A 72089-nucleotide genomic window follows, 5' to 3' on the forward strand; every position below is an offset into this window, starting at 1 on the left:
TTATAATATTCCGGAGTCTAAATAAGTTTACATCTTCAATACACTCACCCATTTACCTCTATTATCAAGGTCATTCCATAAACGCATCCTAATAATTTTCTTTCAACTTCTAAATTCGTCTTCATTATTATTACATAAAATTCCATTATTCATAAAATTCCATTATCGATCATGTTATTGACTTATTCCACCACAATTCCATTCTATTCCCGCGATAACAAAGTCCAAGTTCTTTCTGTCGTATCCTTTTGTTATCCCAAAACCGAAATAGTTACTCCAAGAGTTTAGATCAACTAAGTACCCCTTAAGTGGTAACACATTTTTTTTCCTTCACTTATTCTCTTTCGACAAAGTATATATCGATATCCTTAAAATATCCTCAGGCATTTCACCAAGTTAATATTCATAAAGTAAAGCTCATTACATTCTCTAACCCCCTTTAATTATTCTATTTCCGATTTCGAGTAAAACTATTAACTCAAAAGTTTAAATCGACAACTATTCCTCAAATAATATATTTCCTTTCATAGTCCAAGTCAAATTTTAGAATCCCCGGATCAAGTATACTTTTCTCTATTCATTAACGTCACTTAATACACTGCGCTGTCTAAGGCTAGATTTTATATGGGTAAGAGAATTTTTAATATTTGAAAGAGTTCTAAAATATTCACAAAATCATAGTTCGGAAAATCATATTACACTAATAATGTAGATAAGGATGATGTTTAAGAAAATAGGAGGGTATATAAAATGTTCCATTTCGAACAACTTTACATGTAAAAGATGTTAGTGAAATCAAATTATGGAACTAAAACCATCTAGTTTGTTTTGAAAGTAGATGATAATTGATAGATTTTGAACTACTTCGTGCAAAAGTTATATTTCTAAAATCGCTATAACTTAAAAGAATTCAAAGAACATAAATTTTATCGTAGCCAACTTAAGAGCTTAGACAACACTGCAATAAATATCGAAAATAACAAATTAGACGCGATTTTGAAAACAGGAAAAGCAGCAATAATAGTTAAATCTAATTAGCGAATTCTCACGTCAACGGGGTCAAATCTAGCGAACGCAATTGCCGGGGCTTCACTTGTTCCAGAGTGTCGGTAAAAATGGAGTTTAAGGAGACAAGAGGGCACGGATATATAAATCTTTATATAAAATGTTATAATGTCGGACCAAGTTTGTAGGTAAAAAGGTATTTGTGAAATTAAGAGTTTAAATGGAACCAACTAGTTAGACAAAGATATAAATAATTATAGTAGACTACTTTTTGCCAAAATATAATTTTTACAAAGTGAGCAATATTAAAAGAATTTTGAAATCGGTATGAGCTGAGAGAAATCAAGAGAACGTAAATTTGTTGTGACCAAATTAGAATTATAAAGACATCATGATAAAAAGAAACAATTCGATACCAATTTGAGAGGATAGCGCAAAGAAAAGCCAAAAGAGAATATACAAGTAAAATCTAATATAACGACTCCATATAAAGGGTAAAATATGATTTGACAAATTAACCCTGAGTTTTAAATGAGAAAATATTTCACAAATTTTGAGTTTGGAAATCATGTTAAAATGACTTTCGGGAGTATGAAATGAACTTAGGAAATTAAAAGAATATAAACGCCTTGTAAAAGTATTTGAATAAAATCGAGATACGAATTTTAAATAAACAACTGGCTAGATAAAAGAGTAAACAAATTTCAACACTAATTTATGTAAAATTTTATTTTATTTTTCAAGGGAGCAATAGTACAAGAATTTTTATAACTTAAGTGAAAGGAAATCAAGAGAACAAAATTTTTCTTGTTAACACTTAACAAATAAAGAGTTTATACGATATTATTATAATGTTAAAACTCAAAAGGAATTATGTGATGCGAATTTGAAAACAGGGTGGCGTAAAGAAAAACCGAGGGAGATATATGTAAAAATAATATTATAACGAATCTTTAGTATAACGAGGTGGTATCCATCAAATGCAGCTACGCGATCTTCATTCATCCCAGCAGTCTTAATAATAACACGGTCTCCATAGTGACAAAGTTAGTTGAAGTTACATATCAATTATTTGGTTAGTAGTTATAAAGGTAAGACCACCAATAGCTACCAATTATACATTACGAAATAAAACACACAAGTCAACCATAAATAGCGAAAAACAAAAACTACGGGTCCCTAAAGCTAGGCCGGTCTTTAGTATTTCTACCCTTTTTACCCAATACTTTTCATTTTCGGTGATCTAGTCATTTTCCCTATGATCCTAGAAAATAGATGACTCGTTTCCATGAACCGGGGAGCACAAAATTTTAAAGCCAATGTTAAAATATGGCGATTTTAACACCAACCAGAAAATCCATGCTCTGATACCAACTGTAACAAACCGGATTTTCAGGACTTTATTTAATAAGTCGAAAATAGGAAACAACGGAAGATACATTACATATCCGAGTCATTACTATTCTCTACTAACCCAAACATAAAGAATATTAAATATTACAATTGTTTCTAACAATTTACAACACTTTCTAATAAAAATATATCTAAAACCCATCTTTAGCTTCATCTGTCTCGGGAATGTTCGGTCTCCACAAATCTGATAAACCTGACGTTTTTTTAAAATTTTGTAAAAATTTTATAAAGAAAACAACAAACGTCAGGTGGGTAGATTAACTTCTTTAAACAACTAAAACATAACGTAAACAATCATAACAGAATCATACATCCATACTTTAAACACATAAATTTTGAGAAAGTAAATAAATTTTCCAATGCCGTATTGTTTTTAGTAACATTTTATCACGATATACCGGCCAATTACCGTACACGTCCCCACTATATGACCAATAGTTGAAACATGTATGATAATCATATATCGCCAATCCCATCGATACAAGGGGGCTTACATTTATTACCCCGGTTTACCGTGGTGACATAAGCACGTTTAAAACAAAATTTGTCCACTCATCTCCAGGGTCGAATGCCGGTGCGTGGGGTTGACAGACCCGCACCACGGACTACCCACCACCCGGCTAGTTATCCCCGAGGTCTACCAACTATCACCAAGACCTTCGGAAACCCGGATGCGATCCACCTAACACGTACGAGACTGATCAGGTCCCCACCTAAAGCATGGCCACACTCCCGCCTACTCTCGAGTCTAAGGATAGGTCCACCAAAGACGGGGTGTTACAACTGGTCTTCGAATAGGATGGAAGAGACTGGATATGGATGATGATTGGGCAATTATCCTAGCCAATGATGATGAGACAGATGGCATGCTCCTAGACAATCTCGAGCAAGGCTTCGATAATAACGTTGTGGAGATATATTCCGAGGATAATTATCTTCTTTCTAGAATTGGTCCTGAGGCAAAAGATGAGAAGCTTGTGAAAGGTTTGTACAGTGCGGAAGAGAGGACGAAAGAGTAAAAAGTTCCTAAAGCGAGAAAGAGAGTAAGAGAGTACAAAGTAAGAAAGATGATAAGACTTAGCTTGCTATTGTTCCCGTGTCAGAAGAAAACAGTTGGATGCCACGGGAACAAAGCGATCTTCAAGCTGAAATTCGTCCAAATAGGCTCAATGCCGACGATGATAATGTCCCTTTGAAGTTTTATAAGAGAAGAGTCTGAGTAAGTAGAGCCACGAGAACAAAAAATATATCCGAATTGGAAGATTTTGGTGGCGGGTCTCGATATGGTGCAAAGCCTTCCAAATACCCGGTGAAAAGGTATCATCATCCTATGTCTAGAGCTTCTAGAAGACACAAGGCCTTGGACAAGACCAAAGGTAGTTCAAAGAAAACCTTGGATATTGATGTATACTGTTTGGGCTAAAATCCGCACTTTAGCCTAATAAGGGATGAGCCCACTTAATTCTGTTTAAAGAATTGGGCCGCGGAGGTAGGAAAAATCACGGGAAGCCCAAAGGCAGGTGGCATCCGTCTAAGGAGTTGAGCCAAGGAGAATGCAGCGAAGGGAAGGCCTGATGATAAAGCAAGTCCGCGTTTTGTAAAGCCTTCAGGGAGATCTTAGGGAGAATTCAGGGAGATTAGGGAGAATGGAGGAGGAAGACTCGTTATGGAAAGAGTTGTGATAGGAGTAATATTTCTTACCATAAACGAGGTAGGACATATCTAGGGTTCTTACCCTATAAATAGCCAAGGGAGCAAACGAGAAAGGACATTCAACATCTCACGCATACAGACGACATATTGTGCTAGCTAAATTTACATATTGTCTCCATTGTACTCGTTCTCTCATTAACAAGCTAGTGCAATACTTGGAAGGGTGCCGTCCCTTCCCGCGGTTGTTCCCACATTGGGTTTTCCGTGTCACCAAATCTCACGTGTCAACTTCTATTTACATACTTTATTTCTTTATTTAGCATTAACATAGCTATTCCACAAACATACAACGAGTACGACCGCATTGACCTCGCATAACCTAAATTTGGCAAAAATTACCAAAATAGTTTGGCGCCCACCGTGGGTCATTGTGGTCGTCAATCATTGATTAACTCAGTCATATAATGGATAAACAAGCATCAGCAGCTGTGTCAGGAAGCGGTCAGTCGTCGATACCACCAAACCCAATTCAGAATCCAGCATCGGCAGCACAAACTCAGGCCCCCGGACACACCCCAAGAACCACACCTGTGGCAAAACCACTATACCTCCCAGAACTCCTGCTGTGGCGGCCCAACCCAGATCAGACAGGAGTACAACAAGTTCAGGCCTTACTCCACCTGCCAACCCAACACAAACCTTGCTTAGTGGCATGGAGAACCTTCAAAAACTAATGGAAGATATGCGAGAAGACCAGAGAAAGGCAGAAGCTGAAGCAAAGAAGAGGGACAGGGAACTTTGGACGCAGATAGACTTTCTGAAGCAGCAGACCAGCATTCCAGCCAGCACGGGGAATGAAGGTCGGGCCCCGGTAGTAGATCTTACCCAGGGGGCATCAGGTAGCAGGAATCAACCTCAGCAGATACCAGCCGAGCTGGTAACAAGACTAGATCTAACGGCAGTGTCAGCAGGAGAAAGGATAACCCCACAAGGGTTAGGATACCTCACACTGAGTGGGCGGCCCGGTACCCGGCCGCGTGGAGGCACAACCAGGTAATCTCCCAGTTGATAATCTCGTGGTAACTAACCAGACACCTGGTGCAGGATCCGCAGGTAGCCCGCAGGTAAGCTGGCATCAAGGAACGCTCGTGACATCAACCCCATTAGCTACCACGCCACACCAGAACCTTCAAGAGTTCAGACATGGAAGAAGTGCTCCAAGTCAACAGATAGCAGACAGACGAATCCAGGTCTCTGAAAACCTGACCAACCAGCAGTACCTGGAGTTAAGAGAGATGCTGAGTAGGGTCCCAGGATTGCCACCTCCACTCGAAAAGGCGGCACGCGACAGTTAAGCTGACTCGCCGTTCGTGGATGCCATATCCATCGTTGCCATGCTAAAGGGATTCACCAATCCAAACATGCCTCTCTTTGATGGCACGACAGATCCCTTTGACCACATGAGCCAGTACAAGCAGAAAATGATGACGGTAACGGTTGTAGGACAAGTAAAAGAAGCATGTATGTGGAAGGGGTTTGCATCCACACTGTCGGGACCAGCACTCCGATGGTTCGTAAGCTTGCCTAACAAGTCAATATCCACGTTTGCCGACCTGGTAAACGCATTCACTCAGCTATTTGCAAGCAGCCGGAAGCCGCAGAAGCATGCAGGAGACTTGTACAGAATTGTTCAGGGAGCTGAAGAGACTATTGGAGAATACAACACTAGATTCAACAATGAGAAGGTGACAGTACGGGAGTGTGACGTGTCGACAGCAGTGGAAGCCTTCAGGAGAGGCCTACACCATGAATCTGACCTATTCAAGCAGCTAACTATGCACCCTTGTCATAGTTTTGAGGTGGTGCAAGAGAAAGCAGCAGCTGCAATCAGATTGGAAGAAGATATCCTGGCCAGAGCCAGCATACCAAATACACCAAGCGTATCCAGTACATCAGCCATGGAAAAGTCAGGTAGAAAGCAACCCACTAGCAAGAAGGATGAGAGATACATGCCATATGGTAGGGGAGTCAACAGAGTTGACAACATGGAAGAGAATCAGCAACTCCCCACACTGGCAGAATCCGGATTCACAACTGGCGTCGGAGGAATCCTGAAAGCACTCAGAGAGATGGGAGATGGGGTAAGATGGCCCAGGCCACCAGTAGAGGGACAGGCATGACGAAAGGACAGTAAGAAAAAATGTGAGTTCTATCGTGACATTGGGCATAACACAGAGGAATGTTACACATTACGCAGGGAGATCAGATGCCTATATGAGCAGGGAGAACTGAGCCACCTATTACCACGTGACGGCAAGCAGCAGGATAAGGTAGGCTCCACAAAACCTGCAACTCCACCTAAATGCACCAAGATAATAAACGTGATAACAAGCGGCTCAGACATAAGTGGGCTAACATATTCAGCAGTCAAAAGGCGTGCTACCGAGACTAAGGGAGACAGACCAGAAACTTCTTGTAGAATTTCTCATAGTGATCTACTTGCGGTTGCTTTCGACGAAGGAGATATACGTGACGAGCAAGAACATCACGACACACTCATCATAACTCTGTCAATGGCCAACTGCACAGTCAAAAAGGTCCTGGTGGATACTGGTAGCTCGGTCAACTTGATCATCCAAAAAACCATAGAAAACATGGGGTTCAGCGAGAAGGATATGCAGAAGAAAACCATCCCGCTGGTAGGGTTCAGTGGAGAGACAGCCAACTCGTTGGGTGAGATAGTAATCCCAACCTACGTGGGAGGAGTCAACAAACATGTAAGGTACTTGGTCATAGATGGACCCTTTACCTACAACGTCATTCTTGGAAGGCCATGGTTGCACCTAATGAAGGCAGTTCCCTCAACATATCACCAATGCATAAAATTTCCCACACCATAGGGAGTAGAAACAGTGCGAGGAGACCAGGAGGAAGCTAGAGGCTGCTACAAGAAAGCGTTGAAATGCACAGCCAGTCCCCCAGCATAGCAATTACAGAAGCAGCATGTCCAGGATGAATACGTTGAGCCTCTAGCCGAGGAATTGGATCAGATCACTAGACAAGCTGCACCCATCTAGAACCGTGTTAATAGGGGCAGGATGCACGGGAGACCTCAGACAACACCTAATTGAATTCTTACAAGCCAACATGGATTGTTTTGCATTGTCCCATGACGACATGATAGGAATATATCCGTCTATCATAACACACAAACTCAGTGTGGACCCAAAATGCAAGCCCGTCCAGCAGAGGAGAAGAAAGTTCGCAGCTGAAAGAAATAAGGTGATCAACCAGGAGGTAGATAGCCTGCTAGCGGCAAACAAGATAAGAGAGGTAAAGTACCCAGAGTGGCTGTCAAACGTGGTGGTAGTGCCAAAGAACAATGGAAAGTGGAAGGTGTGCGTGGACTTCACGGACCTCAACAAGGCATGTCCTAAGGATCCCTTCCCACTACCACACATTGACGCAATGGTGGTTGCAACAGCTGGACACGAGATGTTGACATTCCTGGATGCTTGGAGTAGCTACAATCAAATCACGATGGATCCTGCAGACCAAGAGAAGACAGCGTTCATGTCTGAAAGAGGAATATACTGTTACAATGTCATGCCCTTCGGCCTGAAAAATGCAGCGTCCACATATCAAAGGCTGGTCAACCGTATGTTCAACGAACAAATAGGAAGAACCATGGAGGTATATATTGACGATATGGTGGTGAAATCAGAGAAGGCTACGGACCACATGCAGCATCTGGCAGAAACATTCAGCATCCTTAGAAAATACAAAATGAAGCTAAACCCGTCTAAGTGCACCTTTGGAGTTTCCTCCGGCAGATTCTTAGGCTACATTGTTATCCAAAGAGGAATTGAAGCCAAGATCGAGCGATTAAGGTCAGACATGTACCTGAGTCACCGAAAAACCAAAGGATGTACAAAGACTAGCTGAAAAGTGGCGACTTTGAGCGAGTTCATCTCAAGATCTTCGGACAAATGCGACTATTCTACGATATATTAAGAAAGAGACGAGAAGTTTGAGTGGACTGCGAGAACACGAGAAGGCATTCGGGAGCTGAAGCACTACCTCAGCACCCCGCCACTACTATCAAAACCGGAGCAAGGAGAACCATTGTACCTATATCTAGTTGTCACAGAGGTAGCAGTAAGCGCAGTTCTGGTTAGAGAGCAGGACAAGGAGCAAAAGCCGGTCTACTATGATCCAAGAACAGCAATAAAATCACAAGCGCTGGCAGACTTTGTGTCAGACTTCAGCCCAGCTATTCAGAATCTGGTAGACGAAGAGATCCTAACCCTCAAAGGAAACAAGGAAGCAGAAGTCTGGCAGATGCACATCGATGGAGCCTCCAACCAAAGGGGGCAGGTGTAGGGCTAATCATGCGTTCACCGCAGGGAGATCTGATAGCACAAGCAGTAAGATGTGAGTTTAAGGCAACTAACAATGAAACAGAATACGAAGCCTTAATACTAGGAATGCAGCTAGCCCTGGAGTTGGGAGTCAGGAACCTACAAATATTCAGTGACTCTTTGCTAATAGTTAACCATGTGAACGATGAATTCATAGCCAGGGACTCAAAAATGATCGTCTACTTAAAAGTGGCGAAGGAGCTGAAATAGAAATTCAAAGATTGCAAGCTCAAGCAGATCCCCAGAGACCAAAATGTGGAAGCAGATCCCCTAGCAACTCTGGGGGCAACCTTCAAGCCAGCTGAACTATCCAACATCCCCATCGCGCATATGCTGGAACCTTCTATCCAGAAACTAGAAGAGGTGGACAGAGGAGAACTGGAAGACCAGCAAGACGTGGAAGCAGTTTAGTCAACCACAAATGACCCGGCGACTGCTCAGCCGGATAATCAGTCGGATGGCCAAACAGTTGCCCAGCCCGACGATCAGCCAACTGATCAGACAGACGACTGGGATTGGTGGACGCCATACCTAGATTGGCTGCAGCACGGCAAGCTGCCATATGACAAGAAGGAGATAAGAGGTTTTAAAATGAAAGCCTCCAGGTTCATATTAATTGACGATGTGCTTTTCAGGAAATCATTGGCAGGACCCTACCTACGGTGCCTGGATAAGCAAGAAGCACAGACTGTGTTGCATGCCCTCCACAGTGACGAGTGTGGAAACCATGCAGGGAGCAGGAGTCTGTCAAACAAAGCCCTCATACAAGGCTACTTCTGGCCCACAATAAGGGCAGACTCGGCAGAATAGCCCCGCAAGTGTGACGCCTGCCATCGATCAGTGCTCATGATCCACCAGCCAGCAGAGCCCCTGCATCCCATCATTTCTCTCTGGCTGTTCATGACATGAGGGATGGATATAGTGGGTCCTCTGCCTAGAGCCACAGAAAACAGAATATGGATGCTAGCAATGACAGACTATTTCTCCAAATGGATAGAAGCAGAAGCATTCACAGAGGTAAAAGACAAACAGGTCATCTCTTTCATTAAGCGTAATATCATCTGCAGGTTTGGTATCCCATCAGAAATCATATGTGACAACGGATCACAATTCATCTCAAACGATGCCGAGGGATACTGTGCCAGATGGAACATCACCCTGAAAAAATCAACACCTAGGACTCCAAAGTCCAACGGGCAAGCTGAATCCAGTAATAAAATCATCATGGACAACTTGAGAAGGAGGCTACAGGAGTTAGGAGGAAAGTGGGCAGATGAATTGCCACTAGTGCTATGGTCAGATATGACGACCCCAAAGACGGCAACAGGCCAGACACCCTTCAGCGTGGTGTTTGGCGCAGAAGCAGCCATTCCATCAGAAGTTCTAGTTCCAACTCACAGGTATGGATGTATGACAGGGGAACAGAACAATGCAGAGATGGCCAGGAGCTTGGACACGGTAGAGGAGCTGCGAGCAAGTGCAAAAATACGTCTGGCTGCCTACAAGCAGTCAGTCGCCAGAAGCTACAACAAGAATGTAAAAGTCAGGCTCCTGGAGGTAGGAGACCTGGTTCTCCGTGAAGTGTTCTAAAACACAAAGAATCGTAAGGCAGGCAAATTCGCCTATAAATGGGAAGGACCATACCAGGTAGAAGGCGTTGTTGACCATGGTGCATACAGATTAATGACCATGGATGGTCAAATCATACACAAACCATGGAACATACTTCACCTGAAGAGGTATCATTTTTTATAATAAGTAGAGTTTAGTGTACAGAGTAGTGTATTAAGAAAGCCAAAAAAAAAGAAGAAAAAAAAATGGTAGTAGGCATACTACCAATTTTGTGTGATTTTCTTTCTTTTATTTCTTTAAAAACTGTTATTGGAGTTGTGTGGTCTGTAAGCTTCCTAGGACCACAATTGCTCTGGCACCCCATGAGATGGCATCAGGTACTTCACATCGCTCTGGTAGGATTTCTATTTTCAGGCTTCTCTAAATGCATCGCTCTGTATTCTAACATCTATGGTACATTGAAAGGGTAACTACTAGGACTGTCAACTGCAAACGCGGGGTGACAAGGCACGTGGCACTCCAACATGCCTAACCTACATTTCTCCATTAGGAGTACCCTCATCAGGCGGCCTGTGGAACATACGAAAGGGAGCCTGGCTGACAGCTGAAAGCTTATCCAGCTACCCCGGATACCACCCCCTGGACGTAGCTCGCAATCAACGCAATTAATCAGGGCCCCAGCATGCATGCACACATACATGGAGCGCAGGGATCTCTGAGCTACCAGAATCCTGCAACGTTCCATCGGTCCTAGAATGACGATAAACTTGTCTAAGGTACGCCCTCGTTGGCTTTAAATATGATGAACACATCTTGCGTTATGAACAAGGTTAAGTAGTCAAGTGCGGCATACGCCTAAATCAGTCATCAGACTGACACGGCAGCTAGCTGAGTCTAAATCAGTCTTTTCAGACTAACACGACTGGTCTAAATCAGCCTTAAAGGTTGACACGGCCACGTCACCCTAAATGCGGCATAAGCCTAAATCAGCCAGCAGGCTGACACGGCAGCTAGCTGAGTCTAAATCAGTCTTTTCAGGCTGACACGACTAGCCTAAATCAGCCAGCAGGTTGACACGATAGCTTCCTAAGCTAAGTACATAAGTAAAAAACAAAACACAAAAGATATGATAAAGCTTGCCAAACTAAGGCAAGGGGCATTTCAAAATTCGGCCAAAAGCGGCCCCAAGTTCAGTCAGCCGTCACCACAACGGACAAACACAAAACGAAATGTTTAAAAAACATTTACAAGTCTGCACCGCACAGGGTCAGACCACCATAAAAAAAAGTTCGAAAATAAAAGAATTTAACTTTAGGTCACATTGATGACCTCCACTTCAGGCACCTCCTCTGCCTTCTTCTGCTGACTCCCCATTTCAGGTACAGGACCTGCTTGCACGCCCTCGGCAACAGCGGCCTCCTGTGCTCCCTCAGCAATAGTAGCCTCCTGAAACGAGCCAGCATCTCCGGCAGCTACCTGCTCTGCCATTACAGGAGAATTCACCTCGCCAACTTCAGGCATCAGGACGCTCAAATCAGGTTGAACCGGGTACAGGATCTCCAGCTGCCTTTCCTCCTCCTCAATAGCTTGCAGGGTTGGAGGCTCATCAAGTGCAACACGCATCCCACTGATTTTTCCCCGCCAGGTAGCATAGGAAACAATATTGGTGGCCAGGGAGATCAGCTCGCTGATCCTCTCGTTAGAGAGTTTGAGAGAGTCAGAGAAGGTAGTGCAGACTTCCTGGGTGTGCGCTAGCTGGTCAGCTCCCTCCTTTAGCTTCTTCTTGGTGCCAGCAAGCTCAGCTTTCAGCTCCACCACCCGTCCCCTCAAGTCAGAACTATGTTGCTCCAACTCAGCAATAGTCCCCATCAGCTCCTGGCTCTTGGCATTGGTAGCACGACTGGTGGTCTGTACCACGTTGATCATCTTTCTGTTGTAGAGGGCTGACTGAAAGGCCTGAAGGCAGAAAAAGAAGAGTTAGCAGGATGGATATGAATAGTTCAGAATAGGTAAAGGAGGAAGGACGCTCTCCACAAAAGCGTTGTGCACATCATTTTCAGCCATCTCCTCTGGGGAAATTCTGAGAAAGCCTCCACCAGGGAAGGGAAGAGAATCTGGTCGATTTCAGGCCAGTAGGGCACCTTGTCAACGTCTCCAAAACCATCAGGGAAATGGGCAATAATGCCGCCACTAGCAGCAGCAGAAGGACTAGCAGGTGAGGTATGAGGATGACGGGACAACGGCCTGACTTCTAGGGGCTCAGGACGAGCAGCGCTGGAGGGGGTAGAGGGAGACTGGAAGGAAGCAACAGGGGCACTCCTCTTAGAGGCAGAAGCTACGTCAGGGCTCGCAGAAGATCTCTTTCTTTTAGCACTCTGGAGGATGGCCTCCAAAGGGTCAACTTTTGAACCTGCAGGCAGCCAAAATTTCAAATGTCAGAAGCACCAGATAGGCAGCAAGATTACATACAAGCAAAGATAGCATGAAGTGGCTTACCAGAGGACATGTTGTGGGCTGATTGTTGTGGATTGGAAGAGGAGGCAGGTGAGAAGCCGGGCAGCAGGTCAGGGAATTTTCTCTCAGACTGGGGGATGCAGAATAGCTTGTTGCGAGCAGATATTGGGTCGCCCAGACGAGTCAGGTGGCAGGGACCTACATTAAAGCAACAAAGTAAGCCAGTAAGCATTAAGATGAACAAATCTGGCGTCAGGAGAGCCACTTACTCGAAGTAACAACCCATTTCTCGAAGATGTAGCCAGCATGCGGCTGGATAGAAGCCTTCCTCACATAGAAGAAGTCCTCAAACCACTTCTCATCCCTGGATTTTGACACGTGCCTGAATGAGGTCTCACCAGAGCCCCGGAAGGAAAATTGGCCTCTTCCCAGAGACCTGATATCGTACATATGGGCCAGATCACCCAAGAAGATAGAGCTACCGGTGTTCTGGCTAGCGGTCAGAGAGTAGAGGAGAACCCTCCAAATGTTGGCATAAATTTGTGCCATGGCAAAGTTGTTGGTGTAAAGGAAGTCTTGCATAAGTTTTGGGAAAGGAAAACGAAGGTCATACCTAAACGGATAAAGGTAAAAGCAGACCCATCCCGGCCGGATGGCATCCGCCTTTTGACCCAGCTCCAGGAAAGCAATATCAACCCCATCGCCGAGACCAAGCAAACCCTTAATCAAGGGGATATCGGCGGTAGTCAAAGAAGAATTGCAGTCATGGAGGTGAACGAAAATATTTCGGGAAGGGAAGACGGGGTCTGGGTTTTGGTCGATTGGGGCGGAAGTCGAAGCAGTGTGACGGGTTTTACCCATGCTTGGAATAAAGAGAAAGGAGAAAATAAAGAATCAAAAAAGACGGCAAGAGAGAATTACCTGGGGAAGAACGACGGCAAGAGGGTCGGAATCCGGCGAAGGATTAGAAGGGAGAAGAAGGGTTTTTTGAGTAGGTAGGAGGGTTTTAAATTCTTTGAAATTAATGAAGTGGGGAAGGGAGTTGAGATTATAAAGGAGGAGAGAGGTAAGGGAGCGTGATAAATGAGGGAAAGAAGGGATAGGGGGAATGATGAGTACACAGGAAGGAGTGTAAAAGACGGCGCGGGTCTTTTTGAAAAATATGTGTACGTAATTCCTTATTCGACGCCACGAGACGTATCTCACAAGGAATTAGGGGCAAACTGTTTAGGCTAAAATACGCACTTTAGACTAATAAGGGATGAGCCCACTTAATTCTGTTTAAAGAATTGGGCCGCGGAGGTAGGACAAATCACGGGAAGCCCAAAGGCAGGTGGTATCTGTCTAAGGAGTTGGGCCAAGGAGAATGCAGCGAAGGGAAGGCCTGATGATAAAGCAAGTCCGCGTTTTAGAAAGCCTTCAGGGAGATCTTAGGGAGAATTCAGGAAGATTAGGGAGAATGGAGGAGGAAGAGTCGTTTTGGAAAGAGTTGTGATAGGAGTAATATTCCTTACCATAAACGAGGTAGGACATATCTAGGGTTCTTACCCTATAAATAGCCAAGGGAGCAAACGAGAAAGGACATTCAAGATCTCACGCATACACACGACATATTGTGCTAGCTAAATTTACATACCGTCTCCATTGTACTCGTTCTCTCATTAACAAGCTAGTGCAATACTTGGAAGGGTGTCGTCCCTTCCCGCGGTTGTTCCCACATTGGGTTTTCCGCGTCACCAAATCTCACGTGTCAACTTCTATTTACATACTTTATTTCTTTATTTAGCATTAACATAGCTATTCCACAAACATACAACGAGTAAGACCGCATTGACCTCGCATAACCTAAATTCGGCAAAAATTACCAAAACATATACAAAGACCTTATATCAACTTACACGAAGAACATACAGCTGACTATACAGAACAAACATCCAATTCTTACTGATGCTTGGAAAAATCTCCAAGGTGCGTCATCTATGTATGAAAGAAGGCTGCTGAGGAAGCTGCCACACCCTTGAGGAAGAAGAAGAATAGTCGGAAACTGAAATGTGTTCAGAGAAATGGAACTTTGTTTGGCATCGGCTTATTATCTAGATGAGGAGGTATCGAATCTTCTTTAAACTGTGACTCTTTTCCATCAATTGTTTGGTTAAGACCGTTTTCCAGTGATAGCAACGAATTTCACCTTATAGTTTACTTGAAAAATAGTCAACTTGTATTGTGAGTGATTTATAGTTGAGAATAAGTGAGGTCGCTATGTGCTAATTGTTGGCAGCTTTTGCTAACATCCTGAAACGGAAATGTGTAGAACTCAAAGGCCAAAGATAGTCACCCGATGGAAAAGTTTTTTTAACGGCGTTGTAAGCATGTGTACATAATAGATAATGAAATCGGGGTTCTTTGTCGGTTGCGCGTATATGTGATCACTGAAATCAGAGTCGTTTCACCAGAGTTTGTAAGACAACTTAACAGCTTTAATTTCATGATCTCTCTTTTTCTAGGAGTCTCTTGAGATACTACCATGCTATTTTTAATATAGGATCGTCCCAATTACATCTACCACTATTCAATGTAGGAAGTGAAGTAATAACCACCTCATTTTTTATCAGTCTCATAATACTCTTATCATGAGACCGTCTTATATTGCAAATTTGTGTGTATCAGCTTATCTCACATGTTTAAACCTGATGTAATGCGACCAATTCATAAGACTTGCTTTTTTCTCTTTAATTTTATTTTTTCTTAATTTCAGATGCGACCAACAGGATTTTCCGCAAAACATGAACGAGCAGATCACAAAGGTGAAAAGGATGATACAGAGCAAAATTTGCTTGACGAAGAAGCATGTACTAGTCTTGTCTACCATAGTACCATAATCCTGGTTTTTCAGACACTTTCATGTCTGAACCAAATGATAATGACAACGTGTGGGGCATAATCCCAAGTATAAGGAAAAAGTTACATGATCATCAAAAGAAGGCTTTCGAGTTCCTATGGAGAAACCTTGTCGGGTCTTTGATACCTTCGGAAATGGAACCATCAGGCAAAAAAGTTGGTGCTTGTATAATTTCTAATTCTCCTGGTGCAGAGAAAACCCTTCTGATCATCACCTTTCTTATTAATTACTTGAAGATGTTCCCCGGAAAGAAACCCTTAGTTCTTGCTCCTAAGACTACACTATTAGAATATGCCAATAGAATATTGCTTATTCTTGTAAATAATTATGTTTGTATTGTTCCCTAGTTTAGCCTAATATGTTTACTGTTATACGGGATTGCATCTCCCATATTTAGCTAGTATTGATTGACATCCCATGATTGATGGGATTTGACAGCTAACCTAGGAATATCGAATTGTATATATTGTATGATGAACTATTGAATAAACTCAAGGGAATACAATATCTTTTATGGTATCAGAGTCCTTCGATCCTCTACTTCCGCTACATCTCCTTCAAATCGAAATACCCTTTCTCTATCCCTTTCTCTATCCCTTCACCATGACTAACGATGGCCAATCCTCCAAACCATCCTTCTCCCCTGCCTATTCGGTTTCGAATATCAAAAACTATGTACCCATCATTCTCGAAATCGAAAACGTACATTATGCTTCATGGGCCGAGCTCTTCCTTAATACCACTCGTGCCTTTGACGTTCTTGACCACATTGCTCCTCCAAAAGATGCGGTTCTCAAGAAGGATGCCGATTGGGACCGTCTCGATGCCATCGTAAAACAATGGATCTATAGCACTATATCCATTGATCTCCTACATACCATCCTTGAACCCGGTGCGACGGCTCAGCAAACTTGGGATCGTCTCAAGGATATATTCTGCGAGAATCAAAACTCTCGTACCGTCACTTTGGAACAACAATTCAGCAATATCCATATGGATAATTATCCCAATGTCTCGGCCTATTTCCAAGCATTGAAGATGATTGCTGACCAATTATCAAATGTCGGATCTCCGGTGCCCGAGAACCGTCTAGTGCTCCAACTTGTGACCCATTTATCTGAAGGTTATGACAGTGTGGCCACTTTCATTCAACAAACTGACCCGCTCCCGTCTTTCTACAAAGCCCGCTCCATGCTCACCATGGAAGAAGCTCGACAAGCCAAGGCTGCTAGTACACCATCTGAAAATGCTCTTCTTGTTGCTACCTCTTCTAATTCTAAACCTGCACACACATCCAACAATGGTGGTAATTCCTCTAACTCCAATAATAATTATAAGGGGAAGGGGAATCGCCATCATAAAGGAAATTATCGAGGCAAGAACCAAGGGGGCGGCAACACTGGTGGTTCTAACAGACAGTCAGGCCGTCAACAGACGCCATCCGCGTCCTCCTCTTCAAACTAGGTGTGGGTTCCCCTTGCACAATGGCCTGCAACTTCTCAACAGGGATGGACCGCACCGCCATGTCCCTATCCTACTTCGGGCTGGACTCCTTCTGCCGCAAATAATGCACCTGGCATCCTCGGTCCTCGACCTCAGCAAGCTTTTCTTGCACAATCAGGCGTGTTCGGCATGCCACCAGGGGCGTTGGTCCCGACAGACTTGGCGACGGTCATGCAATCGCTTAATCTTCAACAACCCGACGACAACTATTATATGGACACCGGGGCGTCGTCTCACATGAACTCAAACAACGGTAATCTCGTTTCTTATTCTCCTTTGAGTGGCAATCGTGCAATTGTAGTCGGTAATGGTAATATGATTCCGATTCGGGGTATTGGTAATACTACGTCTCCCTTCCCTAACAAATCTATACACTTGAAAAACGTGCTGCATGTTCCTCACCTTATTAAAAATCTAATTTCTGTTCGCAAATTTACAGTTGATAATTTTGTTTCCGTTGAATTTGATCCATTTGGTTTTACCGTGAAGGATCTCAAGACGGGGACGCCGCTCCTGAGAAGTAATAGCACGGGGGATTGATGCGTGTCTAAAATATGATGTTTCACACTCTATTCCACACGCATTTCAGAGCTCAAATGTGCAATATATGCCATTATTTCCCTATTTTCCTCTACTTTCGTGTTTTTGTCTATTATTGCAGAAATATGAAGAATTGAGCGGAAATCGAGCCGAATCCGTCCCTAAGTAATTAACATTGCATTTGACATAAAGTATTGACTCGAGGAATGAGCTTGGTGCGCGTTTCAAGGCCTAAAGATAGCAAAAGAAAGGGTGCGTACGAGTTTAACGAGCAAAGAAGCATTTCACGATATTGCAGCCCCATTCAGATGGCCATATCTCGAGTTTTATAGCAGATAATCAAGTGATTCCAATTGGAGGTGAAAGCTTATCCTCTTAGCTTTCCAACGCCACATAGAACGCCTGATTTGACCAAGTAACGAAGAAATGGCAGCTGTTTTAAGATCGGTGCGCTGCTGCGGAATCGTCGAATGCTATTCTCATACAAAGACTCTTGGTCGATCGACTGGCCCAAGTGGTCGATCGACCACCCCACGGGTTCCAGTAGCTACTGTTCACTGCTACTTAGTCGATCGACTGATGCTTATGGTCGATCGACTGAACAACGGGTCTGACGCAAAATAAAAGATCGAGATTAGAAGCCCAATTGTAATTAGGTTTTCGAGTAGGGTTTTACGTGACTCTCTTATTTAAACGTAACCCCTGCCTACCTTTTGATTATGATTCATTAGTTTAGTTTAGCTTTCGATAATAAAATTTACTTTTCGCATAAAGCTTGGGTTCTTTCCTCTTCAGTTCTTCGTACGGTATTCTTCTGTTTTCTTTGTTAAATTTCATTACTTTAATTCTTCCGTAGTTTAGAATTGCTAGATAGGATCCCAAAGCCAATTTATCATTTATGTTAATTATTTATTTAATTAATTCAAGTATGAATTCGATCGCTTTGTTAGTTAAGTTTATTGTTGTTATTGTCAATATCATGAGTAGCTAAATCACCATTGCTAAGATGTAGGGGATCTATGGCGTAGATGGCATTAGAATAGGTGACCCCGCATTAGGGCTTGGTCGATCGACTGGCTTAACTAGTCGATCGACTGAGCCGGTTAGTCGATCGACTGGGGTAGCTGGTCGATCGACTGACTTCGTGTTTGATTAGCATTGTTTGATTCGTTAAGTGCAATATTTAGCAATGAGACCGAGAGGAGACTTGTTAGATGCTTAGTTTTGACCGACCCATAGATCGAGAGATAGGGAAGGGCATTAATTAACGAATTAAGACGACTAAATTGCTGAGATCGAGAGATAATGTAATTTAGGCTTTAAGAATCACTTTTCAGGGCGAGAGCTAGTATTAGTGAGACTTAGGGACTGGTAGCATAGGCCGAAAGGAGCTACTAGTTAACTTGGACCGAAAGGACTTGTTTTACCCATCCTACACGACTGTATTTCGGACTTACCTAGGATTATGTGTCATCGCAGCTATAGTGAACCGACCGTCTTACCATTCCTTTCATCGTTGTTTACATCCTTATTTACTTTTACTTATTTATTTATTTTATGTTATTAGTTTTAGAATCAACTCAAACCAAAACCCCCACAATCAATTACCGATAGATCAAACAAAAGCAACTATAACTCCCCCGCCTCTCTGTGGTTCGACCCTGTTACCACTAGCCTAGGTTAGTCTTAATAGGAAATTATAAATATTATTTTTGGTACTCACAACGACGGGTATCAAATTTTGGCGCCGTTGCCGGGGAGGCAGCGCTAGTTTTAGTTGTTCTTTATTTTAGTCTGTTTTTTCGCCTCAAGGGAAGACCGAGTACCTTGAGGCAGTTCTTACCTTCTTCTTTAGTGTTGTCTTTTTGCAGTACTGCAGGAGAATCCACTCATGTTCCGTTCTCATGAGCATCAGGTGCTGTTTTGTGAGAGATGCGGCGGAGTTGGACACACGTCTGAGGCATGCAGGCACCCTAAGGAGAAGATGTTTGCTTTCCATCAACTTCAGCTCGACAACTCGTATAATTACGCTCTTACTTCACCGCAGCAACCATATGAGCCTCCTTATGAAGCCCCATTACCATCCACTCCGTCACAAAGAAGAGTTGAAAAACGAAGTTCTTGAGTTGACAAGTCTAGTGCAAACGCTTATGGTGGAGGTACAGAAGAGTAATGCGGCAAACCGGGCCTTAATCACGCAGCTGATATCTCAAATTGCTACATTAGACAAGAATGCAGCTGCGACACCGAGTCAATTTGACTCTCTGAATCAGCGTATTGAGACCGTACATGCAATGACGCTGAGGAGCGGGTCCGCTCTTGATGGACCTAAGAAGGATGCTGCAAAAGGAAAGAAGAAAAAGAGTGAGAAGAAGACGGACAGCAGTGATTCCGGTCGATCGACTGCATCACCTAGTCGATCGACCACTCCGCGATCCTCAGTGATACCTTCTGATCTCTCTGTTCATTCTGGAAAAGAAGAAATCATTCGATCGATCGACCACACTGGTCGATCGACCTATGATGCTGCTGATGATGAGGCAATTCGCCCTCCAATGCCAGATAACTTGAGGGATTTCTTGTTTCGGGATGAGACGACTCCGAAATCATTGAGGCAAGACCCAAATGCTGATGGGTCGATTCCCAAGGTATGACCCTACGACGGTCAATGGTTCATATCTGAGACGGTCTGAGGAAGGGTCAAGTTACAACAAAGTAGTGGATTTTCAGCCTAAGTCCACTGATGCCAGTGTGAGAGACCTAGAAGAGAGGGCAAAGCTACTTCTGACAGCCCCTTATCCAGAGAGACTAGTGCCGACCAAAGATGAGGTAACATTTGATAAATTTAAAGATGTCGTGCGTAGTCTTAACGTGCAAATTCCTTTCTTAGAGCTAGTTAATCAAATACCTGCATATATGAAGTTCATGAAACAATTGCTAGCTAAGAAGAGGTCTTTGAATGTTGTGGAGTCGGTGCATTTAATCAAGAGTCTAGTTCGTACTTAACTCACACTTTGCTACTCATAAACCGTCGACCCGTAGTAGTTTTTCAGGTCCCCTGCAATATTGGTACCTTCTCAATCGAGAAGGCATTATGTGATTTAGGGGCTAGTGTCGGTGTTATGCCTTTGAGTCTGGCTAAGAAGTTGAGATTGACTAGATTTGCCATTACCGACATGATCAGCAAATGGTGACCGTTCTGCAGTTCAGCCAGTAGGGGTCTTAGAGAATGTGCCTGTTCAAATTGAAAAGTTCTTTTTTCCTGTTGACTTTGTTGTTTTGGATATTCCTGAAGATGTCAACACCCCAATTATTTTGGGAAGACCGTTTTTGCACACTGCTGGTGCAATAATTGATGTGGGAGAAAGAACTTTGAAATTTAAGGTAGGGAAGCACTCTATTATGTTTGCCCAGTCCCCTAGGAAGAAAGACCCCATGTGGCCCATGACCTGTAATATGATTTCTGAAAAGAAATCTTATTTTGTGCTTTCTGACATTCCCACTTCCTTACCTGTACCTATTCCTGTTATGACACCTCCGCCCCAGATTGGGAGCAAATTGGAGGAAGATTCTTCTGTTTTGGATATTGCAGGAAATGGTTTGGGGAAGGAAGAACCGCTCACTGCTCCAACTGTGAAGGAGCCCATTGTTCAGAGAGGCGGTCTGGGATGTCCGAGCTATGGCACTGACGAGGAGCCAGATGAGGAGCCCAAGAAGAAAGAGCCAGTCAAAGAGTCGGATCTTGAGTGTGAGGAGCTGGGAGATGATGGCCATGCTTGGGAAGATGCTAGAGATGATCCGTTGAGCATCCCAGTCGGAGTAGAGTGGAGTCCAGCTTCTGAGATGAGCACTGCGGAAGCTACTTCATGTAGGCAGAAGCCTTGGTCGGAGATTTTTCGCAGTTTCCGTTGATCTACTTTACTGCTTTAGACTATTTATCGTTTTTTGTGTGCGCGAGACTTCGCTTAGTTTGGTTTGCTTAGGATTTTTATAAACTTTAGACTTTATTTTGGGTTTTGCGCGATTTTGGGCGCGTATTATTGTGCACTTGCAGGTTTTTAGACCTAATTAGCTCAAGAAATTGAGCAAATACGAAGAAATAAGAAGTTACAAAGATTTTTCGATCGATCGGCCGGTCCGGTTGGTCGATCGACGTCCGTGGTTTCCAGGAGCTTCTGTTCCTGTTCACTTGGTCGATCGACTGAGTGGTGTGGTCGATCGACCACCCTGCACTGCTGTACCTATTCACGACCTCTCTCCTGCTATGTTTGGTCGATTTGCGGAATTAAGGGAGTTTTCTACCCCACTTTATCTTCCGTCATTTTATTTATTTCTTCTATGCACATAATACCGCTTCGTTATTGTCTTTCTCGATTTTATGCGTGGTATTTGTTTGTCTTTTCAGGTATTTATTGGTAGCATCATTAGCTATCAAAACCTCCTAGCTCACGCTTGGTTTGGGGAGGTTTCCTTTCTTTGCGCTTAAAGTCTTGTGAGTTCCCGGTTTTCACTTCATGTCTTATTTCTTTATTTAACGCAAATTCCCGTTTTCCATTTTTCTTTCATTACATGATTTTGCACAATGGGGACATTGTGCGATTTGGTTTGGGGAAGGGTTTTGCGTCGCATATCATTTGCTTGCATTCACGTTTGCATTTCGTTTTGCATTGTTGTTTCATTTCTCATATATCAAAAATCCAAAAAAATTGAAAAATTTCAATTTTTTTGAAAAATTTCAAAAAATATCACGTTTATTTTAGCATATAGGTTGAGTCGGAACGGTAGTATTTCTATGATGATTTCTGCATTTTCATCTGTTTATGCCTAAGCCTTGCTTAATTGACATGTTATTAGTAGAATCACATATGCATATCTACGAGTTTTCGTTACATTCTTGCTGAACTTGATAACTTGACTTTGAAAATTGGCAAGCTACTTATATATTCTGAGATTTAGAGCCTTATAACTGGTGACATTCATGACCAGTTTATCTAGGATTGTGATTAGTGCTCCTTATGAGACATGTCACATTAATTTGCATAAATATGAACTTAATCTGCTTAATACCTGTATGCATTCGGTTTGTGGTTTGTTGACACATGTGGTAGAGGTTCCCTTTTCTCATTTTGCCCATGAAACCCCTCATAGCCAAATTTAGCCTCTTTTGTCCCATAAACTACAGTCTAAAATTAGCCTACCTTATCCGAGCTAGTACTTGTATTTGTGGGAATGTTTTATTGCAAAATTGGTTATATGCTCATTTTGAGATGATGTTGGGAAGATGAAAGAAAAAGGAAGAAAAAAAATAGAAAAGAAAAAAAAAAGAGGAGAAAAATGATTCGAAAAAGAAAGAAAAGAAAAAAGAAACGACTGCTCCACATGGTCGATCGACTGCAGCCCGAGAAAAAGAAAGTTCGAAAAATCACATGTTTCAATTATTACGATTTGGTGATTTTCACTCCCATGTTCTCATTTATATTCTTTGGGGAGTTAACTTTTATGGAGGTTGTGAGCTTTGTGCCTTGAATTGGCACCGTCTTGTATCATTTACATTGAGTTTGAAGTTGGGATTCGCTTATAGTTTGGATTGAAGTTACTAGCTTGGCTTATTACTCCTCATATCCAAATTCTTTTTAGCCCCTTCTTACCCATTACCTCACATATCCATATTTACCTCGGCATGTGTCATTGGTCATCTGTTTGGTTGGAATGCATATGTACGGTTGTAGAGATCATTTTCATATTAGATTGCAGGCATGTTCTTATAGGTCGTAGTTAGGTGAGAGTCTTTACAAATATTAATTATTTCTATCTTACATATATTCACCTGTGCCTCATTGAGTGATTTGAGCGACCCGCGAGATTTCAATTTGATAAGTCTCTATAGTTGATGGTTCAGCAGTTTTTGACGACTACATAACTCGTTTGCATGATTCATATTGCTAATTGATTGTTAGTAGTTGCATTAAATTGGTTTAGGCTTTACATGTTGCATTTCGCTCTGAGATTGAACTCGTTCCATTAGGTTTTAGGATCGAGTCTAGTTCTTGCTTGGGGACAAGCAAGGTTTGGTTTGGGGAGATTTGATGCGTGTCTAAAATATGATGTTTCACACTCTATTCCACACGCATTTCAGAGCTCAAATGTGCAATATATGCCATTATTTCCCTATTTTCCTCTACTTTCGTGTTTTTGTCTATTATTGCAGAAATATGAAGAATTGAGCGGAAATCGAGCCGAATCCGTCCCTAAGTAATTAACATTGCATTTGACATAAAGTATTGACTCGAGGAATGAGCTTGGTGCGCGTTTCAAGGCCTAAAGATAGCAAAAGAAAGGGTGCGTACGAGTTTAACGAGCAAAGAAGCATTTCACGATATTGCAGCCCCATTCAGATGGCCATATCTCGAGTTTTATAGCAGATAATCAAGTGATTCCAATTGGAGGTGAAAGCTTATCCTCTTAGCTTTCCAACGCCACATAGAACGCCTGATTTGACCAAGTAACGAAGAAATGGCAGCTGTTTTAAGATCGGTGCGCGCTGCAGGAATCGTCAGAATGCTATTCTCAGACAAAGACTCTTGGTCGATCGATCGCCCAAGTGGTCGATCGACCACCCCACGGGTTCCAGTAGCTACTGTTCACTGCTACTTAGTCGATCGACTGATGCTTATGGTCGATCGACAACAACGGTCTGACGACGCAAAATAAAAGATCGAGATTAGAAGCCCAATTGTAATTAGGTTTTCGAGTAGGGTTTTACGTGACTCTCTTATTTAAACGTAACCCCTGCCTACCTTTTGATTATGATTCATTAGTTTAGTTTAGCTTTCGATAATAAAATTTACTTTTCGCATAAAGCTTGGGTTCTTTCCTCTTCAGTTCTTCGTACGGTATTCTTCTGTTTTCTTTGTTAAATTTCATTACTTTAATTCTTCCGTAGTTTAGAATTGCTAGATAGGATCCCAAAGCCAATTTATCATTTATGTTAATTATTTATTTAATTAATTCAAGTATGAATTCGATCGCTTTGTTAGTTAAGTTTATTGCTGTTATTGTCAATATCATGAGTAGCTAAATCACCATTGCTAAGATGTAGGGGATCTATGGCGTAGATGGCATTAGAATAGGTGACCCCGCATTAGGGCTTGGTCGATCGACTGGCTTAACTAGTCGATCGATCGAGCGATTAGTCGATCGATCGGGGTAGCTGGTCGATCGACTGACTTCGTGTTTGATTAGCATTGTTTGATTCGTTAAGTGCAATATTTAGCAATGAGACCGAGAGGAGACTTGTTAGATGCTTAGTTTTGACCGACCCATAGATCGAGAGATAGGGAAGGGCATTAATTAACGAATTAAGACGACTAAATTGCTGAGATCGAGAGATAATGTAATTTAGGCTTTAAGAATCACTTTTCAGGGCGAGAGCTAGTATTAGTGAGACTTAGGGACTGGTAGCATAGGCCGAAAGGAGCTACTAGTTAACTTGGACCGAAAGGACTTGTTTTACCCATCCTACACGACTGTATTTCGGACTTACCTAGGATTATGTGTCATCGCAGCTATAGTGAACCGACCGTCTTAGCATTCCTTTCATCGTTGTTTACATCCTTATTTACTTTTACTTATTTATTTATTTTATGTTATTAGTTTTAGAATCAACTCAAACCAAAACCCCCACAATCATACCGATAGACTCAAAACAAAAGCAACTATAACTCCCCCGCCTCTCTGTGGTTCGACCCTGTTACCACTAGCCTAGGTTAGTCTTAATAGGAAATTATAAATATTATTTTTGGTACTCACAACGACGGGTATCAGGGATCTCTACCCACTTCTTCCCACACACCATACCGCCATTGCACCAAGAGCCGCACTCACAACTGTTTCGTCCGACATTTGGCACGGACGTTTAGGTCACCCGGGTCCTAGCATTTTTAATTCCATATGTAATAACTCCGACATTTCATGTCGTTCTCGTAGGTCATTGTCTCTTTGTCATTCGTGTCAATTGGGTAAGCATATCAAACTTCCCTTTAGTGAATCTTTTTCTAAAACATTGCAACCATTTGATATTATCCATACAGATTTGTGGTCATCTCCGGTCATAAGCTCGAATCAACATCGATACTACGTCCTATTTCTTGATGATCATACAAATTTCCTATGGACATTTCCCATTATGCAAAAATCTCAAGTTTATGACATTTTCACTAAATTTCACAACATGATAAAAACCCAATTTAATTCTCATATTAAGACATTACAATGTGACAATGGTCGAGAGTACAACAACTCTCCTTTTCACAAATTTTTCGGGTCAAACGGAATGTTATTTCGCTTCTCTTGCCCGCACACTTCCCCACAAAATGGTAAGGCCGAGAGAAAAATCCGAACCATCAACAACATGGTCCGAACCCTCCTCATACATGCTCACTTACCTCCCTCAATGTGGCACCATGCCCTAGCCATGGCCACTTACCTCCATAATATACTCCCTAGCAAGGCCAATAATCTCACCTCACCCACATCGAGTCTTTACCATCGCACTCCGTCCTATAGCCATCTACGCACATTCGGATGTCTATGTTATCCACGTATACCTCCCACCACTATACACAAACTCGCCCCAAGAGCGATCCCATGCGTCTTCTTAGGCTACCCGTCTTCTCATCGTGGATACAAGTGCTATGATCCTCGTACTCGGAAAATTATTATTGCTCGTCATGTGACTTTTGACGAAACTGTCTTTCCCCTTCCTGGACTACAACCCACGGCCCACACCACATTTGACTTCCTCACAAATGAGCCTTCCCCATATGTGGCCCACCAGCTTCACAAACAAGCCCAAATGCCAATCCCAGCCGAGCCCATACCTACCCCAAATTCTTCTCCACATACTACCCATGTTAACTCCCCTGTTAACTCCCCTGCATCTACCCCGACATCAACCCCTACCTCCTCCCCAACCCGTGTGACACCCCCCACGCCTCCTACACCACCAGTCCCCTCGCCCCAAATGACAACTCGAGCCCAACACGGAATATTTAAACCAAAACAAATGTTCGACTTATGTGCCACAACCTTATCACCCATCCCGAAGTGTCCCAAATCTGCCCTCCAAGACCCGAATTGGAATCGTGCCATGAAAGACGAATTCGATGCCCTCATCAAGAATGAGACTTGGGTTCTTGTGCCTCGACCTTCGAATGTTAATATAACTCGTTGTCTTTGGTTGTTTAAGCATAAGTTTAAGGCTAATGGTGATTTGGAGCGATACAAAGCTCGTCTTGTGGTTAATGGCAGGTCACAGCAGGTTGGCGTTGATTGTGAAGAGACGTTTAGTCCAGTGGTTAAGCCCGCTACTATACGGACCGTTCTTAGTCTGGCCGTGTCGAAAAATTGGTCCATCCATCAACTTGATGTCAAAAATGCCTTCCTCCATGGTCATCTTGCCGAGACGGTATATATGCATCAACCACCCGGTTTTTGAGACCCTTTGCAACCCGACCATGTGTGCCTGTTAAAGAAATCATTATACGGTCTTAAACAAGCGCCGCGGGCATGGTATCAATGTTTTGCAACCTATGTCTCTACAATTGGGTTCACTCAAAGCAAGTCAGATAATTCCCTTTTTATATACAATAATACCGATCAGCTAGCCTATCTTCTATTGTATGTCGATGATATTATCCTTGCTACATCGTCTGATTCACTCCGGGTAAAAATTATGTCCCTGCTCAAATCCGAATTCTCAAGGACCGACTTGGGTCCCCTGAATTTCTTCTTGGGAATTGCAGCGGTGCGGCACTCCAGGGGATTGTTCCTGCACCAATCCAAATATGCTCAAGAAATAATTGCTAGAGCCAATATGTCATCCTGCAAACCCGCACTCACGCCTGTCGACACTCAGGCCAAACTTAGTGCTACTGGCGGCCAACCGTTCTCTGACCCAGCGCTGTATCGGAGTCTCGCAGGTGCGTTACAGTACTTAACTTTTACCCGTCCTGATATTTCCTACGCAGTGCAGCAAATTTGCTTGTTTATGCACGATCCGCGTGAGGAACACTTCGGTGCACTGAAACGAATTATCCGCTACCTCCAAGGAATGACTCATTACGGCCTACACCTCAGTCCTTCGAACACCGGTTCCCTCACCGCATACACCGACGCTGACTGGGGAGGGTGTCCCGACTCCCGTCGTTCCACCTCCGGGTATTGTGTCTACCTTGGTAATAATTTAATTTCATGGTCGTCAAAACGACAACCAACTGTCTCACGGTCTAGTTCCGAGGCCGAGTATCGTGGCCTTGCAAACGCCGTGGCTGAGTCGTGCTGGCTCCGAAATCTGCTACTCGAGTTACAGTGTCCTATAAAACGTGCCACCATTGTCTTTTGTGATAATGTGTCCGCTATTTACTTATCAGGCAACCCGGTTAACCATCAAAGAAGAAAGCATATTGAATTAGATATCCATTTTGTCCGGTAAAAAGTGGCGCTCAATGAAGTCAAAGTCCGTCATGTTCCATCACGATATCAGTATGCCGATATATTTACCAAAGGACTGCCAAAAATTCTGTTCAACGACTTTCGGTCCAGTCTCAATGTCGGTTCACCTCCCGCTTCGACTGAGGGGGTGTATTAGAATATGCCAATAGAATATTGCTTATTCTTGTAAATAATTATGTTTGTATTGTTCCCTAGTTTAGCCTAATATGTTTACTGTTATACGGGATTGCATCTCCCATATTTAGCTAGTATTGATTGACATCCCATGATTGATGGGATTTGACAGCTAACCTAGGAATATCGAATTGTATATAATGTATGATGAACTATTGAATAAACTCAAGGGAATACAATATCTTTTATACACTCTACAAATGGTATAAGTAGATCATTAAGTGGCAATTTCCGGTCCCAGTTTATCAAATCCATGGTCGAAAAACCTATCAAGATAGAATCTACAATCAAAAAGTCGGTAATTCCTCCTCAGAGGTATTACCAAATGGAGATATCATGCTTGTACTTGATTGTTTGGAGAAAGTACAGAAGTGGTATGCTCACCCGAGTGTGCTTCTCATGGGTTACACCTCGTTCATGTCACTTATGCGAGAAGATTCCAAAGATGCCCATCGTAGATACATGGGTCAAATACTCCGGGAAAGTCGTGGTATTTTGATTGTAGATGAGGACACAACCCAAGAAGCACCAAGTCAAGGCTAAGAAAAGCACTAATGAGGGTTGGGACGGAATTTAGAATTCTACTCAGGGACTTTATTTCAGAACAACTTTGGTGGGTATTTCAACACTCTTTGCTTGGCAAGGCCGAATTTCGTCAACGAGGTACTTTGAGTGCTAGATCCCAAGTACAAGAAGAAAATCAAGGGGCAAAACAAAACTCGAACTTCCATATAAAATCATGCTAGAAAGGTCTTCAATTCATCATGGACATGATTGCTCGAAAAATCAACTCAAATGATCTAGATGAAAGAGCAGATGGCCTAAATTTATTGAGAAATCTCACGAACACATTTTATGCACTTGTTTTGTAAAATGATCGAGAGATGTTTTAAGATAGGAATCGACGCAAAGCTGGTCACAGGAATATGTTCTCAAATTTATGCACTTGTTTTGTAATGCACAACACATTTTATACACATTACAGTCATATGTACGATATAAAGGGATTGTTCCTTCACACCATTTCTTTACAGATGCCATAAGAATCCCTTTTGCACATACTAAAGATAAATCTAATTAAGAGTATCCAGAAACATCACTGAAAATATTGTGACCGCCAAGGTTCGTCATGACGTAAGTTGGACTTTCCTCAGGAACCTTTTGTATCGCAAGTGCCAACTCAAGCTCATAAAGAACATCGCCCATGGATGATCTTCCAATACTAGTCTTATTCAAACACTTCATAGTAGTCTCAACAAACTTCCTGTAGCAATTTGGATAGATTTCGCCTTTTACATTTGGGTCCATGATGTCTTCAAGCTTCCCTTTCTTATGGCAATATTTTGCCCATTGGACCAAATTCATTTCTTCATTGGGCACTGACATCTCCACGGCGAGCCGACCACACAATACCTCCAGTAAGACTACACCAAAGGAATAGACATCCGATTTAGGAGTAACTTGGCGCCTTTCGTAGTACTCGGGATCGAAATACCCGAAGCTACCCTTTACACCCGTACTGGCATGGGTGTCATCCAACAAGGGGAGTTTCTTTGACAAACCAAAGTCCGAAACCTTAGCAACCATCCTCTCGTCCAAAAGAATATTCGTACTTTTGACGTCTCGATGAATGATGGTTTGCCCAGCACGGCAGCACCGGTGTGGAGGTAATGCAAACCACGTGCCGATTCAATGCAAATTTTCAGCCTTTGAATCCATGGCAATGGCGGGTTTCGGGTTCTAAGAAGATGTTTACGCAACGTACCAAACGCCATGTAATCGTAGACGAGGTGGCGGTGTCGGAGTTTTAAAAGCAGCTTGATTTTATAAACTAAGGTGAGAATTTCACAGAAATGCATCCTGACCATGTAATTAAATCCAATATCAACCGATACCCGCCATGTCAAGTTGAAGTTAAGATTAACATTATTATACGGGGTCATCTCTCGAAATGAGGAATACACATCTACAGGGGAAATGTATGAAGCCCCTTTCGGAAATGCGATGGCTATTTTTTCACCTTTGAAGCTGTCAGCCCCGTGGGTCCAACGATATAATGCTCGTCGAGGTTCCACAACCGAAACAACCCCGTATCGTTCGTGGGGGAAATTAATCTTCCACCCACATTTAATCTCACCATTAGCTTGAGTGTGGTTGAGTTGGCAGGGGAGTTTGGGATTTTGTAAAGGTCGTTGGGCATGGAAACAACCTCTATCCCATTTATAAATGCAAATGTAGCAGTTGATGGCCTAAAGGTGATTTTCAAAACCGGTTGGTCATTGAAAATTGAATACTCTTTATAAGGTATTCATGGCCGAGAGCTTGTGTGATTTGATACACACTAACCTCTCTAATAATGGTTTTACCATTAATTGCGACCGAAAAAATAGCCTTTTTAATGTCGCAATTCAGATAAAGACCAGCATAGAAATGTAACCTAACAAAAACCCGTCCCGGAGAAGAAACGGAGATATTGTAGGTGAAGCTATGGTTGAATATTCTAGCACTTGCATACGGATCTCCAAGAGTGCCAGGCGCTTGGACCTCCTCGTTTATTGGGTTTTGGGGGGGAGAAAAAGGGTTTATCCGATGTCCATTTTCGTTGGTAAAGATCGTTTGCTATTGAGGAAGTTGTTCCACAATTGATAAGGAGGTAATCATTTGGAGTATAAGAGTAATTAGTAGCTAATGTTAACTTAACAATGAGTAATAAAAAGCAAATGGATAAGTATATTTGCATGGTTGTATAAGATTTAAAAAGTAATATTTGTTTGATTTTTTATGTGGATATTTGATGATGATTTTGATGGTCGAATTTTATAACAGAGGAATGAAAGATGAAGAACAAAGAATGAACGAAGATGAAGAGAATGAACGAAGATGAAGAATGAAGGAGGAGTATTTATAGAGATATTTTGCTGCAGTTGAAAATTTGTTCTTAGATGTAAAGGTGGGGCCATCTGCCTAATTTTCGGTGCATACAATTTTTATGTCTCCTTATGTTTGTTTATATGTGTAATTATTTAATTGTAGTGGCAAATTAATCGAAGAAGTGGCAAATATTATTACTCTCTTAAATAATACTAAAACAATATTATTGGCAATTTTTAAATTTTGGAGAAGTCATTTTTACCCTCTTCTTCAACATCCATTCTCACATTTTATTACTCTTTTACTGGGCATTCATTAAAATCATGATCTGTTAAATTGATATGTATAAAATTATTCCACCATAGAATATACGTATTTGTCAACTAACCCAAAGTAAATATAAAACTATCTTTAGTCACTTAGAGTTTGTGGCAACTTTTAATAAGATAAAATAGGACAATTTTTATTTCGATGAATATGCTTAAGGCAAGTTAAATAGCTATCACTTGTATAGAAAAGATAAAAACAAAATGTCTAGATATTAGGAGAAAACTTATTTTTATCTATGCAACTGATATATATTTAACCTGTTTTAATCTTATGACGGATATATTTGTCTTATAGTTCGGAAATTAAAGAAATGTCATACAGGATTTGGAAGATCTCAGAGTATTTGTGTCGCTGTCCGTTCTCTGACTGATAGTGGTCCTTATTTTCTGACTGATAGTAATGTCGAGATATTCCTGTACTTGTTTAGTTGTACGCCTGTACTTACTCTTGACTTTTGGTTTCATGCTCTTCTTATTAGACTATATTTATAGGTAGGTAGGTAAGTTTAACTAGTTCTAGGGTTTGAATAAGGACAAAACGATAAATAAAAAATAAAAGTAAACAAAATAAAAAACGTAGCCCAAGTCGTTGATCATGCGTTCCAAGAGTTTCTGAGTGGAACACTCAAACCTCCTTTTGGAACGTAAATCTAAATCTGGACCATCACTACACAAAAGGTACATGTAAATTAAATTGCATACCAACTTAAAACACTAAACATGGCAAGGAAACATGAGATGCTAAATTTTCCCAAACTTTACTTTGTTTTCTTTTTTAAAATGTACTATATAATTTTAATTTTACATATTAAAAATAAATAAAAATTACACCAAAATTCTCAACTTTTCATACTCTATAAAAAGAGACCACTTTTGTTATACTTTGAAATAATTTTTAATTTTATTTATTTTCGTGATATAAACTAAAAATAAAAAATTCAACAAAAATCACATTTGAAATTAAATCAAAATAAAATTATGATATAAGGGTATAATAAAAATATGTGATGTTAAGTAGTTTAAGGGAGGGCTGCAAGAACAACGGATAAAACAACAAAGTCAAGAATTATGTCTGATAAGTAGGGTAAGAAATATAAATTAATATTTTAATGAAGGAACTAGGTCTAAGTAGGGCTGCAGAAACGACTGATAAACAAGGTCTTAAAACTCTTTCAAGTGTAATGTTGGCGGCGCACTTGTATATTCTTACTACTTGGTAAACGGGTCAATCGGATCGGAACGGGTTGTTTAAGTCTCTCATTGATTTTGGCTTAATTCGGGTCGGAACGGGTTGTTTTGGGTTTCGGGTCTGTTTCGGATTTATTGGTCGGGTCTATTTAGAGTCAAGCGGGTCAGGTCATTTTGGGTCGGGTTATTTTCGAGACAATGAACAAGAGAGAAAAAGTCATTTAAAGTCATTTCGATTCAATTAGAATTATATTTTGTTGGGTCATTTTCGGGTTTGGTGGTTTCAGATCGGGTCAGTTACGGGTCAAGAAAGCTCGGGTTATGTTCGGGTCGGGTCGGGTCGGGTGGTTTCAGGTTTTCGGGTGCTGTAATTCGGGTCAACTTCGAGTCTCGGGTCAACCTTTTCGGATCGGCTCAATCGGATCAGGTTGGTTTTGTCAAGTCTAACTCTTACCGTGTGAATTTCATTTGATATGCACCATTCTTTAAAACTGTTTTGACTTTAATTTAAGACGATTTTCACCTGCTTTTGTGAGATTTAGTTAAGACGGTCTCTCTTCAAACGGGAAAATAATCCGTATAAAACAAGAATTTGAATACAAAATATGATATACACTGACAGAGCTAAAAATTGAGCTAAACCTTATCCCTGACTTCTTAGTTCGCTTAATGGTTTTAAACTTTTTATCTCGAGCTATAGTCCAAGAAGCTCATGGCTAATTCCACCCAAAATTCTCTTCGGTTGTGTATTTTGTCAATATTACTCAATCAACTAGAATTTAGCCTTGCATAGTTTAAAATTATGGCTACGCCCATGCTTGTATCATAATTAAAATATTCCACTATCACACTTCAAATAATTTGTTAAATTAGCAATGCCAAACATGCACGCAATCATATTTCAACTTCTGTTTGTGGGAGATTAATAACACAACACACATGGCCACATTCGCTTATCCGTCTTAAACACGAAATGAATAAAGTAGATAAAATGCCTAAAAAATGATAATAAACTCGTCCAACTATATGTCTATGAGATACACCGTAATACTTAATCTGTTCTTAAACTTAATTAGTCTTTCCTCGAAAAATCACCTTAGCTTTACAGTATGACAATCTTATCTATATAAAACCAGGAACATTTCAAACATCCTCATGCGTCTACGTCATTACATACAACTTTTTTTGTTAAAAAAAATAGAAAATGTGGGACCCATAACAAAGAATCTGGAATTAATTACTGAAAAACCGACTATGTTTATGTTTTTACGTAAATGTTTACATTTATATTTTGTACGTAAATGTTAATGAATAACGAATAATGAATCATTTAAATAAAAAATAATTCAGTCCAAATTTTTACTACAATAATAAACTAGTTTTACACCCGTGCAAATTGCACGGGTTTGTTTTTCAAACATTGTTATTATATCATATATTTAACAAAATGAATATATGTTGTTAACTTTTGAAATTCACAAACGCAAATGCAGAATGCTTCGTTTGAAATAATAAGTCTAAAATATTTACATTCATTATCAAATATGAAATAATTATCAAAAATATATTAATTCAAACATTCTAAATTACAAATATTATGAATTCAAAAAAAATAAAATAAAAAACATGATGTTTATAACTACAGTACAATATAAGTGATGTAAGTATGAAATATAATTATAGCGATAATAGCAAACTCTATTTATTGTTTTAGACAAATTATCATTTTCACCTTAAAACGGTGTAAAACCAATTTTAACTTGTTTTCCAACCATGTTTTGGCCAAACCCATTTTTGCATGACCAATATTATAAACTAACCTATTTGAAAAGCTTGTCTAACATTAACCCATGAAATTTGGGAGACTCTGTTAAATTAAATTACATCTTAAGAAAGTGAATACGAATAAATTGATTATTTTTCACCAATTGGTATTCGTCTTCTTAAACTGTAATTTATTTATTTTTTTAAATATTATTTTTATTTAATAATTAAATTGTTGTGATTATAGAATTATTTTATAATTTAATTTATAATGTTAGTAGTTTTATAAGTATATTTGACATTATTATTATAAAGCTGACTTAACTAATCAACTTTAATCTATGAGTATTTTTAGTTATGGTTGTATTTTCTAACTAATTTGTGTAAAAAGGAAAAAAAGATAAGAGAAATGAAGTTTTAATTTATACTTGTTTCAAAATCAAAAATCCTAAAAAAATGTGAATTAATTTTCACTGCATATATTTGTGAAAATGTATACAAATTTTAAAAGATTTAATTTAATTAAACGAAGTTGAAAAGTCGGTGGGCCCTATGTACTTGCTGAGGTGGCTTCACCTGGAGGCTTTAAATGCTTTTGTTTTAATAGAAGATAGATTACTCAATCAACTAAAATTTAGCCCTGCATAGTTTAAAATTGTGGCTACGTCCATGCTTGTATCATAACTAAAACATCCCACTATCAAACTTCAAATAATTTGTTAAATTAGCAATGCCAAACATGCACGCAATCATATTTCAACTTCTGTTTGTGGGAGATTAATAACACAACACACATGGCCACATTCGCTTATCCGTCTTAAACACGAAATGAATAAAGTAGATAAAATGCCTAAAAAATGATAATAAACTCGTCCAACTATATCTCTATGAGATACACCGTAATACTTAATTTGTTCTTAAAATTAAGATAGATATGAGTCACTAGTAATTAACCGGGGTTACAAATTTTGATTTAACAAAACAAGGATCTGATATTTACCCAAGTTACTTGCTTTAAGATTTGGACAAGAAGTCATGCATGGGTACGTACTACGTAGGACATCCACGACGGTTTACGTAGGAGCTACTTATATATTTACCCGTTTTACTACATTGTCACATTATTTTACCTCAATAATAATTTAAAACTCACTAGTAATGTACCTAGTACTAAATATATATTTTAATATTATTCACATACTTTTACTTACTAATAATAATACATTGAACGAAGATTGCAATTTGAATCCACTAATAATATGACTTTAATGATATTATGGTATTATACCGTAATCGTAACAATATTACGATTATCGTAACAATATTATAATGATATGATGAATATTTGAGTTGCCTACTTTAGAAGATTCTAGGTCGAGATTTAGGTTATGAGGAATGCTATATAAATCGTTGATCTCTTATTGTAATTGCAGCGAATGAATTATCAATAATAACAATCCTCTTTATGAACTCTCCCCCCTCTATTTCTAATAGTATCGCTTGTCTTAGACGGGGCGGCGTAAAATTTCAAATTACAGGTAATCCATGGTTTTTGCTTGTGCTGGTGTACAATGTTGGGGATGCTGAAGATGTTACGAATATGAAGGTTATGAGTTCCTTGAGACGGAATTGGGTTACTATGTCACGTAATTGGGGTATGAATTGGCAGGTCAATGGTGGTGGGCCATGGCTTGGTCAGGGGTTGACTTTCTTGGTTACTATTACTCTATTAGTAATGGAAGAACTTTGCAGTTAGATAAAGTTGTGCCTCCTAATTGGAGTTTTGGTGAGTACTCGAGTTTTGGTCAACCATTTGAAGGTCGTATAAATTTTTAAAGGTGGTTTGTAAGGTTGATCAATAATAATCTTTGTATATTGAGAGTTGACCAATAATAATAAATTTTGGCTTTGTAGCACTATATTTGGTTATCATGTTTCTTGTGTTACTTAGTCAAATAGCTTACTTTGTAATGTTTGGAATATTTTAAGTTATTGTTTGACTATAAAAAAAAAAGACTATTATTAAATTTCGCTTGTTGAATATTTACCTTTAAAATTCCATTTTCAGAGTTTATTTACATGAATGATACTAGTTTGGACGGCTAACATTAAGTTTACTTTTCGTTAGACTTCTTAAAGATATTGAGCTACTACTGTTTAGTATTATCTCCCTTTAAACTAGTCTTTCGTCGAAAAATCACCTTAGCTTTACAGTATGACAATCTTATCTATATAAAACCAAGAACATTTCAAGCATCCTCATGCGTCTACATCATTACATACAACTTTTTTTATTAAAAAAAAAAAATAGAAAATGTGGGACCCACAACAAAGAATCTGGAATTAATTACTGAAAAACAGACTATGTTTATGTTTGTACGTAAATGTTTACATTTATATTTTGTACGTAAATGTTAATGAATAACGAATAACGAATCATTTAAATAAAAAATAATTCAGTCCAAATTTTTATTACAATAATAAACTAGTTTTACACCCGTGCAAATTGCACGGGTTTGTTTTTCAAACAATGTTATTATATCAAATATTTAACAAAATGAATAAATGTTGTTAACTTTTGAAATTCACAAACGCAAATGCAGAATGCTTCATTTGAAATAATAAGTCTAAAATATTAACATTCATTATCAAATATGAAATTATTATCAAAAATATATTAATTCAAACATTCTAAATTACAAATAATATGAATTCAAAAAAAATAAAATAAAAAACATGATGTTTATAACTACAGTACAATATAAGTGATGTAAGTAGGAAATATGAATAAAGCGATAATAGCAAACTCTATTTATTGTTTTAGACAAATTATCATTTTCACCTTAAAACGGTGTAAAACCAATTTTAACTTGTTTTCCAACGATATTTTGGCCCGACCCATTTTCGCATGACTAATATTATAAACTAACCAATTTGAAAAGTTTGTCTAACATTAACCCATGAAATTTGGGAGACTCTGTTAAATTAAATTACATCTTAAGAAAGTGAATACGAATAAATTGATTATTTTTCACCAATTGGTATTTGTCTTCTTAAACTGTAATTTATTTTTATTTTTTAAATATTATTTTTTTTTAATAATTAAATTGTTGTATAGAATTATTTTATAATTTAATTTATAATGTTAGTAGTTTTATAAGTATATTTGACATTATTATTATAAAGCTGACTTAATTAATCAACTTTAACTTATGAGTATTTTTAGTTATGGGTGTATTTTCTAACTAATTTGTGTAAAAGTTAAAAAAGATAAGAGAAATGAAGTTTTAATTTATACTTGTTTCAAAATCAAAATTCCTAAAAAAAATGTGAATTAATTTTCACTGCATATATTTGTGAAAATGTATACAAATTTTAAAAGATTTATTTTAATTAAATGAACTTGAAAAGTTAGTGGGCCCTATGTACTTGCTGAGGTGGCTTCACCAGGAGGCTTTAAATGCTTTTGTTTTAATAGAAGGTAGATTACTCAATCAACTAGAATTTAGCCCTGCATAGTTTAAAATTATGGCTACGCCCATGCTTGTATCATAGATGAAACATCCCACTATCACACTTCAAATAATTTGTTAAATTAGCAATGCCAAACATGCACGCAATCATATTTCAACTTCTGTTTGTGGGAGATTAATAACACAACACACATGGCCACATTCGCTTATCCGTCTTAAACACGAAATGAATAAAGTAGATAAAATGCCTAAAAAATGATAATAAACTCAATCTTCATGTTTTTATCGTAAAAACATGCACCTACTGAATTTCATGTTTAACTGTTGGGTCATTCGAGTAAACCATTTTTTACTTTCTGCATAACTCTGTCCAAATTAATACTCAATCTTCATGTTTTTATCGTAAAAGGTTCGGGTAACCATGGAAAACATAAATGGATTTCTTATTAGTTGTACACTGGATAGCGAATCCATTGACGCCCATGAGCGAAAAATAGTGTTAATGATGATGGTGAAAATATCAATTGGTATGTAAACATGATGGTGATCCTTTCTCTCGTTAATTTACATCTCCAAGAACTTGCAATGTACTCCTAATCATTTGTGATTCTTTCTCTAGTTTGTTATAATCAATCTTATTTTTTCTAATTATACTATTAGCATTAGAATTAGGAGTAATTAATTATTTATAATTTTTCTATTATAATTAGAAATCTAATTTTTCTATTAGAAATGAGAATTAATTAATTATTTTATATTTTTCCTATTAGAAATAGGAAATAAATTAACAATTTATTAATGCTTTCTTTGTCCTAATTATACTATTAGAATTAGGAGATAATAATTATTTAATTTTTTTTTTTTTTATAATTAGGAATATGATTTTCCTATTAGAAATGAGAATTAATTGTTTTACAATTTTATTATTAGAAATAGGAAATAAATTAATTATCTACAATTTATTAATATTAAAAAATTATTCATTAGTATTTGTTCACTTTTTTTATCAAAAAAGAAGGAAAAAAACCTTTGATATATTTATACGGAGTAATATGCAATTTTATAAGAACTTCCGATTAAAAAAACAAGGTATTATGAGGCTAAAAGGCCCTAGATCGAACTGGGTTGTGACAAATGTGCATGCATAATACGTACTACATGGATTTTACTCATGTAAAGAGTAAAAGGAACGCGGAAATATGCCCCTACGTCTTTTGTTATTGCTAATGTCATATTTAATTATACATAATACGAAGTTTATTTTTCAAATGTCATGTATTTCTCCTACTAATTTTAAAGTTATTTCCCTCACAATACCCTTCAACTTCTATTGATAATTTATTATTATATTATTTACATTCATTTGTCATTATATAAAAGTATATTAATCAAAATTTAAATAAGATATTCACAAATTATTGATAAGTACAAAGTTTGATGTCTATTTTTCAAGTAGTATTAAAAGATAAAGAAAGTTACTGCTAATTTGCGAATCGAAATATCATATTATGACAAATGAGTAAATGTTTTGAAAAACTTTATTCTGCGATTGTTTTACAATTTAAAGTAAAAATGATACCACGAGTAATAAAATAGATTTGAATGAGGCTTAAATGTAAATTAGATACACTTATTATAGAAATATGTATAAGGTTAAAATTCAATTCAAGCAACGATCAACATTAAAAAAAAGTCATGAAAAAACACATAAAAGGGTAAGAGTAGTCTTTCCCTAACATAGTGAAGACCGTCTCTCTCAAGCTTTTTTTTTTTGACAAATTTACATGCATAAAAAAAGGTACTATTCAATTATATGGAGCAAACTAATTATTGGTGATGCTATATATTTTTTTTATGTGTAAATTGAGCATATCATCACTATAATTTAGGGAGAGATACGAATTGGGGAAGGGTGAGACATATTCCTCATGCATAATACGATGCTTTAACCACCTTTAGGCAAAAATATAAAAATAAATGAAAAAATTTAAATCTAAAAGGGGGTCACGTACTTGCCAACTCTTCTATAGTTCTTTACCGCATTAATATTCTCATGAAGTTTATGACATTTATTTCATATTAGTAAAAAAAAATGATTATCTTGCTTCGTACAATTTGTGATTTATAACTTTTAGCTAACTTACTTGAACTTGCTTAAATTTATATATTTTAAGTGAAGAATATTAATTATAAATATGATAAAGATAAAGTTTGATCTTTAATTTCCCCAGAGATAAAAAAAAACTCAAATTTTATTTTCTTATAATATACTAATTAAAGGTTTGATCTATAATATACTAATTTCCCCAGGAAATTACACCACAATCTACTATTTCAATATGTCGATGATCAACACTCAAAATAGCACATTTGTTATTTAAATAGTGAAAAAACTCTCAAAATGCTAAAAAAAATGTTCAATCTGTCGTTATCAAACAAAACCTAAGTTTCTGCATTTTTTTTCGTCATGTTCAACTTAATCTTTACGGGATGTAAAAATGATGGAGGTTCAGAAAGTAGTGATTAGTTTTCTGTTAGTTAGATGGACTTTTCAAGAGAGAGATGAAAGCTTTGCATTTTAGACCGTTTTATGTGTGAACCGAAGGGATGAAGTAGTGGGCTAAAGGTTTTTTCGAGTGGGAATGAGATTGATTGCGACGAGTTGGTTGACTAAAGTTTTTCCTTACTAGATCTAGAAAGGGATAATAATTATGAGATAATAAAATTTGAAGAAAAAAGGACAATAAAAATGAGATGGAGGTAGTAAGATTTATATATGCAAAATGAAATAAATAGCAAAGTTCGTGTATATATATAATATTCAAACTTATTCAGTTTACAAACGTAGTACCCAAACACTTTGTTTGAGTATCTGGAATGGAGGTAGGGGAGGGGACGAGAAAAAGATTAGAAAGGGAAAGGGAGAGAGATAAGAGTGAAGATTGCTTCTTAAACTTTTTTTGTTGAAGGAGAAATAAATTATCTTCGATAAGGGAGACGAGGATCCATATCATCTGGAGTAAAAATTGGTATTTCATGGAGGTGAATGTGATTTATGACTTCTTAGATGTAAAACTTGACAGAAAGGTAGTGATAGTGGTAGTGGATTAGAGGTTGTTTCGAGTAATAAGAACTAATCACAGCGGTTGATGTTTTATTTTGCGGGTAAATTAGTGGGGTGGAGGGAGGGTGCATTTGTGGAGGGTGATGGGTTTAACGAGGATAGTGATAATAAATAAGGTTATTTATCAGCAAAATATCGCTTGCATTAAAACATATAGGTAACATGAATAATAACTAGAAATCTCAAGAGATCATACTAATAAATTTAATCTTGACCCCATCAATCCAAATTAAAGTAATATCTTAATTCTAACAACATTGTCGAGAGCAAGGGTTAGTTTCCATTGGATTGTGGATTTTTCTAGAAGTAGGGGTTTAGTTTTTCACTTGGTTGGCTAAATTTGAGAGAAGTTTCGAAGACGTACAAGGATCGATCTTTCATGGGATGAAATTGTATAAGATCATGTGTGTTAATAGGGAAGAAAAATAGGGGTCCGCGTGAAAGATTTTGTTTCAAATGAGAAGATGGGGCCAGGACTATTGTTATAGGGGGGTGTCATAAGCAGCCCCAGCGGAATTTGGTTAACATTCAAAGGTACGTCTATAGTTTGACCGGGAGATATAACATTTAGCTACTTGTAAATATTTTAACGTAACTACCATTTGACCCAACAATGATTAAATTATGGTTGTTATTCTAAAGAAGGAGATTTGTTCCATCATTGAGTTGATTATGCAAAGTAGATATTATTGTTTTCCTTGACCAATTGAAAAAGAAACAGGTATTAATAAACAAAATTTAAAAACTCTTAGTCCCAAGTATCATATATATAAATTTCATATTGGTTTTATTTTCCTAAAAAAATAACATTGCCGAGAGCAAGGGTTAGTTTCTATTGGATGGTAGATTTTTCTAGAAATAGGGGTTTAGTTTTTCACTTGGTTAGATAAATTTGAGATAAGTTTCGGAGACAAGGATCGATCTTTCAAGGGATGAGATTGTTTTAAATCATGTGTGTGAATAGGAAAGAAAAATAGGGTCTCGTGAAGGATTTTGTTTCAAATGAGAAGATGGGGGGGCCAATACTATTCTTTGGGGGGGGTCATAAGCAGCCCTAGCCGTGTAGTAATGCGTCGGAATTTGGTTCACATTAAAACGTACTTCTATAGTTTGACCGGGAGATATAACATTCTAACTACCTCTAAATGTTTTTACATAATTACAATTTGATCCAGTAATGATTAAATTATGGTTGTTATTCGAAAGAAGGAGATTTGTTGCATCATTGAGTTGATTATGCAGAGTATATATTATTGTTTTCCTTGACCAATTGAAAAACAAACAGGTATTAATGAACAAATTCTAAAAACTATCAGTCCAAGTATCATATGTATAAACTTCATATTGGTTTTATTTTCCTAAAAAAAAGTATTTTTTAATCAAAAACTCTTTTATTCTTATGTCAATATTATGTTAACGGGAATTATTTGTTGGTCATGCGGCATACATAAAATCTTAGACATGAACAATGTACTATATGTCTATATTCCATTTTATTGTGAAATTTATCACACATTATTTTAATATCCGTGCAACGCACGGGCAAGAAAACTAGTAGTCCACCATAATAGGCAAATTTTACTGATTTTTGTTATTTACTAGACAACTATAATTAATTATACAATTTTATGTACTTCATAAATTACCTTTTTCTATTATCTAGTTCAAAATTCAAAGTTTAGGGGAGGGAATTAAAAATAGCTATGTAATTTACCATAATATTCTTGGTGACGCCGAATTTAAATATCACCCGGTGGCACAATCTCTTTTTCCTTTTATAAATGGTGTCTCTTGGAGAAAAATTACTCATTCAATCATTCTTACAAATATAATGGTCTCTTCTTAGTAATGGCCGTTGTCCCATGGTTCAACGCTGCAAGAGCTCATTAAATTAGAAGAATAGGCGGTGAAAATAGAACATGCATATAGAGAAGCAAACCGAGCTGTAAGTTGGCTCTCTAATCAAGGAGTTTCATCTATCTAACTCGTTTATGACCGCCCTGGACTAGAGGTGGCAATCAAGTCGGTTACGGGTTGGGTTAAAGCGAGTTGAGTCATATTGGGTTCGGCTTATATCGGGCCAGTGACGGGTTCGGGTCGGTTCGGTTCATGTCGGGTCATCTTCGGGTCAGGTCATCAACAGGTGGCAAGTCGGGTCGGGTCATTAGCGGGTCAGGGTCGGGTCAGGTTATTAGCATATATTTTATCTTATATATTTAGTTTTAGATGGTAATTTTATATTTAAATAATAGGTAGGTGTAATTGTAGTTTTAAGTGAAAATATTTAAGATAAATGTCAATTTGGTGTTATTTACACGTTAATTAAGCTAGTTTATTATCGGGTTGAGAAAATATCGGGTCACAGGTCGGGTCGGGTTCGGATTGGAAAAAATCAGGCTGCTATCGAATCTGTTTGCGTTGGGTCGGTTCGGTTTCGGTTCACCCAATTTTCGAGTTGTATCGGGTCCGGTCGGGTTCCTCGGGTCGGGTTAACTTTTGCCAGCTCTACCTTGGACGCTCCTCGTTCAGAGCTTCTATCAATCCTATGTGAAGACATTTTGAGTTGCTCTCCCTCCCTCTCTAGTTACGTAGTACGGGGCTTCGCCACTCTTTTAAAAAAACAAATAAATATATGGTCTCTTATATAGACACAGCCCGCACAGGCACACAGCCAAACGAATAGGCGGGGGCGCGGGGCTAGCCCAACCCACTTATAGGCTCATCATTCTCAAGGCCCAGTTAGCCCGTCAGTAATCCAACCTGATTTACCTATAACTAGTTTTTGAACCCGTACACTGCACGGGTGGTAATGAAAATTATTATTAAAAGTAAAGGCTTATGTATTTTTTTTAGTAAATAACTAAATATTAGAAAATTTTATTTTATCTACCCATGCACTTTTGATAATTTTATATTGATTAAATTTATTCAAAGTACTTTTTTTTTTATCTCGACTTTTTAACTTATGAGAGGTGAAATCTGAAAAACGCATATAAAATTATTACAGATTTTATAAATTTTTTTATTTACGCAAGATACATTTACGTTTACTCATTTTTGTACGGTTTTTTTTATCATATTACCCATCTTGTTTGTACTCCTCCCAATTCTCTACCTTTTGTCCCATTTTCTCTCCCACCCACCATCGCCTGGACGCATGGAAGCAGCGTTCGCAATCGCCATTGTAGACACCTCGTTCTGTACCTCCCGCCAAACACTCAGTGATGATTGGGCCACATGTTTAGCATATGTCGCGATTTTATGACGTTTCATAAATCGGTTAATAAAAGGTAACTCGTACACTTGTGTCTACCCCTTGGTTTTCACTAGGTGTCATTACGGTCCTTTTGGCAGTAATTAGAGTACATTTGGAGTCCGGGTCAAAAACCGTCTTCATTTCCTAAAACCGTCAAATCCCGAGTCAAAAAGCAATGTGCTTGTCTACCTAAGGTTAGGATGTCATAAAATGTTATGAGTATATCTCATTTTGAGTCTCATGTCACTTCTTTGGGCTAAGCTTAAAGTTTACATTACAAAATGTGCATTTCATTTAGCTAAAATGACAACCGACATTTAGGCCCGTTTTACGAGGCGATAATGACTATTTGGGTCTGGCCTATTTCACAGAAATTTTTAGATCTTTCTCTTAGCTTTCCAAGGCCACCAAAATAACCTTAATCCGAGTCTTTTAGAGAAAGTTATGCCTAAAATACGACAGACTCTCAAACGTGTTTTCTTGCGCAGAAGAATACTACTCGAGAAAGGACGCAGTAAGTGATGCGCCTCTTCTAAGAGTCACAACACTTGCTGCGCCTTTTCTCAAGGCTTTATTTTTGTCCAAGTTTCCGTGTTTCAACCTAAGTTGGTTGTTTCCGGATCTTTCTTTCCTATTCCTTTCCAAATTCTACCCTTACCATAATTCCTCCGTGTGATTAGTATAAATAGAGGACTTTGCCTCATATATTTTTCACGCGAGTGTCCGCCCTTCTCTTCTCCCTTTGCATTCTAAGACCACGCTATTGCCTTTCGACGCCTACGTGCTTGATCAATCGACCACGTAAGATCAGATCATACTGAGTACCAGTCACGTTTGCATGACCGACCAATTTCACCACTACACAATAAATAAATCAATCTTTTAAAATCCTTTTTCGAGGGCACTTTCATATTTTCATAGATCGAGTCGAGTTACCACTAAAAAAATTTATTTAGTTAAATCTCGCGACGCTAACATGTAAGTCTGAGGGTGTAAATCTCATCTTAATTCTGTATTTGTTTCTGTATTATAATTAATGTAACAATTTATGTCATAAGCATCCTCAAAACTGTTTTTTAATCACTTTTTTAAAACCCTTTGACGGAAGCAGCAGATAAATGACGTGGGGAAGAATCGCATCAATTGATGCGCCTTTTGAAAAGGCCGCATCAGCTGTTGCGCCTCTTCCAGAGGTTGCCTTCAGTTCCTCTGGTTTTGTTCCTTTCGTCTTTTATTTTTCTTTCTTCGTTCTTTCCCTTATTTCACCTAATAATTTTCAAATTAGTTTTTATAAATTTCAACTTTTGTCGGCTTAAATCCCTTATAATTAATATTTGCGGGTTTTTGTCACAAATTCAAACCCGGATTTTAGAGACTCGATTTATCCAAATCAAGTCCCTGGAATTCGTCTTTTGTACATATTTCACTTTATTTTTCATATTTTATTTTCTTTCGCTTTCAACCGTCTTTAATTAAAGTTTTGTATATAAATCAATTCCGACATCGTAGAATAACCATAACTTGTAATGTTTCGTTCGTCTTTTATCGCTTTATGACGGTTCCATATGCATGTAATATGACTAAATCACTTCTACTCGAGTTATATACCAATAATTGAGATTAAATAACTAACAACATTAACAACCGCGGGTCTGACTTTCACAGTCATAACCCAACTCAAGAACAGTCGCAACAAGTATTGCGCCTCTTCCAGAGGACGCAGCAGATGCTGCGCCTGTTCTGGGTTGGTTTCTGTCTCTGAACTCTTTCTCGCTTTGACGTAGTTCCTAATTACAGTTTAAATCAACTATTATCCGTATTATCACCTCTAATCTGACGTATTTTCATATTTTATTTCTAATTTTATTTTCCTTTTATTTTCTTCTTCGAAATCCCGTCTTTGAGCGTGCTTTTGACGTAGATCAAATAAACCTTGTAAAGTTTGTAATTCCAATTATTGTATTTCATTTATCGTAATTATTTTTATGTATGATTTAATTGTATGACATTCGCATGTATTGAATCTAACATCTACTTCGACCAAATTGTTTGCTAAATTAAGTGTTAACCGACATAGTCTAATTTCACATGCTAGGATTAATCTATGTTTGTTGCATTGCATGCATTACATCGACGACATATCAAATATGAGCAATTTCTCTAATCATTAGTAGAGGCCGCTATCGAGGCAGGCGGGATTAGGTGTTCGAATTAAAGAGATTCCTAATACGTACCCTAACCCCTTACTCCAGTTATCTCTGGACATCCGTGTCCATTGGCATCTCGAGAGTCATTCTAGACATGTAATGCTAAGGGTAATGAGTTCTTAGTATTCATGTCATTACTTTGTGTCTTGACATGGCATGAGGTATTTGAACGGTTTCCACTTTTTCCACAATAAATTGGTGACGACTCCACAAATGCAGGCTTATTCAACCTTTTACTGGTTTCAATGCCTCACAAATCGGTAACGGCCCATGATGTGCTTTGGCAAACCAAGGTTCCGTGGGAGAAGTGTCGGCGCCTCGAAATCAACGCGCGGGTGGCCCATGTCCACAGTTTGGCGACTCCGCTGGGGATGATACACTTACGTGTTACCCGGGGTGAAACTTGAACAAGGTTAGGGAATAATTTATACGAGACAGTTGCCGATTTTCATTACTCTACCTTCTTAGGTTGTTTCATTTGGTCTTCCTAGGCCCTAAACCAACCCATTCGACCAATCGTCCCGTCCGGACGGTCCAAATTCCTATCTGGGCCTAAAGATGGATAGCGATTGACATCAACCATACCATGATACTTACTCATGTTTGCATCAAGAGCTTTCACTACTCGAGAAAATGGACTAGGAACCGACCTTACTCATGTTTGGCATGGACCTCTCCACAGACCAGGGTTTGATAGCTTGGTATGGCAACCCACCATTTTAAGCCAAAACCTTTAAAATGCACTCAACATACTGTTATAATGCCTGTTTGTATGTGTACATTGTATGTGCCTAATGTCAAAATTATTTAAATAAGATTCATTTCCAAACCTTTCAAATATCCCATTTGTAAACCAAATAATGCCGATTTTTCCAAATTTCAATTTTCCAAAAAAAAAAAACTTTTCAAAATCCATTTTGTAAATTTTCTGTAGATGTAAAATCCATTACCTTTCCACTTTCTGTAAAATTCCATTTTCAAAGTTCAAGTCAATTATTAAATTTTCCATGAATAAAATACTTTGTAAATTCTCAAATAAAAATCAATCAAAATCAAAATAAAAAAAAAAAACGTTTTAAACCAAAATATTTTCAAACAATGTAAATGTAAATATGTAAATTCAATTGGGCTAAGTTAGAGTCAAAATTCAAACCGACTATGTCCTAGTCGGAACTCTGTCGAGTCATAAACCCGTCTTCCTTTACATTTTGGGTATTTTCAAATTCAAGTCAAGTCCTAAGGCGCCACGCCGTCATTTTGGACCCCCTACCCCAATTCAGTTAGGATTTAATCATTTCCGACACCTCGAGTCACACGTGCCTGAGTGGTACAAAAAAGACTTAATGGGCCTCGCCTTTCAAATCCATTTTCTTTCAAAGCCATGTTTTCAAAATTTCCCTAATGACACGTCCCGAGGCTCAACACACGAGCCTCAATGGGCCTCACACTTGAGTGTAAAATGCAGCCGTCTTCTTAACACCTATAAGCACACCCTGGATATCTACACTTATACCCGAGTCTAGAATAAACACATGTCATCAATCCTGTCAATCAAGTCAACCATATAAATTAAATGTCACTCCATAAAAATCAATACTAGAGTCTAAGGTCAAAGTCAAACACCGTGAGTTCAAACACGAGAAGTCACTCACGATATTTCGCGATTTCACAATTCAAGAGTCCAGTTATCCCATCTCGTCCTCATATATTTTCCTTCGTATATCCCTTGTTTGTCGCCTTAGTATGCATGATCCTTGTCGAATCAGGTTGTAACGCGCGTCATTTTCTTCTCGGTAGGAATTCTGCGATTTCCAATGAAAATGTTCAAGAACGTTTATCTGTCGTCGTCGAAGAACTAAGTACTGCAGTCATTAAGCTTCGGGCCACCATCGAACACTTGAGCGCTCGTGTAATCAATATGGAAAACAAAATAGACATGATGAAACCTTTACCATCTTCTCGTACTTCAAGGCCAGGTCATAACTTCAACACAACTCACCCATCTAAGAAGGCCAATGAAGACAAGTGAGTCAACCTCTTGGAAACCCCACCTAGAAGGCCGGGACGAGCACATAGGGGACTCATTGACCTCGGAACCACATATCAAGTAGCTCTACAAAGACTGGTTTCCCAGGAAAAACTTCATCCAATTGGTCCAACCCCAGACCCTGAAAAGATATTGCCTAGGTGGAAGGGCAATCCTTATTGTTAGTGCCATCGAGGTAGGGTACACGATATGGAGAAATGCTTTTGTCTAAAGCATATTATTCAGGATGTGATCGAGGATGGCAAGCTTCCTGTGCCACCTTCTGTCAAGCAATCCAAGAAGATCGACCCTCTTGGGTCTAATATCATTAAACATGACGAAGAATCATCCCTAGCCTGTTCTCATCTACTCGATCCTCGTGACGACGAAGAGATCAACGTGCTTGAGGAAGACGATATCCAAAGTGGAATGCTCATGCTTTCCATTGCCTTCAACAATAAATTTTCCAAAATAGAGGGAGTCATTGATAATCTAAACTCTCGGCTTTCCAACATGGAGAACCAGTTTGCTGAAATGAGTAAGAAGCTTGATGCCCAACCTCTCAAGATGAAAAGTGTCCAGACAAACCCTCAACCTGACAGTCCTAAGGAGAAAGCAAAAAGTGAAGAATCTATTCCTAGTTCTTCTCATCCAGGAATCAAAATCAACAAAGGCAACTGTGGACATAGGCCACCCGCACCGCGCGCAGAAGTGCTTGAATAAGCGTGCATTTGTGGAGTCGCCACCAATTTTTATGGGAAATTGGAACCGTTCGAATACCTCGTGTCATGTCAAGACACAAAGTAATGACATGAACACCAAGAACTCGTTACCCTTAGCATTCTATGTCTAGAATGACTCTCGTAAATGCCAATGAACACGGATGTTCATAGAGATCTGGAGTAAGGGGTGAGGGTACGTATTAGAAAGCTCTTTAATCGAACACCTAATCCCGCCCGCCTCGATAGCGGCCTCTACTAATGATTAGGGAAATCATTCATAGTTGATATGTTGCCGATGTAATGCATGCAATGCAACAGACACAGATTAATCCTAGCATGAGAAATTAGATTATGTCGGTTAACACGTAATTAGCACTCAATTTGGGTCGAAGTTGGAAAGTTAGATTAATTACATGTGAATGCCAAAGTAAATAAATCATACCAGATAATAAGAAATATTACAAAGGAATAAGAAATAAATTACAATGCATATTTGAATTTGCATCATAATCATGCCCAAAAGAGTTTTAGAAATAAAAGAAAATAAATGAATAAATGAAATAAGGAAAATTAGAAAATTGGAAAAATAAGGAAATTGGAAATTGATTTAAATAAGGAAATTCAAAGAAAATGGGAAATAAAATAAATTAAGAAAATAAAAATAAAGAAATAAAATAGAAAATATCGAAAATATGAATTATATGGAAAATATGTCGAATTATGGAAAATATGTCGAATTATGGCGATAATAAGAATAATAGTTAATCAGAAACCTAATTAAAAGCCTACGTTAAAACGAGAAGAGTTCAGGGGCAGAAGCCAACCCAGAACAGGCGCAGCATATGCTGCGTCCTCTGAAAGAGGCGCATCAGTTTATGCGATTGTTCTCGAGTTGGATTCTGACTGTGAAAGTCAGACCCGCGGGTTGTTAATGTTCGTTAGTTAATTAATGTCGATTATTGGTATATAACTCGAGTAGAAGTGATTTAATCATATTACATGCATATGGAACCATCATAAAGCGATAAAAGACGAATGAAAACGAAACATTACAAGTTATGGTTATTCTACGATGTCGGAATTGATTTATATACAAAACTTGAACTAAAGACGGTTGAAAGCAAAAGAAAACAAAATATGAAAAATAAAGAGAAATATGTACAAAAGACGAATTCCAGGGACTTGATACGGATAAATCGAGTCTCTAAAATCCGGGTTTGAATTTGTGACGAAAACCCGCAAATATTAATTATAAGGGATTTAAGCCGAAAAAGGTTGAAAAATATTTATAGAAACTAATTTGAAAATTATTAGGTGAAATAAGGGAAAGAACGAAGAAAGAAAAATAAAAGACGAAAGGAACAAAAACCCGAGGAAGAAGAAGAAGTGCAACAGCTGAAGGCACTCTCTGGAAGAGGCGCAGCAAATGCTGCGGCCTTTTCAGAAGGCGCGTCAGTTGATGCGATTCTTCCCCACGTCGTTTCTCTGCTGTTTCCGTCAAAGGGTTTTAAAAAGTGATTAAAAAAACGGTTTTGAGCATGCTTATGACATAAATTCTTACATTAATTACAATAAAATAAAATACATTAAATAAAATTGGGATTTTACGCCCTCAGACTTACATGTTAGTGTCGCAAGATTTAACTAAATCGGTTTTAGTGGTAACTCGACTCGATCTATGCAAAATGAAAGTGCCCTTGAAAAAGGATTTAAAAACAAATTGATTAATTATGGTGTAGTGGTCAAATTGGTCGGTCATGCAAACGTGACTGGTACTCAGAATGATCTGAGCTTACGTGGTCGATTGATCAAGCACGTAGGCGTCAAAATCTTAGATCAAGGTCTAGAATGCAAAGGGAGAAGAGAAGGGCGGACACTCGCGTGAAAAATATGTGAGGCCAAGGTCTCTATTTATACTAATCACACGGAGAAATTATGGTAAGGGTAGGATACGGAAGGAAAGATCCGGAAACAACCGACTTAGGTTGAAACACGGAAACTTGGAGAAAAAGAAAGCCCTGAGAAAAGGCGCAACAGGTGCTGCGTCCCTTGGAAGAGACGCAGTACTTACTGCGTCCTTTCTCGGGTAGGGTTCTTCTGCGCGAGAAAACGCGTTTGACAGCCTGTCGTATTTTAGGCATAACGTTTTCTACAAGACTCGGAATAAGGTGATTTCGGTGGCGTTGGAAAGCTAAGAGAAAGATCTAGAACTTTCTGTGAAATAGATCAGAACCAAAAAGTTGTTATCACCTCGTAAAATGGGCCTAAATGTCGGGTTGTCATTTTAAGTAAATGAAATGCACATTTTGTAATGTAAACTTTAAGTTTAGCCCAAAGAAGTGACACGGGACTCAAAATTAGATATACCCATAACATTTTATGACATCCTAACCCTAGGTAGACAAGCACATTGCTTTGACTCGGGATTTGACGGTTTTAGGAAATGAAGACGACTTTTGACCCGGACTCCAAATGTACTCTAATTACTGCCAAAACGACCGTAATGACACCTAGATGACAACCAAGGGGTAGACACAAGTGTATGAGTTATCTTTTATTAAACGATTTACGAAACGTCATAAAATTGCGACATATGCTAAACATGCGGCTCAATCATCACTGGGTGATTGGCGGAAGGTATAGAAATGAGGTATCTATAGCAACCTCTTGGAGGCTTCGTCAAAAAAACCTAACAACTCTCCAAGTTCATTCACAAAGGCTTCCGACAAGAAGGATACACCTCCTAGAAAATTTACCGGCATTGGTATTACATACACCAATGCCCTTCTGAGACTCATGGAGCGACGAATGTTGAAGCCTATCAGTCCTACACCAGATCCAGAAAAGAAGTCTAGGTTCTGGGATAGTAATGCCCATTGCCAGTATTGATGCGTTTCGTTCAACACCAAAAATAAATGCCAACAAGCCTATACTATAAATAGCTAGGGAAGTCGGGTCGAATCCACAGAGAGGCTTTTCTATTAACTGTGGTCTAATCTGTCGGTCACAAACTGGGGGTTTTGAATTTGGTATTCTAACTACTAAAGTTTAAGGGAAAGAGAAATAAGGGTATAAGAGAAATTAAGGAGAAAAGGTAAATAAACTATCAGATAAAGAGAGATATGCCAGGATTTCGGTACGCCGTGTTCTACACACTATCGGAATAACTAGGTCGGTAAGTTTATTAGTAGGAAGGGCTAGGTTATCTCCTTTCGGTCTCAAACCCCACTATACCTTTCGGTCTAAAGTCGCCCTAAGGTCATCCTACTTGACTTTCGCCCTCATAGGAGTCAATTATCAGAACTAAGCAAGTCTACCCTTCCAATCTTTCGATCCAGGTCGGGGGTTAACTAAACAGACGGTCTCCTGCGTGCACTCATTTAACCGAATTACGAATAAATTGCTTAGACCTGATTCCTACCGCATAACTACCTTAGTTGTCGTCCTAACATGCTTCTAACACGGTTTCCCTCATCCCGGCATATAAAGAAATTAGCTACGCATGCTAATTAGATTAACTAACACAACTAATAACGAAATGCTAACGGAAAACATGATGTAACAATAGTATGAAGCAATAACGAGATTAGGGCAGAAATCAATAATGAAACTAAAAGAGCAAATGTAAATCATAAACAAGAGAAGAGATTAAGGGAAAGAATTATACTATAATAGCAAATCCGGCGTAAAGAACAACCGAATCTTCGATCGTAAAATTCCAAGCAGTGAACAGTAAACGCAGTAAAAATGTATGTAGAAAAATGAATGATAGGTCAAAGATCATAACCTAGTAACTCGTCTAATTGTTTATATAACAAAACTCACGAGTTGTTTTATTAACCTACGGGCTTTAGTAGCCCACGTAAAGGAGAACCTCTCGATCGAGAGGTTGAGGCTCTCGATCGAGCACAGGACAGCTCGATCGAGCACAGGGCAGTTTGATCGAGGGATTGACAGTTCGATCGAGCACAGGACAGCTCGATCGAAGGCTTGTGTTCCTCTGTGTTCTCGATCGACAACCAAATGTGGTCGATCGAGATCTTCAGTCACTTCTCAGCTTCCGTAGTAGGTCTGACTTGCTTAATTTGGTCAACTTTCGTCTTCACGCTTTCCCATGCATGAGTCCTTCGTCCTCTTTTCCGTCCATCTTCCAGAGATGCTATCTCGAGGCCACTAAAGGTTGGTTTCCGCTACAAATCTGCAAAATAGCAATAAAAGCACAAAGTAGCCTATTCGGGGTATAAAGCGACATAATATCACTCAAATACATAGAATTGCGTGCCAAAAGAGACCGTAAAAGTCTATATAATATGCACGCATCAAACTTCCCCAAACCAAACCTTTGCTTGTCCCCAAGCAAACTAAATGCAACTAAGGACCTAATGGAAAGGAGTAATTTTCAGAGCTAACTACTAGTCAATGCCAAACCGCTTTAATGAACAAAATCAACTACTGCTAAGCTCAAAGTAAGCGAACAAATTTATGCATATCATCGAATTACATTGGGTGTTCGACCTTGCAAGACTCATAAATTTGGACTCTCCCGGTTCACTCTTCTCTCAGCAAAGCAAATGGTAAGTAAGAATATGTGTGCAGAGAAAGAAGAAATTGCAGACTCTCACCTAGACTGCGACCAACACAACATGTAATGCTAACTAACATGAGTAATGATTCAATCACCGTACACACGCAAAACCACCGTTCAAGGACTATCACGTGCCGAACAATTGCATAATATGGATATGTGAGGCTCAATTGGTAAGAAGGGGCAAAACAAATATGGAAATGTGAAGGTAAAATAGCCGAGCTAGAACCTAACCAAGACCATAATAAAATACATCCCACTCTTCCAATCATAGAAATAACTCAATGCCTTATAATTTGGCATATACAACACAAGAATCCATAATGAAATTACCTCGCAAAGTATAAATAAGCACGGGAGGTAAAAAAAATATATTTTTTTCTTCTTTCTTTCCAGCCATTTTTCTCTTCTCTTTTTTTTTCTTTTACACGGTTTTCTTTTTTTTTCTTTTCTTTGGCTGATTTTTTTTTCTTTTTCTTTTCTCATTAATATACACTCCAAAATAAGATATTCGAGCCAAAATCCGATCATAACAATATATTCCACAAAACTACTAACTAGCTCAGCAAAGGTAGGCTAAAAATAGGTTGTAGTTTCAGGGCAACTGGCAGATTTGGCTAATGTGGAGCTCATGGGATAAAAATGAGAAAAGGGGAAATGCAATAGTTCTCAAAACACGTAATACCGACCACAAACCCATGCGTGTAGGCAAAAAGAAATCAAAACTCATATACATGCATTACAATGAAATGTGGGGAGTAACTACTCTCAATTCCTATGAAAACTGGTCATGAATGTCACCAGTTATGGCTCTATATCTCAGAATATATAAGTAGTTTGCCAAAATTACGAGTCAAGTCTAATAATCCGTAGTAAATTCCACAACAAAATTTGAGAAATCACTTTTAATTCTTGCTAAGCAGCTGTGAAAAAGGCAAGGAATGGCATATTCGACCAATAGCGCAATGTCATCATTAAAGAACTCCAATCCGACTCAACTATATGCAAAAGTAAACGTGATATATTATATTTTTTTTTTTTTAAAAAAAAAAAAAAAATTTTGTTTTTGATGTTTGTATGAAAAGCAAAAGCATAAAGCAGTAAACGTGAATGCAAAACAAAATGCAAATGCAGACGCAAAAGGATGCATATACCCTCCCCAAACCAATACAGACAATGTCCTCATTGTCTTCACAACTAACTAACAGCAGCAAAATGGGAGATGGGGTACGCAAACCTAATACATGCTCCTAAAATATAATAAATAAATACAAAGATGGAAAAAGAAAGGAAGACGGTACTCACAAGACGGCTTCCCCAAACCAGCAACAAACTAGGGGAACCTCTAATCGTCATCTCCAGCTACCTCCCCACCTGGATGGAATGTGGGGTCCCTCTCCTCCTCTCTGGCAGCTCGCTGTGCCGCCTGCTCAGCGCGCAACCGCAACTCTCGTGCTACTGGTGTCTCCTCCACCTCGTCCTCTGAGTCAGAAGGGAGTGGAGGGTACCCACCCTCTGGGTATCGGTAGAAGGAGGGATGCGGCCACCCCGCTGGAGTCGGTCGCCGTGCTCGGATATGGAACTCGTAGATCGGGAATAAGGCAGGAGCCTGATCCCGTCTCATCTCGGAAAGGTACCTGCACATATCCAGAAGCAAGGCATCACGACGCCCTTGGTCCATGACCTCGGGCGCCCCTAAAGGAGGAGGGCAAACAAAATTGGCCGGCAAGGCCGATCCAGAAGGAGGAGGGGTAAGTGGGGGCGTGGGCGCGGGAGTCGGTCCAGCCTGAGTCTGAGCCTGAGAGCTAGAAGACTCTCCGGCCTCCCGCTTCCTCTTCTTGGAAGAGGTGGAAGCAGGGGTTAAAGTAAGGTGGTAGGTGGGTGGAGGTGGCCTCGCTCCCTCAGCAGCAGTCGGGAGCGGTAAGAGTGGAGGAAGGGTAGGGCACGGCAAGGTAACAGACGTGGAACCACAAATCTTCCACGTCCTCGCGCCCTTCTTCTTTGGGAACCAGGCAAAGTCAACCATGGCAGCCAAGTCAAGGTAAGCCTGCTTATGAGGCGCAGTAAGTCCAGGCTCAGAGGGGTAAAGATGGCGGGCAATCCTAGTCACTAGCCCGCCACAGACAACAGAGGTCTTGACCTTCTTCCCAATTCCGTTCCAATGCTGAGCTACCAAATAAGCAATGTTTAGAACAAACGGGGTACCGTAGTCAATGTTGAGGTACCCCGCGAGAATCGCTAGCTCAGTGTTGGTCACGTTATTGGGCTCAGGTCGCCCAAAGATGGTCTCTCCCATAAGTCGCAAGAAGTAACGGGGAGCAGGTAAGTGTACGTGGGCTCCTCTCCGCGCGGGGTAGGGAGTGTGAGAAAGTGCAGCCCAAAGCGGCTGAAGGATATCCCGAGGTGGCTCGATGGGGCCGTCACTAACGAGGCCTAGAACCTCCCCAAACCTGGCCAAAGTCCAATGGTGCGACTCATTGCGGAGTCTAAAGTGAATGCAAGGACTAGAGTGGTTGGAGGCGTAAGAGTCGGTGTCAAAAGAGTAGGAGCTGAAAAACTCGTATGTAGAGATACGAATAGCAGCTTCCTGCAGGGTAATCAGACCCGACATACCCGTCCCATTCAACAAACTACAGACCTCCTCATAAATTCCTAAGGTTTCTAGGTCAGTCCGCGCAATGAAACGGGTAGAGGAGAGAGGGCAACGAAGCAAAGCGGATAACCGAGTCCGGTGATCCGTGGAAACGAAACGTACCGTAGGCAACTCCGGTAAAGGAGTAAGAGTGTCCTCTCTCGTAACTGTAGCCCCAGAAGAGCTGGAAGTAATGGCTAGCTGGCTAGCCTACTGACTCGGCTTAGGCGGCAGCATACCAGGTTGCGGGAATCGAGGCGTGGCTCCTCGATTCAGCATAGAAAAGGGTCTGGCAGGGGCAGAGGCAGAAGGTGTCACCTTTTCAACAGCCTTGGCTTTTGTGACCTCGGTGGCGGCTGTGGGTGTCTCCGTCACTGGGGTAGAAGCAGCAGGCGAAGCTGCAGCAGTGGTAACCACCGGAGTAACAACTCCCACAGAGGGAGCAGCCGTCTGAGCACTAGCAGCGGTCTCAGGTACGGTCTCAGTGACAGGGATTTCTTTACTGGTATCCATAACTACAATAGCATCAAGACGAATAATTAAATTACAAATTCAATTGGAAAATTCGTCCTAAACAACCACATAAACCCTAAATCACAAAAAGGGGATGGGGATTGCCATTAATTGAAAGGAAAGAGTAAGGACGAACTTACTTGATGCTAGAATACCCACAAAAGCTTAATTAATCAAAACAATGAGCACAAATTCGAAAAATTCGAATTGATAAACCCTAAAAACCGAAAACTCTAATTAATCGAAAAAGATGGAGTTTGGGAGAGGGCTTTTGATTAATTTGGGATGGTAACTATATGGGTAATTTATTGTAGAAGGATTTTGGGCAAGAAAACCAAATTTGCAAGGTAATTGAGCAATTGAAAGATGCAGGAATGAAGAAATTGGGGTCGAGTAAAATAAAGAAGACGATCGAGAAAGAACTCCCTTTATATACCCGTGAAGCTTCTCGATCGAGATACAGGTCTCTCGATCGAGCGCTTTAGCTCTCAGATCCTCTCGATCGAGTTAATTCATACCTCTCGATCGAGAGGTAGCTGTCCCTTGACCTTCCTCTTATTCGATCGAGATTGGACTCCCTCGATCGAGCTCTTTTTCTTCAAAAATCCCCTCGATCGAGATCTGACTCCCTCGATTGAGCTCTTTTCCTGCTAGCACGCATATTAATGTATCATCTTTTGAGTGCGGCTTTATGTACCTGCAAAATTGACAGTAAAAATATCCCAAAAATACCAGCAAATTGTCTACAGTCCACAATTGTCTTCTACGCTAAAATTGTCTATAGTCTAAGTGTCTAACGCAAATAAAGGAGTTTAAAAACAATAAACGAAATTCAAAAATCTATTTACAATTTGCACGGGGTTGCAAACCCGGCTAATGCTCAATTAAGTCCTTCAGGCCTCTGCTAGGCCTCTGGCTAACGGAGTTACCCTCAGCTGCGGTAACTTCCAACTTCCTTCTCCAAACGTAGGTACCACTTTCCGACGTATGTCCCAACTTTATTTCTTCCGCCAGAATGCGTGTCACATTGCCACCATCGTCCTCTCCCATTCCAACTTTGGAACTCATTTCACCTTGGTCTAGCGCCAAAGCTCCCCATCCAGGTCCTGTACAAGTAACAACAATAGCACGGTCCTCCTTATCGCTCTCATTCCGAGGCGGAGGTGTAAGTGTAGCACGTAGAGTAACAACACGTGGGGGCTCAACATCAACAACGGGGATGGAAGGTGACTCAATCATGGGTGGCGTAACAACACCAACCGCAGGAATAGCATGACACTCCAAAACACGCATAGAACCCCTATGAGTAGCGGGTTTAGCGAAAACCAATTCCTCACCACCGACATTAAACGTAAGAGTGCGCATCCCGACATCTATAACCGCTTGCGCAGTGTGCAAGAACGGTCTTCCCAAAATAATTGGGGTGTGATTATCTTCGGGTATGTCTAGCACGACAAAATCAACAGGAATAAGAAATCTTCCTATTTGCACAGGAATATCTTGCAGCACTCCAAAAGGTCGTGACAAGGTCCGATCAGCCATCTGGACCGTCATATTGGTGCAATGGAATTTAGTGAATCTTAATCGTCTGGCCAGAGACAAGGGTAACACGCTGACACTTGCTCCTAAATCACACAATGCATTATCAATTAATTGAACTCCAATGTGACACGGTATCGAAAAACTACCAGGGTCGGCAAGCTTAGGTGGGGTCCTATTTTGAAGGTGTGCAGAACACCCCTCCGTCAGAGCTACTGTCTCAACATCATCTATGGTCCTTTTACGCGTTAATACTTCTCGCATAAATTTTAAATATGAAGGTACCTTTTTTAGCAGCTCGATAAACGGAACACTTACGTTCAATCCTCGCACAAGTTCACCGAAACGCGCAAACTCAGGCTCCGTCTTCTTGACCCTCTTCAGGCGCCCTGGATATGGAGCATCTTCGATAGGAGCTCCGTTATGCGTGTCACGAATCAGAGCGTTATTAATCATACGCTTGCTCAATGGTCTTGATCGACCACTTTCATCATCAGAACCTCTCGATCGATCACAACTTTTACTCGATCGAGAGACTTCATCAGCAACAGTGCTCGATCGAGTAATAACAGCCTCTCGATCGAGCTCTATTTCTCCATTTCCTCTCGATCGAGGAACAATAACCTCTCGATCGAGAGTCACATCATCTTGTCGCAGCAGTAGCATTGGAATTCATGCCGAAAACATCGGTACTAACGATGATCGATCGATCGAATAAGTCAGTCCGCTCCTCAATGTTATCATGTTCAGCGTTTCTTTTCTCTTTTCAGATTGAGAGGGCGGCTGTCCGGGTTGCCTCGTGGATTGATTTGCAGCGACTTGAGCTATTTGGGACTCAAGCAATTTAATAGTAGCATTGGTTGCTTGGTCCGACCTACTCACTTGTGTAGCGAGAGCTTGAATCATGGATTTCAGCTCTCCCACTTCTGAAATTCCTCCAGATGAAGAACTTCCTTGCTGCGGATTTGGAAATTGCGGAGGCTTTTGATAACTTTGCTTATACGGTGGCACATAAGCTTGTTGCTGCGGTGGAGGAGTAGGATTTAGGACGTTTTGACTCGACCATCGCAGATTTGGATGGATATAACCCGAATTATACCCTTGACGGTATTGTTGGAAAGAAAAGACTTGCTCCCTATCAGCAAAACAGTCAATAGCAACGTGCCCCAGCTCACCGCATCTCTCACAAAGACTCGTATCGGCTTTCTTCAGCATGTGAACCGTTTGTTGACTCTTTGGAGACTGCATCTCTAATCGGTCAAACCTAGCATTAATCTTATCGAACTTAGCATCCATATCTTCACATTCGATATTAGCTATCGTCCGTGTACCACTCCGCGGATTCCCATATTCTGCGGTGTGATTAGCCATTTCCTCAATAAGCTTCCAGCCCTTATCATCATCAACCTCGCGCTGGAATCTCCCATTGGCTGCAGCATCCAAAATAGCTCTATGATCATCATACAACCCATTATAAAATTGGTTGCACAAGAACCACTGTTGGAATCCATGATGGGGTACCGATCTCACAGCTTTCTTAAAGCGGCACCATGCTTCAAACAGATTTTCAGAACCCGTCTGCTTGAAATTAGTAATCTGGGCCCTCAATGCATTGGTCCTCTGCGGAGGAAAGTACTTCTTATAGAAGGCCAAAGCTAAAGTAGTCCAATCCGTGATACCTGCTGCTTCTCTATCCAAGTCCCTCAACCATTCCCTCGCATTATCGGTCAGAGAAAAAGGAAAGAGAACTTCCTTTATCTTGTCTTGGGTCACTCCCTTGGATGTAGGGATGGACGAACAATAATCAGCAAATCTTTCCATATGTTTCCTAGGATCCTCGCCCGGGACCCCCCGATACAAACTCCGTTCGACCAAATTGATGTAGGATGGCCGAATATCAAAGGTATTGCCGTCCTCATCGGTGGACAACTTGAACCCCTTCGGAATATAGTCAGCAGTAGGCTCCGAATGACTTGCGATATTAGGCATTTTGACTGGAATAATAGTCTCACGAATAGAAGTTTCCTCAGCAACTGAACTGTCAGAAGTACTCAAGACTTCCTCCCGACGAACTCTTTCTAACTCCCTCTTTCTGCGTAAAAAGGACCTTTCGGGTTCAGGATCAGCCTCAACTAATTCACCCCTACGAGACCTGCGCATACCCAGCTAAAAGGAAGTAAATAAGAACAGCCTTAAGGAACTAAAATTCCTTAAGACAGGACAGAAATAAACAACACAGATAGAAATAAAAATTGCCTCCCCGGCAACGGCGCCAAAATTTGATGCGTGTCGTTGAACACCAAAAATAAATGCCAACAAGCCTATACTATAAATAGCTAGGGAAGTCGGGTCGAATCCACAGAGAGGCTTTTCTATTAACTGTGGTCTAATCTGTCGGTCACAAACTGGGGGTTTTGAATTTGGTATTCTAACTACTAAAGTTTAAGGGAAAGAGAAATAAGGGTATAAGAGAAATTAAGGAGAAAAGGTAAATAAACTATCAGATAAAGAGAGATATGCCAGGATTTCGGTACGCCGTGTTCTACACACTATCGGAATAACTAGGTCGGTAAGTTTATTAGTAGAAAGGGCTAGGTTATCTCCTTTCGGTCTCAAACCCCACTATACCTTTCGGTCTAAAGTCGCCCTAAGGTCATCCTACTTGACTTTCGCCCTCATAGGAGTCAATTATCAGAACTAAGCAAGTCTACCCTTCCAATCTTTCGATCCAGGTCGGGGGTTAACTAAACAGACGGTCTCCTGCGTGCACTCATTTAACCGAATTACGAATAAATTGCTTAGACCTGATTCCTACCGCATAACTACCTTAGTTGTCGTCCTAACATGCTTCTAACACGGTTTCCCTCATCCCGGCATATAAAGAAATTAGCTACGCATGCTAATTAGATTAACTAACACAACTAATAACGAAATGCTAACGGAAAACATGATGTAACAATAGTATGAAGCAATAACGAGATTAGGGCAGAAATCAATAATGAAACTAAAAGAGCAAATGTAAATCATAAACAAGAGAAGAGATTAAGGGAAAGAATTATACTATAATAGCAAATCTGGCGTAAAGAACAACCGAATCTTCGATCGTAAAATTCCAAGCAGTGAACAGTAAACGCAGTAAAAATGTATGTAGAAAAATGAATGATAGGTCAAAGATCATAACCTAGTAACTCGTCTAATTGTTTATATAACAAAACTCACGAGTTGTTTTATTAACCTACGGGCTTTAGTAGCCCACGTAAAGGAGAACCTCTCGATCGAGAGGTTGAGGCTCTCGATCGAGCACAGGACAGCTCGATCGAGCACAGGGCAGTTTGATCGAGGGATTGACAGTTCGATCGAGCACAGGACAGCTCGATCGAAGGCTTGTGTTCCTCTGTGTTCTCGATCGACAACCAAATGTGGTCGATCGAGATCTTCAGTCACTTCTCAGCTTCCGTAGTAGTTCTGACTTGCTTAATTTGGTCAACTTTCGTCTTCACGCTTTCCCATGCATGAGTCCTTCGTCCTCTTTTCCGTCCATCTTCCAGAGATGCTATCTCGAGGCCACTAAAGGTTGGTTTCCGCTACAAATCTACAAAATAGCAATAAAAGCACAAAGTAGCCTATTCGGGGCATAAAGCGACATAATATCACTCAAATACATAGAAATGCGTGCCAAAAGAGACCGTAAAAGTCTATATAATATGCACGCATCAAGTATCACAGGGGCAAAGGATACAATAATGAGATGTGCTATAAGCTCAAGCATGCGATCCAGGATATGATTGAAAGTGGGAAATTGTCCCTCTCAACCTTTAACCCGCAAGGCAGCTTAGGCAATCCTCATGGATATACCGCTTATCAGGAAACTCTTCTTAACTGTTATCCTCCCAGTGTTCCCAATGAGGACGAGGTGCTCAAATGGATGAATGCTCAAAGTCAGATGCCGAAGCCAGTTGCCAGGAGAATAAATGTTCCAGCCCGGGCCGATGATTAGGAGTCTAGATATGAGATCGAATCAAAGTCTGAGTCCGAGTCCGAGTCCGAGTCTTAGGCTTTCTTTCCGATAATTTTTCTAGTATCTTTCTTGGTGTCCATTTCCATTTCTAGTGACAACCTAGGGGTTGTCCCACGAGTCACATGTCTTCTCGAGTCTATATATTTATCATTCATTTCCATAAAAGTGCACTTTTCAATCCACATATTCTATCATATCTCTTCCTTTCCCCTTTTCCTGTGACAACAAGAATTGATTTGAGACATTTTTAAAACGAACAACTCATGGCAAGTCGATGTGAGTACACTTAAACGATGTTCCATTCCAAGTTGTAGAGGACCCGAAACTCCGTGTCCATTTTCCTTACCTATTCCATGTCTGGCAACAGAAACCTCGCTATATCCCAGTTTAAAACGAGCCTATCTCAAAAGATTCTAGGACGAATCCAGACCATCTCCCTTGTTAACGATCCATGACGGAAGGCGAGCCCATTCTCCACAATAAACAACCCGTGTTACTAAAGACCAACCCGTTTCACACCAAAGGTGATAGTCTTACCCAAATCCATGGTAGCAAGCAAATCCAAGACGATACGAGCCATGATCAAAGACAAAGGCTCAATCAAGAGAAACTGGTGTCAATATCCAAGGCTGCAGTTATGCCCGTAATCCAAGATAAAAGAGTTAAAAGAAGAATCAAGCAAGTCAATGTCAATATCCAAAGTCAAAATTATCTTCAAAAACCTGAATCAAGAATCTAAGCAAAAAGCCGAGATATATTCTAGACCAAGAATCCGAGTCTGAATCAAGAACGGGTATGAAATCAAATGCTGAAAAGAATACTGCTGCAGTCTATATAGAATCAAGACATCGATGAAGATGGTCAGCTAGCACCCTCACTTAGCCCATCACACACCTTAAGTCCTTCTCAAGACCGTTACGGGGAGATAGTTAGGAATTTTGAGAATCCTCTCAAGCTCGTCAAGTATGCCCATGTTAACTCCCCTGTTAACTCCCCTGCATCTACCCCGACATCAACCCCTACCTTCTCCCCAACCCGTGTGACACCCCCCATGCCTCCTACACCACCAGTCCCCTCGCCCCAAATGACAACTCGAGCCCAACACGGAATATTTATACCAAAACAAATGTTCGACTTATGTGCCACAACCCTATCACCCATCCCGAAGTGTCCCAAATCTGCCCTCCAAGACCCGAATTGGAATCGTGCCATGAAAGACGAATTCGATGCCCTCATCAAGAATGAGACTTGGGTTCTTGTGCCTCGACCTTCGAATGTTAATATAACTCGTTGTCTTTGGTTGTTTAAGCATAAGTTTAAGGCTAATGGTGATTTGGAGCGATACAAAGCTCGTCTTGTGGTTAATGGCAGGTCACAGCAGGTTGGCGTTGATTGTGAAGAGACGTTTAGTCCAGTGGTCAAGCCCGCTACTATACGGACCGTTCTTAGTCTGGCCGTGTCGAAAAATTGGTCCATCCATCAACTTGATGTCAAAAATGCCTTCCTCCATGGTCATCTTGCCGAGACGGTATATATGCATCAACCACCCGGTTTTCGAGACCCTTTGCAACCCGACCATGTGTGCCTGTTAAAGAAATCATTATACGGTCTTAAACAAGCGCCGCGGGCATGGTATCAACGTTTTGCAACCTATGTCTCTACAATTGGGTTCACTCAAAGCAAGTCAGATAATTCTCTTTTTATATACAATAATACCGATCAGCTAGCCTATCTTCTATTGTATGTCGATGATATTATCCTTGCTACATCGTCTGATTCACTCCGGGTAAAAATTATGTCCCTGCTCAAATCCGAATTCTCAAGGACCGACTTGGGTCCCCTGAATTTCTTCTTGGGAATTGCAGCGGTGCGGCACTCCAGGGGATTGTTCCTGCACCAATCCAAATATGCTCAAGAAATAATTGCTAGAGCCAATATGTCATCCTGCAAACCCGCACTCACGCCCGTCGACACTCAGTCCAAACTTAGTACTACTGGCGGCCAACCGTTCCCTGACCCAGCGCTGTATCGGAGTCTCGCAGGGGCGTTACAGTACTTAACTTTTACCCGTCCTGATATTTCCTACGCAATGCAGCAAATTTGCTTGTTTATGCACGATCCGCGTGAGGAACACTTCGGTACACTGAAACGAATTATCCGCTACCTCCAAGGAACGACTCATTACGGCCTACACCTAAGTCCTTCGAACACCGGTTCCCTCACCGCATACACCGACGCTGACTGAGGAGGGTGTCCCGACTCCCGCCGTTCCACCTCCGGGTATTGTGTCTACCTTGGTAATAATTTAATTTCATGGTCGTCAAAACGACAACCAACTGTCTCACGGTCTAGTTCCGAGGCCAAGTATCATGGCGTTGCAAACGCCGTGGCTGAGTCGTGCTGGCTCCGAAATCTGCTACTCGAGTTACAGTGTCCTATAAAACGTGCCACCATTGTCTTTTGTGATAATATGTCCGCTATTTACTTATCAGGCAACCCGGTTAACCATCAAAGAAGAAAGCATATTGAATTAGATATCCATTTTATCCGGGAAAAAGTGGCGCTCAATGAAGTCCAAGTCCGTCATGTTCCATCACGATATCAGTATGCCGATATATTTACCAAAGGACTGCCAAAAATTCTGTTCAACGACTTCCGGTCTAGTCTCAATGTCGGTTCACCTCCCTCTTCGACTGAGGGGGTGTATTAGAATATGCCAATAGAATATTGCTTATTCTTGTAAATAATTATGTTTGTATTGTTCCCTAGTTTAGCCTAATATGTTTACTGTTATACGGGATTGCATCTCCCATATTTAGCTAGTATTGATTGACATCCCATGATTGATGGGATTTGACAGCTAACCTAGGAATATCGAATTGTATATATTGTATGATGAACTATTGAATAAACTCAAGGGAATACAATATCTTTTATACACTCTACACATGGTATAAGTAGATCATTAAGTGGCAATTTCCGGTCCCAGTTTATCAAATCCATGGTCGAAAAACCTATCAAGATAGAATCTACAATCAAAAAGTCGGTAATTCCTCCTCAGAGGTATTACCAAATGGAGATATCATGCTTGTACTTGATTGTTTGGAGAAAGTACAGAAGTGGGATGCTCACCCGAGTGTGCTTCTCATGGGTTACACCTCGTTCACGTCACTTATACGAGAAGATTCCAAAGATGCCCATCGTAGATACATGGGTCAAATACTCCGGGAAAGTCGTGGTATTTTGATTGTAGATGAGGACACAGCCCAAGAAGCACCAAGTCAAGGCTAAGAAAAGCACTAATGAGGGTTGGGACGGAATTTAGAATTCTACTCAGGGACTTTATTTTAGAACAACTTTGGTGGGTATTTCAACACTCTTTGCTTGGCAAGGCTGAATTTCGTCAACGAGGTACTTTGAGTGCTAGATCCCAAGTACAAGAAGAAAATCAAGGGGCAAAACAAAACTCGAACTTCCATATAAAATCATGCTAGAAAGGTCTTCAATTCTTCATGGACATGATTGCTCGAAAAATCAACTCAAATGATCTAGATGAAAGAGCAGATGGCCTAAATTTATTGAGAAATCTCACGAACACATTTTATGCACTTGTTTTGTAAAATGATCGAGAGATGTTTTAAAATAGGAATCGACGCAAAGCTGGTCACAGGAATATGTTCTCAAATTTATGCACTTGTTTTGTAATGCACAACACATTTTATACACATTACAGTCATATGTACGATATAAAGGGATTGTTCCTTCACACCATTTCTTTACAGATGCCATAAGAATCCCTTTTGCACATACTAAAGATATATCTAATTAAGAGTATCCAGAAACATCACTGAAAATATTGTGACCGCCAAGGTTCGTCATGACGTAAGTTGGACTTTCCTCAGGATCCTTTTGTATCGCAAGTGCCAACTCAAGCTCATAAAGAACATCGCCCATGGATGATCTTCCAATACTAGTCTTATTCAAACACTTCATAGTAGTCTCAACAAACTTCCTGTAGCAATTTGGATAGATTTCGCCTTTTACATTTGGGTCCATGATGTCTTCAAGCTTCCCTTTCTTATGGCAATATTTTGCCCATTGGGCCAAATTCATTTCTTCATTGGGCACTGACATCTCCACGGCGAGACGACCACACAATGCCTCCAGTAAGACTACACCAAAGGAATAGACATCCAATTTAGGAGTAACTTGGCGCCTTTCGTAGTACTCGGGATCGAAATACCCGAAGCTACCCTTTACACCCGTACTGGCATGGGTGTCATCCAACAAGGGGAGTTTCTTTGACAAACCAAAGTCCGAAACCTTAGCAACCATCCTCTCGTCCAAAAGAATATTCGTACTTTTGACGTCTCGATGAATGATGGTCTGCCCAGCACGGCAGCACCAGTGTGGAGATAATGCAAACCACGTGCCGATTCAATACAAATTTTCAGCCTTTGAATCCATGGCAATGGCGGGTTTCGGGTTCTAAGAAGATGTTTACGCAACGTACCAAACGCCATGTAATCGTAAACGAGGTGGCGGTGTCGGAGTTTCAAAAGCAGCTTGATTTTATAAACTAAGGTGAGAATTTCACAGAAATGCATCCTGACCATGTAATTAAATCCAATATCAACCGATACCCGCCATGTCAAGTTGAAGTTAAGATTAACATTATTATACGGGGTCATCTCTCGAAATGAGGAATACACATCTACAGGGAAAATGTATGAAGCCCCTTTCGGAAATGCGATGGCTATTTTTTCACCTTTGAAGCTGTCAGCCCCGTGGGTCCAACGATATAATGCTCGTCGAGGTTCCACAACCGAAACAACCCCGTATCGTTCGTGGGGGAAATTAATCTTCCACCCACATTTAATCTCACCATTAGCTCGAGTGTGGTTGAGTTGGCAGGGGAGTTTGGGATTTTGTAAAGGTCGTTGGGCATGGAAACAACCTCTATCCCATTTATAAATGCAAATGTAGCAGTTGATGGCCTAAAGGTGATTTTCAAAACCGGTTGGTCATTGAAAATTGAATACTCTTTATAAGGTATTCATGGCCGAGAGCTTGTGTGATTTGATACACACTAACCTCTCTAATAATGGTTTTACCATTAATTGCGACCGAAAAAATAGCCTTTTTAATGTCGCAATTCAGATAAAGACCAGCATAGAAATGTAACCTAACAAAAATCCGTCCCGGAGAAGAAACGGAGATATTGTAGGTGAAGCTATGGTTGAATGTTCTAGCACTTGCATACGGATCTCCAAGAGTGCCACGCGCTTGGACCTCCTCGTTTATTGGGTTTTGGGGGGGGGGAGAAAAAGGGTTTATCCGATGTCCATTTTCGTTGGTAAAGATCGTTTGCTATTGAGGAAGTTGTTCCACAATTGATAAGGAGGTAATCATTTGGAGTATAAGAGTAATTAGTAGCTAATGTTAACTTAACAATGAGTAATAAAATGCAAATGGATAAGTATATTTGCATGGTTGTATAAGATTAAAAAAGTAATATTGGTTTGATTTTTTATGTGGATATTTGATGATGATTTTGATGGTCGAATTTTATAACAGAGGAATGAAAGATGAAGAACAAAGAATGAACGAAGATGAAGAGAATGAACGAAGATGAAGAATGAAGGAGGAGTATTTATAGAGATATTTTGCTGCAGTTGAAAATTTGTTCTTAGATGTAAAGGTGGGGCCATCTGCCTAATTTTCGGTGCATACAATTTTTATGTCTCCTTATGTTTGTTTATGTGTAATTATTTAATTGTAGTGGCAAATTAATCGAAGAAGTGGCAAATATTATTACTATCTTAAATAATACTAAAACAATATTATTGGCAATTTTTAAATTTTGGAGAAGTCATTTTTACCCTCTTCTTCAACATCCATTCTCACATTTTATTACTCTTTTACTGGGCATTCATTAAAATCATGATCTGAAATTGATATGTATAAAATTATTCCACCATAGAATATACTTATTTGTCAACTAACCCAAAGTAAATATAAAACTATCTTTAGTCACTTAGAGTTTGTGGCAACTTTTAATAAGATAAAATAGGACAATTTTTATTTCGATGAATATGCTTAAGGCAAGTTAAATAGCTATCACTTGTATAGAAAAGATAAAAACAAAATGTCTAGATATTAGGAGAAAACTTATTTGTATCTATGCAACTGATATATATTTAACCTGTTTTAATCTTATGACGGATATATCTGTCTTATAGTTCGGAAATTAAAGAAATGTCATACAGGGTTTGGAAGATCTCAGAGTATTTGTGTCGCTGTCCGTTCTCTGACTGATAGTGGTCCTTATTTTCTGACTGATAGTAATGTCGAGATATTCCTGTACTTGTTTAGTTGTACGCCTGTACTTACTCTTGACTTTTGGTTTCATGCTCTTCTTATTAGACTATATTTATAGGTAGGTAGGTAAGTTTAACTAGTTCTAGGGTTTGAATAAGGACAAAACGATAAATAAAAAATAAAAGTAAACAAAATAAAAAACGTAGCCCAAGTCGTTCATCATGCGTTCCAAGAGTTTCAGAGTGGAACACTCAAACCTCCTTTTGGAACGTAAATCTAAATCTGGACCATCACTACACAAAAGGTACATGTAAATTAAATTGCATACCAACTTAAAACACTAAACATGGCAAGGAAACATGAGATGCTAAATTTTCCCAAACTTTACTTTGTTTTCTTTTTTAAAATGTACTATATAATTTTAATTTTACATATTAAAAATAAATAAAAATTACACCAAAATTCTCAACTTTTCATACTCTATAAAAAGAGACCACTTTTGTTATACTTTGAAATAATTTTTAATTTTATTTATTTTCGTGATATAAACTAAAAATAAAAAATTCAACAAAAATCACATTTGAAATTAAATAAAAATAAAATTATGATATAAGAGAGAAAAAGTAGTGAGACAATGAACAAGAGAGAAAAAGTCATTTCAAGTCATTTGTTTCGGATTTATTATGTTTTATACGGATTATTTATTATGAACAAGAGAGAAAATAAAATTATGATATAATAAAATTATGATATAAGAGACAAAAATCACATCTGTTTCGGATTTATTGGTCGGGTCTATTTAGAGTCAAGCGGGTCAGGTCATTTTGGGTCGGGTTATTTTCGAGACAATGAACAAGAGAGAAAAAGTCATTTCAAGTCATTTCGATTCAATTAGAATTATATTTTGTTGGGTCATTTTCGGGTTTGGTGGTTTCAGATCGGGTCAGTTACGGGTCAAGAAAGCCCGGGTTATGTTCGGGTCGGGTCGGGTCGAGTGGTTTCAGGTTTTCGGGTGCTGTAGTTCGGGTCAACTTCGAGTCTCGAGTCAACCTTTTCGGATCGGCTCAATCGGATCAGGTTGGTTTTGTCAAGTCTAACTCTTACCGTGTGAATTTCATTTGATATGCACCATTCTTTAAAACTGTTTTGACTTTAATTTAAGACGATTTTCACCTGCTTTTGTGAGATTTAGTTAAAACGGTCTCTCTTCAAACGGGAAAATAATCCGTATAAAACAAGAATTTGAATACAAAATATGATATACACTGACAGAGCTAAAAATTGAGCTAAACCTTATCCCTGACGTCTTAGTTCGCTTAATGGTTTTAAACTTTTTATCTCGAGCTATAGTCCAAGAAGCTCATGGCTAATTCCATCCAAAATTCTCTTCGGTTGTGTATTTTGTCAATATTACTCAATCAACTAGAATTTAGCCTTGCATAGTTTAAAATTATGGCTACGCCCATGCTTGTATCATAATTAAAATATTCCACTATCACACTTCAAATAATTTGTTAAATTAGCAATGCCAAACATGCACGCAATCATATTTCAACTTCTGTTTGTGGGAGATTAATAACACAACACACATGGCCACATTCGCTTATCCGTCTTAAACACGAAATGAATAAAGTAGATAAAATGCCTAAAAAATGATAATAAACTCGTCCAACTATATGTCTATGAGATACACCGTAATACTTAATCTGTTCTTAAACTTAATTAGTCTTTCCTCGAAAAATCACCTTAGCTTTACAGTATGACAATCTTATCTATATAAAACCAAGAACATTTCAAACATCCTCATGCGTCTACGTCATTACATACAACTTTTTTTATTAAAAAAAATAGAAAATGTGGGACCCATAACAAAGAATCTGGAATTAATTACTGAAAAACCGACTATGTTTATGTTTTTACGTAAATGTTTACATTTATATTTTGTACGTAAATGTTAATGAATAACGAATAATGAATCATTTAAATTAAAAATAATTCAGTCCAAATTTTTACTACAATAATAAACTAGTTTTACACCCGTGCAAATTGCAAGGGTTTGTTTTTCAAACATTGTTATTATATCATTTATTTAATAAAATGAATATATGTTGTTAACTTTTGAAATTCACAAACGCAAATCCAGAATGCTTCGTTTGGAATAATAAGTCTAAAATATTTACATTCATTATCAAATATGAAATAATTATCAAAAATATATTAATTCAAACATTCTAAATTACAAATATTATGAATTCAAAAAAAATAAAATAAAAAACATGATGTTTATAACTACAGTACAATATAAGTGATGTAAGTATGAAATATGATTATAGCGATAATAGCAAACTCTATTTATTGTTTTAGACAAATTATCATTTTCACCTTAAAATGGTGTAAAACCAATTTTAACTTGTTTTCCAACCATGTTTTGGCCCAACTCATTTTCGCATGACCAATATTAAAAACTAACCAATTTGAAAAGTTTGTCTAACATTAACCCATGAAATTTGGGAGACTCTGTTAAATTAAATTACATCTTAAGAAAGTGAATACGAATAAATTGATTATTTTTCACCAATTGGTATTCGTCTTCTTAAACTGTAATTTATTTATTTTTTAAAATATTATTTTTATTTAATAATTAAATTGTTGTGATTATAGAATTTTTTTATAATTTAATTTATAATGTTAGTAGTTTTATAAGTATATTTGACATTATTATTATAAAGCTGACTTAACTAATCAACTTTAACCTATGAGTATTTTTAGTTTTGGGTGTATTTTCTAACTAATTTGTGTAAAAGTGAAAAAAGATAAGAGAAATGAAGTTTTAATTTATACTTGTTTCAAAATCAAATGAAGTTTTAATTTATACTTGTTTCAAAATCAAAAATCTTAAAAAAAATGTGAATTAATTTTCACTGCATATATTTGTGAAAATGTATACAAATTTTAAAAGATTTATTTTAATTAAATGAAGTTGAAAAGTTAGTGGGCCCTATGTACTTGCTGAGGTGGCTTCACCAGGAGGCTTTAAATGATTTTGTTTTAATAGAAGGTAGATTACTCAATCAACTAGAATTTAGCCCTGCATAGTTTAAAATTATGGCTACGCCCATGCTTGTATCATAATTAAAACATCCCACTATCACACTTCAAATAATTTGTTAAATTAGCAATGCCAAACATGCACGCAATCATATTTCAACTTCTGTTTGTGGGAGATTAATAACACAACACACATGGCCACATTCGCTTATCCGTCTTAAACACGAAATGAATAAAGTGGATAAAATGCCTAAAAAATGATAATAAACTCGTCCAACTATATCTCTATGAGATACACCGTAATACTTAATCTGTTCTTAAACTTAA

At 39.3% G+C, this 72089-nt stretch overlaps 3 pseudogenes; 1 reads left to right on the forward strand and 2 right to left on the reverse strand.

Annotated features, from left to right (window-relative positions):
* The first annotated feature begins 2986 nt into the window (after positions 1-2986).
* Positions 2987-29018, forward strand: LOC141642819 (SNF2 domain-containing protein CLASSY 2-like; annotated as a pseudogene).
* Positions 29019-29223: 205 nt separating this feature from the next.
* On the reverse strand, positions 29224-56836 carry LOC141642826 (receptor-like protein kinase FERONIA; annotated as a pseudogene).
* A 9382-nt stretch (positions 56837-66218) lies between these two features.
* On the reverse strand, positions 66219-68290 carry LOC141642842 (receptor-like protein kinase FERONIA; annotated as a pseudogene).
* Positions 68291-72089: the final 3799 nt, after the last annotated feature.

The sequence above is a fragment of the Silene latifolia genome, chromosome 1 (assembly GCF_048544455.1).
Source record: "Silene latifolia isolate original U9 population chromosome 1, ASM4854445v1, whole genome shotgun sequence".
Taxonomy (NCBI): domain Eukaryota; kingdom Viridiplantae; phylum Streptophyta; class Magnoliopsida; order Caryophyllales; family Caryophyllaceae; genus Silene; species Silene latifolia.